The following is a 72,089-nucleotide window of genomic DNA, read 5'->3' as shown; positions in this document are numbered from 1 at the left end:
AGTGCTGCTGCTCCAACGCCAACATCATCACAACCACCATACAATACTTCCCCTGTTTCTCAACCTCCCACCGGCACCGGAACTGCACCCATAGGCTCACCACAGTACTCTCCAACAGCGCCATCACCTTCGGTTTCAACTCCATCACCGGCGTCTGCTACACCATCACCACCCTCACCCTCACCCTCCATTTCTACATCCGCTCCGACTCCTCTCGCTTCCCCATCTTCCTCTCCAGGAGCAGCAACTCCTGCAGCCACGCCGGACTCCTTGAGTCCCGGTGGGGCCGCCACGCCGGCGTCGTCTTCGAACGAAACGACACCAGCAACGCCAAACGGGAAACCTTCGTCGTCTGGATGGGCTGCAAATCCATCACCAGTTTCGGTTAATTCAGCCATCGCCATTTTCGTCGCTGCCGCACTAAGCACTATTATTGCCTAGATAATCATTAATTAACGAGAGTTAATTAATTAATTAGCGTTCGTAAATAATCTTCTGCATGCTCATTGTTACTTCTTTTTAAAAGAATTTTTGGATATATAATTTGTGATTTTTTTTTGGGTAACTATTGTTATTTTGGACATAATTAAAGAGACATGTATGTGTATGTATAATGTGCCTTGGAGTTTGATTGTTTGGAGTGTCGAATTCTTTGGTGGTTGCAATAACATGCAGATCATATATAAATTTGGATTTTTTTTTTTTTTGGTTGGACTGCTGTTTGTTATTTGTTATTTGATGTTTTGTTTCGGCTAGGGCGTAGATGTGTCGGGTGAAATTGGGTTTGATGTGATCCAGATTCGACCCGAAATATATACCAGACCTATTTATTAGACTCGAATCCGGTTCTAAACTCGATGAAACTTATACACTTTCGGACCACGATTATACCGGGTGAAAACCGAGCCATTAACATACATTACCTTGATACCTTCTTATAAGCTAGCATGTGAAAATATCCAAATTTTTAAGGCTCTAACTATTATTTGACATAGTAAAATTCACTTAGAAAAAATATAACAAGAACAAATTCTTCTATAAAACTAAAGCATAACCATAATCAATACTAATATTGTATAATAACACCAAATATTTAAAACAATACAAATAACACAACATTATGCATTAGTCTAAAATCTTATACATTTTAAACATAAAACATTAACTTATAGTTTTATAATAACTAATAACACAAAATATTAAGGTTTACAATACTTAAATTTCACATAAGAATAGCTATTATCCATCACTAATAATACAAAATATTAATTGTGTATGATGACCGGGCCACCGGGCCGACTTCGAGTGACCCGAGCAATGACCCGGACCCGATCCGAAAAATGACCGGATCTATTTTTGAGACTCTTACCCGCCCTAGACCCGATGAAATCACACCAAATTAGCCCCTAAAGTGCTCGGGGCCGGGCCGAGTCTTCGGGCCAGGCCGGGCCATGCACACCCCTAGTTTCGGCAGTTATTACTAATGAAAAAAAAATGGATTTTGCTAGGTAGAGAATAATTTTTGTAAATAATGTGAATAATGAATTTTAGAATTGACTCAATAAAGTAAAAAAAAATACTCCACCTCCAAATGACTTCCTAAACCTTAATACAAAGATAACTATCGGCACACCTAGTGAATTGAATATCCAGCCATTGTTAACTGTACATGAGTAAATTGAATCAAATTAAAAGAAATAACCATCCAATTAAAAATAATGAACATAATCATCTGCATACGTATTAAATTGAACATCTGACATATCTATTGTTCACATTGTTTAGTATTCTCATTGTCTACCTATATTTTTCTAAAAAAAAAAAGCATAATTCTAAAACCGAACCAATCAGTTTAATCAGATTAATCGAGAACTGATCACCAAGTTAATTTAGTTAGCTTTATAAATTGTCTGACAAAAAATCGATCAGAAAATCGGTCAAACCGATAATTAACCGAAATCGGCCGATTTTTTAAAAGATTTTCAGTTCGGTGTACCTTTTCAAACGATGCCATTTTATACTTTTTTAAAAAAAGAAACCCTAAATTCCCAAGACTACAATGCAGCTCAGTCCCATTTCCACTCTTCTCCTCTCTGAAACTGAAAAGTGATAGTTTGAAATTGAAAGAACAAAGAACTCTAGCCATTCAGCCCACAGCCACTACATCTCCCACAGTTCTGTTTTGTTGCCATTGTCAAACTCTTTTTCTCTGGATACAGGCGCTGCTTGCAGAAGCTCCATTGCCGTCATAGGAGTTATGTCGCCGTCTTAAGAAGCTGTGTCACTGTTGTAGGAAGCTCCCTTGCCGTCGTATAGAAGCTCTGTGTCACCGTCGTCTTCTCCTTGCTGTCATCGTCGAGCTCTCTTTTTGTCGTCGTCAAGTTTGCTCTCTGCCTCTTTGTCTTTTTTTCAGTAAACATTAAACACTGTTTCTTGAATTTGTTTTTGTTTATTTTGTATTATTGATCTGTTGTTAATAATACTGATTGAGTTGTTAGGTTAGTTCACTAATTCTCAATTGCTGAAATTTTATTAATTTCTTATTATTTTTGAATTTTATATTCTGCCATAATAATATTGTTGTTGACTGATTTTCTATTTTTATGTGTTAATTTTAATGATGTCCAACTATTTTAAATGGATTCTATGCCTTCATATACTAATACTGATTTATTATACATTAATAATACTATGCCTTTCTATCTTAATAGGGAATGAAATAATAAAATTTGTTTCATTTAATAAAATTATAGTTATTATATGAAATTATAAAATTTTAAATTTTATTAGATTAAAAATAATAATTTAAATATTTAAAATTATATATAAAATTTTTAATAATTTTATTTAATATTTAATTAAACCAATTAAATTTCAATCAAACTCTAATTAAACTATTAATTAAATCAATAAATCAGTTGTCTTATATACTAATTCATCGACCGATTCGATTCTCATTACTTTCGAAAAAAAAAAAGGGTAATAGTGAAATCATAATAATATGATATATTTTATTTATATCCAGTATCTCTGTTGAAGAAAGTTCCACAATAATCACCTAATAATTTACTGATGAGTCATCATTGATGTATAAATTTAATAAAAAACTGTTTGCATACGCATATGACATGTAATGCGGTTTAAAAATCAAATTACACGTTCCTTAAGAATTTAGAATATGGAGATTAAAATTTAGTATTTCAGATCTAGAGTGTTGGCTAAGCATAGAGAAAAAATAATAAATTTAGTACTTATGGATCATCATTTTCGTTGTTCAATCTAATCATGTTCTCCCGATTTTAGTTATTATATAAAAGGATATAACCATGGGTCCATAGCCATGCAGAACACGAGATGATCGATAAATTGGAGGCATGTGTAGATAGTGCTAGATATATCGATGTAGCTTTCACTGCATGGGAAAGGCTGGGACCTTATTTATAATTGAGAAATTTTTTGTCAATAATTTTAATATTTTTTATTATTATTTGATCAATATAAATATTAAATTATTTTTTAACAAATAAATTTTATTAATTTATATATGTGTATATATAAACTAAAAAAACATGATTTACAAATTATATTAATTTATATTAATAAAATTTTTATAAATACAAATATAAATTATATATTTTTGGTATAAAATATTTATAAATATAAATATAATTATTATTAGTTAAATATTAATAAAAAATAATAATATTTTTTATTAATAATATTGTTTTTTATAATATTATTTTTAATTAAGAAAATGTTCAAATATATATCATCAATCAAATTAATATGGGTATTATTAAACTACTCTTCTATATTAGCCCATGACAACAATAAAGAAGTCTTGTGGCCCACAAATTCATCCCAACAGAATACATAAATTCAGTTCTAATTTTAGTCTTTATTAAGAGAGAGAAAAAGAAAAGACAAAAAAGCTTCTACCTCCAAGTCATGGGAGATGGAAGGACTAAATATAAGCCGTCATAGCTCAGTGGTAGAACATGTGGCTACAAATCAAGAGATCCCTGAGATACCTCAGGGGATAAATTATCCTCCACACAACTATTGGGAGCAAATAATGTTAAAAACACCAAAATCACTAGGGATCATGCAACAGAAGCAAGGAAGAGACATAAAGGAGCTCAAAAAGCACCATTGGATCTTCAAGAAGGCGCCACCCTCACTCAGGTGGACTCATTCCTTGTTCTAAAATTTTTTTTTCCTATTTTTCGTTTTTTTTATGTTTATCTATTACATGATCATTAGTATATAGTAACTATGCCTTAAAGCTATGAATAAATTCCATTAATCCTTCACTTCTCTTAAAAGAAAAATGTTTTAATTCAAAAGAACAAGAAGTACATAAATTTCGAAAATAGCTCTTGAATTTAGTTTAATTATATTGATGTGGTGACAATACTTTTTGTTTTCTGAATGAATGCTTGAACAGTGCATATGTCTTTTGATCTTGTTGTTTATGAGTGTTAAAATTGTTGGCTCTTGAAAGAATGATGAACAAAGAGAAATGTTATTGATGATCTGAAAAATCATGTAATTGATTCTTGAAGCAAGAAAAAGCAGTGAAAAAAAAAAAAAAAAGAGAATGGGATCTAAAAAGAGTATATAGAAAAAGAAGGAGCAGTAGAAAAAGCCAATAGCCCTTAAAACCAAAAGGCAAGGGTAAAAAGGATCCAAGGCTTTGAGCATCAATGGATAGGAGGGCCCAAGGAAATAAAATCCAGGCCTAAGCGGCTAAATCAAGCTGTCCCTAACCATGTGCTTGTGTCATGAAGGTCCAAGTGAAAAGCTTGAGACTAAGTGGTTAAAGTCGTGATCCAAGGCAAAAGAGTGTGCTTAAGAGCTCTGGACACCACTAATTGGGGACTTTAGCAAAGCTAAGTCACAATCTGAAAAGGTTCACCCAGTTATGTGTCTGTGGCATTTATGTATCCGGTGGTAATACTGGAAAACAAAGTGCTTAGGGCCACAGCCAAGACTCATAAGTAGCTGTGTTCAAGAATCAACATGCTTAACTAGGAAAGTCAATAACACTATCCAAAATTCTAAGTTCCTAGAGAAGCCAATCATTCTAAACTTCAAAGGAAAAAGTGAGATGCCAAAACTGTTCAGAAGCAAAAAGCTACAAGTCCCGCTCATCTAATTATAATTAATATTCATTGATATTTCTGAATTTATAGTATATTCTCTTCTTTTTATCCTATTTTATTTTCAGTTGCTTGGGGACAAGCAACAATTTAAGTTTGGTGTTGTGATGAGCGGATAATTTATACGCTTTTTGGCATTGTTTTTAGGTAGTTTTTAGTAAGTTCAAGCTACTTTTAGGGATATTTTCCTTAGTTTTTATGATAAATTCACATTTCTGGACTTTACTATGAGTTTGTGTGTTTTTCTGTGATTTCAGGTAAATTCTGGCTGAAATTGAGGGACTTGAGCAAAACTCTGAAAAAGGCTGACAAAAGGACTACTGATGCTGTTGGAATCTGACCTCCCTGCACTCAAAATGGATTTTCTGGAGCTACAGAACTCCAATTGGCGCGCTCTCAACGGCGTTGGAAAGTAGACATCCAGGGCTTTCCAGCAATATATAATAGTCCATACTTTATTCGAAGAATGACGACGTAACATGGCGTTGAACGCCAAGTACACGCTGCTGTCTGGAGTTAAACGCCAGAAAAACGTCATGATCCGGAGTTGAACGCCCAAAACACATCATAACTCGAAATTCAACTCCAAGAGAAGCCTCAGCTCGTGGATTGATCAAGCTCAGCCCAAACATACACCAAGTGGGCCCCGGAAGTGGATTTATGCATCAATTACTTACTCATGTAAACCCTAGGAGCTAGTTTATTATAAATAGAACATTTAACTATCATAATTTAATCCTGGATCCTGGATTGTATTTTGATCTAATGATCACGTTTTGGGGGCTGGCCTCTCGGCCATGCCTGAACCTCTTATTTATGTATTCTGTTGGGATGAATTTGTGGGCCACAAGACTTCTTTATTGTTGTCATGGGCTAATATAGAAGAGTAGTTTAATAGGTATTGATTCTAATCCTATGGTCTCAAATTACTAACTTCTTAATTAAGTTATGGGTGTTGTGTATCACGTACAAGAATTTTTCCACAAATAAATGAATGGTGGGTCAGAAGGCTCCACTCGGCTTTGAAGTAATGGAGCGAGGCACAAGGTTGAGTCCATCGGAATTAAAAAAAAAGAAAAATTGATTCAGAGATATATAGATAGAGAGAGCGCACCAAAATTAATGTCTGTAACCGTGGCAAGAAAAATAGGAGGATTCAAATTGAGAAGACAAGAGACAATGATTATATGAACAAGGCCGAGAGATAGAGACCACACTATAGCTATTGATGGATTATGTTAAAGGATTTAATTTTGGTGAATTATTTGATAAAGATGTAAGTTTACATATTTTTTTTATAAGATAAAAAAAATAAAAAAATTAGATCCACATTTTAAATAATAATAAAATAATAAAAAAATAATTATAAAGGAATTTAATACTTTTTCTCTATACAATTTTAATCTATATAGTAGTATGTCCTTTTTTTTTATTTGTTGTTTTTTTATCCAAAGTATGAATAAACTATCATTTATATTTACGAATTTTGTGAATTCTTACAAAAATACCTATGAAATAAAGAAATTAACATTGTATTTATAAAAGATGTACTTTCTATGTCAAAAATATTCAAATTCTAATTTTTTGTTAATTTTTTAATAAAATTTTTAAATTATTTCTCTTTTATCTTCTTCTCCAAATCCCAAACTTTCACCACCCTCACCACTAGCGGCACCTTTCTGATTATCACTGCCTCCCCTTTCCCTCTCCATAGAATTCGCATCTCCATCTCCGACCTTTGCGCGTAGGCATTGCAATATAAACAGAGTTTGAACTTGCTGTTCTTCTCTGCAAAGATCTTGTGGCTACCGCCACCACCATAGGCAACACTTCTCACATTGCCAGCAAACTGATTCCGTCGCAAATCTCCACCAAAACCTTCATCGATTCTCCAACCTAGGGGTGCACAGACCCGGCCCGACTCGAAGGTCCGGCCCGGTCCCGAATATTTTAGAGGCTAATTTGGTGTGATTTCATCGGGTTTAGGGCCGGGTAAGGGTCTCAAAAATAGACACAGTCATTATTTCAGGTCGGGTTCGGGTCATAGTTCGGGTCACCTGAAATCGGCCCGGTCATCATACACAATTAATATTTTGTGTTATTACTTATTAGTGATGGATCATGACTATTCTTATATGTAATTTAAGTATTGTAAACATTAATATTTTGTGTTATTAGTCATTATAAGACTATAAGTTAATATTTTATGTTTAGAATGCATAAGACTTTAGACTAATGCATAATATTGTGTTATTTGTATTGATTTAAATATTTGGTATTATTAGACAATATTAGTATTGATTGTGGTTTTGTTTTAGTATTGATTGTGGTTAATTATGCTTTAATTTTAAAGAAGAGTTGGTTCTTGTTATATTTTTCTAAGTGAATTTTACCATATTAAATAATGGCTGGAGTCTTGAAAATTTTGATATTTTTACATGCTAGCTTATAAGAAGGTATCAACGTAATGTAACGTTAACGGCCCGATTTTCACCCAGTATAATTGTGTCCCGAAAGTGTATTGGTTTCATCGGGTCTAGGGTCGGATTCGGGTCTAATAAATAGACCCGGTGTATATTTCGGGTCGGGTCCGAGTCCCATCAAACCCGGCTTCACCCGACCCATGTGCACCGTTACTCCAACCCTTCCAATTGTCGTCATTCCATTTGTTTCCTCCTTCACCACTGTTCATTGAAGGTTTTCCCTTTCCAATAGCAAATCCTCCAACAAGATCCTCCCTCTGAACAGGCGGATCATGCCACAGCTCCCCTTTGGCAATTGCGGTGATGCGATCACAGTAAATGGCTTTGGTGTTGTACTTCTTAACTATATCTATTTTCTTGGGAAGAGAATAAGAGGCGAGAAAGGAGTTGAGGTTATTGTTGCCGCCAGTTTCTACTTCCTTGAGCTGGATTTCGAATGTCCATGATGACGAATCGAACGAAAGAGACATGGACACCGAGGCCGCAGTTTGACGGCACAACAGTCATCAAAAGTGCAGCAAATTACGCCGAGGCTGGTGAAGTAGATGATGACACTACTGTCAAGTCTAAGAGGCACTGTAGTCTGTGGTGCCGGTAGAAGAAAAACGCGTGTGCCAAATGCTTCTTCGTGCACCCACGTGGTGGTATCGGTGGTGGTGATGATGTGTGATGGCAGTGGAGAGGAGAAGGGAAAATAGTGGTAATCAAGGGAGATGCTAGCAATGGTAGTGGTAGGATCGTGAAATTTTGGAATTTAGAGAATAAAATAGAAGATTAATTTGAAGAATTTATTAAAAAATCAATAAAAAATTAAAATTTAGATATTTTTATCATACAAAATTTATTTTTATGAATGTAACATTAATTTTTTTATTTAATAAATATTTTTGTCAATATTTACAAAATTCATAAATACAAATAGTTATTTATTTTTTTGTTGTATTGAATATTATATAAATTTAATAAAAAAATATATTATCAAAATAAAAATTACAATATCTATTTCCTATAGAAATAGTGCAACTTTTGTGGACTTCCATGGCTACTTTTTAAAGAGAGAAGAGTCTTTGAAATGCTATTTGATAGAGAAATAAAGTCATAGTGGACCCTTCCTTATCTTGTAGCCTTACATGATTCATTGCTCTTTTTGTTTCTTTGAATTGTTCTCCCTCTAGTGCTCAAAAGTATATATTGAAATAATCCAAAGTCTACCATTTATGAAGCCATAAAGTATGAACGATATTAAATGCATGATGTTAAGGAATGCTTAATGCATCTCCTCTTATATATTGAGCATGTTAGATATTGAATAATTAACAACTTCACTCCGGGTACACTTTTTATAATAAATATTATTTTAACATCAATATTTTTTTAATAAATAAATATATTTTTTATTTTATTAATTAAATAAATTAAATACATAATTAATTAATAATAATGGTATTTTTATATAAATATAAAAAAATATTTAGTATATAAATAATAATTTTCAATAATTAATATGTATCTAATTACTAGTTTAAATATTTTCTTTAAAAAAATATGATATAACATATCAAAATTTTTATGAGATAAATGTGTACGTAGGTTCTTTTCTTATTGTCACAATTTCTCAAAATAATAAAAATAGTTATAAAGATGTGACTAATAAGCATACTTCTAAGAGTTGAATACCATCTCTTTATTCTCCAAAACATGAGAATCTTCTTTTTCTCTGATATAACATAACTAAGTTACTACAAATCCCTTCAGATCCTCCAACATGTCATTTTTGTGGTAAGTACTTGATCAATTTGTCTTAAATATGATGAAATTATAGATTATTCAGTTTTTACAGGTTGAGTAAATAATATAGCATCTTTTTTTTCTTTGTTTTTTTTAAATATTATAAACACATCTTGTTAAATATCAAATCATCTAAAAAATTAATATATATTTCTGTCATTTTCTCATATTTTTTTAAATAAATAAAATAAATATTTTAATTACGTATATATGTATTTTTGAGAGTATTTATATATTTTCATAATGTACTTTATTTTGTTTACAGTATAAGCAAAATACGGTACACACATGTTTTAACATATCACATTTATAAACATGTTATGACATGTGTCTTATCTCGTTTACAGTGTAAACAAGATATGACTATAATGAGATAAGACACATTGACGCTTATAAATAGAACTCGTTGACAACACCCTTGACCTCACTCATTTCCCACATTTCTCTCATTTTTCTCTTTCTCGGACCATTGTATTGATATTTCTGAATTTTCGGGACATTATGCCACGTAATCCTGTCATCAATCCCCTAAACGCTAGCTGACACATTACAGGAATCATCGACTTTGAGGTTGGTGTTATCTTTGATCATTTAAATTAATAATTGTTTGCCGCAAACTTAACTAGTGAACTTTTATAGTGTTAGTATTTTAACACATGAATAGACTGAATGATGTTTAGGTAATACAGAGTAGGTTATTTGGCAACTAGGGATTAAAACATTTATAAGTAATTATAAACTGTACTGATAGATACAATTGTTAAATTTTTTTAAAAAAATTTACTCATAATGAAAGCTAAATAACTAATTAGTTTGATTTGATTAGTTAATTTAAAGGTTTTATTACTTATTTTTTGTTTTGAATTCGGGAAGGATTTTTAAATATTGTTTTTTATGCTTTTTTTTAAGTACTTTTTTTAATGCATGGAAGATACGACCAGAAAATCTTGTCGAACTGACTGCAGTCTGGAACCATCAAGTATTTATCATAGTATGACACTTACTAAAGTCACATACTGTTTCTGGACAACAACTCTGTAATGCTTGAAAACTGATAGACTGGACCGTATGAGGGGCAAGATGAGTCTACATATGAGGTTACTATCCAACTGTCGATGATCCTATGACATGGCACGTGTGTGGTCCGCTAAATTTACGCACCTCCCTAACAATTTTAAGTATAATCGAATTAAAATCTAACTAAAATAACAACAACGATTTTAACAACAAAGTAAAATACAATAACACTCATCAATATCCTAGATTATGTCGGAGGACGACACGGAGACTCCAAGGACAACCATCAGTAAATTGCCAGCATCGTACGCAGTACTTTAGGCGATCCGACTCAACTACTCAATATTCGGTACTTCGTCGAATGCTATAATTCTTCACGCCTTGCAGCACTGCCTCTCTGATCCTGAATCTGTGACTGGTACAAAATTCAAGGTACCACTATCACCACCACCAACGTCATGAACCTCCGCTGAAAACTCCATTACTTGTTCAACCATAATTCTCCCGTGCACATCAAACATAAGGCACACATGCTCATCGCCATCAAACCAAAAACGACGAAACCGAAACACCCAATTCTCCATCGGAGCTAGCATCCTATACCCAACTCAACCAATTTCTTTACTCTTCGACTTCAGTAGCGCTGGACTCTCGCACTCAAATATAACTCCGCTGTCATTGTTTCTCGTATGATTGTTGAAATACACCATCACAACAAAAAAAACCACTGTCATTGAATATTTTTTCTAAGTTTTAGGAAGAAAAGGGGAGAGAAGGAAGAAATGATAGTTTTATGAAGAATACCAACGGTTTGTAAATCTTTTTATAGATGTTTGATTTTTGTTTTATTAAATCTCGTTTACTGTATAAATGTCCTAAGTTATCACTTATCTTATTTGCAGTGTAAACGAAATAGATATAATCATATCTTATTTATAAACGAAGTATGTCCACCATTTTCAACGTATAAACGTGTATATACTTTATCTCATTTACAGTATACATAAAATAGAATTATACGTATTTTATTTATACTATGAATAAAATACGATCATTATAAAAATACAAAAATATCCTAAAAAATATATACATCCGTAATTAAAATATTTATTTTATTCTTTTAAAAAAATCCTCATTTTCTCTCTGTCTCCACTGTAACTTTATGCTACCAACCATTCTCAACGTAACGTCACAACTATTTTTCTCCGTGTAGGGTATCTTGTTTACATGAGAAAATTATAAAATAAAAAAGAAAACATTTAATTATTCTTGACTTAAAATAGTAAAACCAATGCAAATTCACACGTAATACAAATTATAAATTTAAAAATTAATTTATTATTTTATTATTTTATTAACTTTTTTCATTTTAAATGACTTTTTCCTACCCCTAACATCTAATAATAAAGTTACCACACAGTGTAATATACTCTGCACTCTAATTAATGATGATGTTTTCAAACATGAATTTTCACTGTCACAAGTCACATATTACAACCCCTTTCACGGTAGCATTTATATTTTTTAGTTGAATTCTTGCTTTGTTTACTCCCTTTTCCTGTGTTAGCGGATTTGGGGGCAATGCATGTGTTTCTCTGGGCTATTTGATTGTGTAAAATCCATTGATATTGACAATATAGTATATCGGTAATGTTAGGGAAAAAAAAAGTCTAAATTTATATTATTTAATATTTATTTATTGTAAAATGTATTAAATAAAATTAATAGTAGTAAATTTTGATAATTTTTTGCTAGTATTTTTGATAGTCCATATATATATACTCCTTCATAATGAAATAGTCTAGGACAGATTACCATAATGCCCTAAGATTTACATCTAGGGTAAATAAAATATTAAGTTTGTCCATACGCATGGCAAGTTAAAGAGAGTAGTATCTTTGTAATAATATCTATCTCAAAATCAGCATAATTTATCCTCAAATTTATTGTTGGAAAGTTTATTATATGATCAACATAAATATAAATTTGATCAACAAATTAGAAGTTTATTGTGTTGTTATGACTCCGTGTATTATATATTATCAATACATGAACAATATAATTTACGATATGTACTAATTTTCTCTGAATTTAGTTAGTTTCTTTTAATTAAGTGCATGTCAAAAGTGATTAGTCTACTAAAGACTAAAGAGAATGAGAAAACGCCACACGTCTATGTTCTTTAATCATGTATTGATGATAGAGTCACGTGTTTTGTCCTAAACCACGAGATTTCTTACTTCAAAAACAGGTTTATATTTCATCTTATGTCCTTATTCTATCTGCATTGATGTGAGATCATCAACGGCTCTTTTTGATGAATTATTAACTCTCAGTGTCTGCTATCATTTTCAATGAACACAAGTTTATTGGATGAGTATGATATTAATACATTCTCAATATTTATTATATATCGTAGTGGTTGATTTGGTAATGTGCATGAAGCGTTTTTTAATAGTTTTACCCCATTTACTTGAGTTAGGAAATTCTTAAATCAAAGCGAAAAATTCACACGGTTTTTACTAAATAATTGCATTAGAATAGCTAAATTTGTCAAAATAGAATAATCAAATTTATAATAAATAATTAAATTTATTTATAATTGTATTATGTTTTTTTATAAAATACTAAATATATATTTTTATATACAATGAGATGATTGGTTTTCAATGTACATTTAATATGATTAAACTCTACAAACACATATAGGCACCCTTTCTCTGATTACGAAGTTCATTAGGTGGATTTAAAGTTTGTTTGGGTGAGTTTTTTAAAAAAAGATTTGAATTATTTTTTTTTAAATTTTATAAAAAAATAAAAATAATTTTATATTTGAGTATTTCATGTAAAAAAATATTTTTATTTTATTAATTATGTTTGGATATAATAATATAAAAGTATTTTTTATTTATTTATTACATGAAAAATATTTTTTTAAGAAAAAAAATCTTTTAAAAAAAGATGTACATTATAATTTTTTTTAAAAAATGTTTTTTTTTAATTTTTTAATATTTTTATTTTTACTCTAAAAATTTATTAAACACGTCAAAAAATAAAAAAAAATCTTTTTTTTATTAAAAAATATTTTTTTTATTAAAATAATAACGTCCAAACAAATATTTAATAAATATTTACTAAAAATTATTAATATAGAGTTGGTGTTTGATGGTGTAAGATTAGAATTCTTTTGGGTGGTGTTTTATTTTTTTTGGGATTTGTTTTTGTTAATTTTTCATGTCATTAGTGTCGGAAGTTCCTGTATGACTTTGTAACTTTTCAGTTTTAGAGTAATGATTTTTGAAATATAAAAAAAAAGAGTTGAGGTATAAAGCTGACATATAAATCTATGTTTTATATTAAAATACAGTAACGAAATCTCAATAATTCGTATCATATTATGAAAATCATAAATTTAATCTCCATTGGAATAAAATATTAAAAGATTTTTAAATATATTATTATATCGGTGTATCAATAATTTTTAACTATTGATCTTAATTATAAATATTATATATATTTTTTATAATTAAAATTAATTATTAAAAATTACTGAAACTTTATAAAATATTAAGTTGCTCAAACTTTATAAAAAGTTTGGTCTTTATCGTGGGCTAAAAGGGACTTGCTACATTTGGCAATATTTGAATGGGGATGCAAGTCAACAACAAAACGCTATTATTAGTCAACCAAACATAATAACAATAAATAAATCCAATAACTGGAAGGCTTTTTCTCACAAGTGTAAGGCCAGCAACAATAATCAACGCCACGTGGATCACCATTTTCATTTTGCTAGGTATGGTGACCATGTATTTAACACTGTATTTTCCAACCAAATAAAATACCTCTACCTTTTTTCTACTTGCAAAAATATAAATGGTATAATATATGTATATCAGTATATATTATAATGGGTAAAATATATATATATATATTTTAAAATTTGTTAAAAATTTTAAAAATATTCTTAAATTTTATTTTATTTTAATTTTGTTACGAATTTTTTTTATTTGTATCATATATATCTCCTGACGATGAATTTTTTAAAATATTTAGAACAAATTCAACAATAATTTTACAAAAATAATCTTTAACATAAATAAATAAGACATAATTATTATGCATTATTATTAAATTGATTTTTAATTTTTGAAAATTTAACTATCAAAATATTTCTAATACAAATCAAAAATTTAAAAAATAAAATTAAATTTAAAAATATTTTTATAATTTTTAACAAATTTTAAGAACAAAAAATATATTTCATCCTATTATATATCATATGATGGAATTATGATGGTTATTATTATAAATTTATGATAGTTATGGTGATTATATAACTTTGGCAATACTTACATTTTGCATTAAATAACTAATAATAAAATCTAATCAAAGCACAAAAAGAACATACTAACAATAATAGTATTTATATATTTGATATTTCCCAATAATAATTGTAGGAATCCAATTTGCAAAAGGATCTTCAATTGACATCCTCAAATTGCAATATGGCATTTTTTTTTTTTTTTGCCTCTTTAGATTTTATCTACTTTTCGTAGATTTCATCTGCTAATTGGCATAAGTACCATATGCAAAATTATAAAACCTTGAAAATACAGATAAAATATACTAATAAGGGTACTTAACCTTCTTCACTTTGGCCCAATTATTACTTTATAGATGCTATATCACTCTCATCATATTGCTAAAAAAAGCTTTATGAATTAAGGAAGATGGTCCAATATTGTAAGATACCACCCTGTGGCCATTACTTGTGGTAACTAAAAATGAAAGGCTTTGTCCATTCAAGTAAGAGTTGCTTTGCCAATTTCGCCCCCAATTTCTTCACATTGCTTGCCATCTAGTTTTTGAACTTTTGATGGCCACACCATGGACATCACCAGCACCTCCAAAATTTGTTACTAGGACTAAATTGAAGTATGAGTAGCTATTTATGGTGAACATTACAAAACAAAATCCATGAAAAGGGAAGAAAAAAATTTAGGTTAGCTTCAAGCCCCAAAAGAATATAGGTAAAAGAGTAACATGTTAAAATTTAAAATGGATTATGTAATACAAAATTACTATTGAGTATGAATGACATTTTGCACATCATATTACTAATGGATTATAATCATTTAAAAGAGAGACTGCAAATTAAAAGTGAGAGAAAATTTTAATTGACCAATTATTGGATGATTTTATTACTTTCCAAACAGAATAGTTGACTGACACATAACTCACATACTCTAATCTTAATTCTTAGATTAGAACTACCTTCTGTAAACAACAGGAACAATGCCAACTTTATACTGAGAAATTTGCTGGAAAACAGGCTGAGACATCAAAATGGTGATTTGGAGGGACACACCGCCCACCACGCGGGCAGAAGTTAGTGGAAGTTACCACAATTGAGGCAGGGGAACACCACTGTGGATCATTTGCACACTTTATTTCATAACATGCTCCACAGCTTAAACCATTGTTGAACAATGCTTTGCTCAGTAGTCAGTCCCATACCCTTGGCTGTACAAGCATAACCACACACCCCACCTTCATTTTCAGATCATATCGTACAAATTAGTGTTACTTACAAGTTAGTTATTGGGTACTTCTATTTTCTTTTATTTGTTATTTTCACTTGGTATATTTTTTAGATTATTGTATTTAAATATGAGTGATACAAATAATCCATCAAATGTTGCGAGTTATTTTTGATAAAAATACAGAGTAAAAAATCACTAACTACAAAAGTATTTAAAATGTTTAGACTATTTTAAGTTTATAACCTTGAATCTTATTAATAAATACTTACTGCACTGGTTGCTTAATTAAGTTTACTATAAAAGGAGTATAAGTGAAAAAATATATTAAATTAAACTAACTGAACAATTTATATTAACGAATATAATTTAGGATAAAAATAACCGAACACAAAGTTAATTAAAGCTAGCAAAAAAAGGGAAACCATCACAAAAATTAACGGGCATCTCAGTAAGTTTTTTTCACTTTCCCTTTCCAATGGCTTTTGCATGACTCTGTTGCTACTACCGTCCGAAAGGATAAACAGCAACAGAGTCAGGTCTGGACTTAAAAAGTTATCAACAATCAGAAGGATAAACAAAATGAACAGAATAAATATATGATTTGATCAGATCAACTTCAACAACGGTCAGACAGCTAGTCCAATATCTACAACCCAAAGAAAAAGCAATTTCCAACCATGTAGGTAATTTCAGAAATCAACTTGGAAATTAAAACAACTGACCTTATTGCTTGCCATCCATCTAATGATCATTTCCAAAAAAGTTTGTGCCTCGTCATTTTTCTTTTCTCTAGAAGCTACAGCATTAGAGAGATTGTAATTATCTTCCAATTGTAAATCAAGAGCTTCCCTATTCTGATAATCCACCTTGACAAAGCTGATTGAATATGTTCTTGACATCTGCATGATTTCCTCTAATGAAAAAAAGGCTTGAAAAATCTTCTGTCCACAATTCTATAAACCATGTATAAGTATTTTGTATGTGCACAAATTAGGACAGATATCATCGTCAACAATTTGGTTTAATAGTGTAATTGCCTTGCGAAGTTGCTGCGTGTCGCATAAAGCCTGTAACAATATATTGTAAGTTACAATATTTGGATCCAAATTCTTCAAACGCATAACTTGGAAAAGATTCTTTGCTTCATCTAATCTTTTATTCTGGCAATAACCTCTGATCAAGATATTGTAACTCCAAACATTTGGAACAAAACTTCTTTCATACATGAGTCTCTTAAATAATTTAATTGCCTCATCAAGATGCTGGTTTTTGCATAAGTAGTCTAAAAATATATTGTAAGTGTTTACATCAGGGGATGGTTGACCACAATAATGCATTTTTGTAACAATCTCCCATGCATGCGAGATTCTACCGGCTTTGCACAAGCCATCAACTAGAGAATTGTACGTTATAATGTTTGGAACTATATTCTTACTTTTCATCAAACTCAAGGCTTCATCCACTCTTTTGATCTTGACATAACCTTTAATCAAGATGTTATAACTCCAAACATCAGGCACAAAACCCCTTTCAATTACCATATCAAATAAGTTTCTTGCCTTATCAACTTCATTGTTCCTACAATATCCATCCATCAAAATTGTGTAAGTAATAATGTCTGGTTGTTGACCTCTTTCAATCATCACGTCGCACATAACTTGGGCTTGCAATAGCATCCCTTCTTTGCATAATGCATCAATTATTATGTTAAAGGTATACACATCTAGGCTAATGTTTTTAACAACAATATCATTCAGCAATAATCTAGCTTCTTTCCATTGGCCCACACGACAGAAACCATAGATTAATGAACTGTAAGTGACAATATCGGGGGAAATTCCTTGATCAGGCATTTTAGAATACAAATCCAGTGCATCATTCAACCGTCCATGCTTGCACAAACCATCAACAACAATATTGTACATTACAAGATTTAGCCTAACAAAGTGACTCTCCATTTGCCGAAGCATTTGATTAGCAAATCTTGTTTCTCCCGTCTTAAACAGACCATTGATTAAGGTTCCGTACATAACTTCATCAAACCGAAATCCTTTGGGAATAATTTTACCATGAATGTATAGTGCATCCGACATTTTACCATTAAGAGACAACCCCTTCATTAGTGTAGTCCAAGTTACAGCACTTGGCCGAAAACCCCACTTAATAAACTTGCTCATTACCGAGAAAGCAAAACCTGTTTGGCCTACATGGCAATAACAATTGATCAAGATGTTCAAAGTAACAGTAAATGGTAGGATGCCCTTTGACTCCATCTGGGTATAAAGATAAATAGCTGTGGTTTAATGTTTCATTTTTGCAATCGTTCCCAAGATTTTGGTCAATTCCACAATTGATGGCTGCGGATGCATATCAACCATGCAATTAAATAAAGCTACAACATCATGAACACTATCAAATTTGTAGGCATTTTGTGATGGTAGCGGCTGTGAATGAAGACATAGCCTTGTATGTTGGGCATATGGGCAAAAAGTAGATGATGGTAGAAGAAAGCGAATGAGTTTGGTGACTGCATACCTCGTGGCATACAACATGATACTTTATGAAATTCAATTCTACTCCATGATTATCCTTATTGCCTGAGATTGTTTTGCTACCTTAAGAATGAAGAAAGTAGTTAGTTGGGATATGTAATACAATGTTCCTATTCGTATTAAGAATATTTAGAGCAAGTAGTGGTTTATAGGAATTGAGCATCAATAAAAATTAGCAGTCACAACAAAATACCATTAAGGAAAGACACCATCAATGCCCATTCCATTAGAGAAATTCTAATGCCAAAGTTCTATAATTCCATAAAATGACACAAAATATACCATGGTTTAAAAATAAATAAATTCAAAGAGAAAAAGGATAACGAGTATTTGGATAAAATAAAACAAGAGACACAAATTTAGGTTCCAGAGAGAGAGAGAGAGAGAACAACTAATAGAACATGAAGAACGAGAACGCATACCTAGGTTTCTGAAGGAGGCCGTGTTGGTCACGATGCCGGAAGCAGAGCTTTCAGGCAGTGTGCGGAAAGAGGGAGAGAAGAGTAGATCGGCGACAAGCTCAAAGGTCGCAGCCTCGGTGGAGAGACATTACATAACAGCAGGCGCAGTGAAGAGATGGGAGTGATGATGGAGAAAGAAGAGAGCGACCACCGAGAATAGAAATACTGAATACATTCTCAGAGAATGGGGTTTGAGTTTGAAATGTGTGGTAGTGGTACGGGTTATTTTTGTTTGGGAAGTTCTATGGTATGGATCAAGGTTCTGAGAATCAGATCGGTCGTTGAACCGTTCTAGTCACTGATTCATTGATTCAATCGGTCCAATTGTGGTTTAATCAAAAAAACCATTTTAAAATAAAATAATAAATAAATTATAAATAAACATCCTAAAATATTAGTATCTGAGCTAATTAAGTCAATAAATTATCAAAACAATCACAATCTAATCTAACTATCTGAGCATAATTAAGTCACAAAATTGCACAACACAACAGCAGCATATTAGTATTACTCTCCCATCAGCTAAAAGCCTAAAGCACAAAACACAAACCACAAAACAGTTAACACAATGTGAAGCTTCTCTTGGGAACCATGTTCTGCACTTTTTTTTTGTGTCAGACACGATGCTCCCCACAACAAATACACTGATACACATGCTTGCAAGCATAGAAGACAATCCACACCAATACCAAGAGACAAAAGAAGCACCTTCTCTTCCCCATCCCTATAAAAAAGAGTTGTTGTCCATCCCCAGGACCATTTCTTCCCGCCAGCCCTCCACAAACTTGAAGCAGACAAAAAAGAGTAAAATCCTTTTCAAAAGAGTAATACCCCAAATAGGTCCCCAAGGATTTGCCCGTACGACAGATTTGTCCCCCAGAAAAATTAACTAAGTCCCCAGTCCCCAAAATTATTAAATATGTGACATATACGTCCCTGCTCCAGGTTTAGCCGGTTAACTGAACACTCTCTCTCCTACGTGGAGGTGATGAGTGTGACGTGTCAAGTTAAAGGCTTTCAGGACACTTTGGTCCCTACACACGTGGCCAAAACGACGTTGTTTAAGACCTTTTCAAAACGACGTCGTTTTGAATGGGACAGATTAGTCCCCAACCTTTATGAAATGAATGATTTAAAACGGCAGCATTGTGAATAGGTCTTCACTTTTAAAGGGGATGAACATGAAATTAGGTCTTCACTTTTTACCCCATGTGCCTCCAACTCGTGTATGTGAGAGAGAGTTTTTGGCTCTGAAGAAGATGATGGCTAGTGGAGGCAGCACGTCAGTTGCAAGATTAAGAGGCCAATAGCGCGTCCAGTAAAGAGAAGAAGACCAGATCTAGTAGAAGACGGACCAGAGAGTACTAAGGCAAAAAAGACCTTTCGAGTCACATGTGAAAAATGTGGAGAGACTGTCCACAATGCTAAGACCTGCAAGGGAGCTCCTAAGGCTGGCACTAATCCTAAAGGAAAGGTCAAAGGAAAATCCAAGGAAAAGTCAACTACAACACAAGAAGAGGTTTAGGTTTCTCAATCGGCACCCGTAACTCAGGTATACATTGTGCAGTTTCATGTGTGATACATTGTGAAGCCAATGACACTTACCTTCTCCTGCTAAATGTGATACATTGTGCAGCTTCATATGTGTGATAACATGCTTATGATTCAGGTTTTTGACATGAATTAGTTGTTGTGTTATAGAGACCAACTTGACATATAAATTTAGTAATTAGGGACCTGTTTGACTTATAGTAGCATTTTTAGATGACCTATTTGACTTATAAAATACATCGTGAAGGGTTTAATTGTCCTAATAATTTTGCTTACATATGAGGTTATCCAGCCTGAGGCACCAACAAATGATACTGTACCAGACGTACGAATGAATGTGAATGCTGCAACTGTAAGTATGCTTCATAATATGTTTCACTATTAATTCCTAAACATTACTTACAAATATCTTATTTTAGAATACTCATAATTGTTTACAATTCAATCAGGGAAGACAAACTCAGCCTCAGCAGCCTTTTAGGCGTCTAAAGCAGACAATAATTAGTCTCAAGAGACAGGAAAGTGTGAGTGTTGAGACAATTGCAGCTGCAAGTAGCGGCACAACCTCCAAAATGTTTAAATTCATTCCAATGCCTGGACTGAACCCATCTAAGAAGAAATGATGCTTTGGAAGAAATTTATTGTGAAATGGACAAGATCTTGTTTACTCTTGTCATTTTGAAAAAAATAGACCTCCACTTTTAATATTTTTTGTGCACCACTTTACATCAGTGTGTGTAGAAAGAAATAGACCTTCTTTATTTTGCTAACATTTTGATACAACTTATGTACATCCTCTATGTTGATGCTACTTTATGTTAACATTCTGATGCATGTTACTTGAATATTCTGGTTTGGATTATATAGTATTTTTGTTTTAATCCACTTTGCCAAATTACTTTGCATTTTCTGAAGGGTTTTTTTATAGACTAAATTCAAGTTAGCAATATTATCAACTTCTAATATTCATTTAACTAAAATGATCCATTCAAATACAATATTTTTCTAACAAAGATACAATGCCAATTGCTTAAATAATCACCACATAGATACAAAACAGAATCACAACTATAAGTGCACCTATTATTACACTACTAAACAACCTTAGAACACTGTCCTTCTTGAGTTTCGAATTATCTTCATTCTTCTTTATTAACATCTCCTCCAATTGTTTCACTCTCTCTTCCAAGCAATAATCCAAACTTGCACCAAATTCTTCACCCACGCATGTCTCCACAGAGGCCAATCTACGGCTCTCAACTACATCATCCACTAAATACCCAAAAATCTCATCAAACCATACAAAAAAAATCACAATATTCTTGCTTTTCCTGCAATCAGAATAACAGAACATAAATCATCATATTAGTCTTAGTCCCTAATTATCAAAACTACAACACCACAAAAATCCACCACTCTTAAGTACCTTGAAGTGAGGACAGCCAAAGAACAGCTTATTCGGACTTCTGTTGTGCGAGACCTGGATATTACGGCATATATCCTGCACTTGCACTTAGGATGTTCTCCTCTTCTAAGTCGCCCCCTGCGGACGCTAGTCGAACTGCTGTCAACACTGAAGACATCATCCATAGTTCTCCGACCGCATCTCCGACTTGCAACTGACGTGCTGCCTCCACTAGCCATCATCTTCTTCAGAGCCAAAAACTCTCTCTCACATACATGGGTTGGAGGCACAGGGGGTAAAAAGTGAAGACCTAATTTCATGTTCATCTCCCCTATTCACAACGCTGCTGTTTTAAATCGTTCATTTCATAAAGGTTGGGGACTAATCTGTCCCATTCAAAACGACGTCGTTTTGAAAAGGTCTTAAACGACGTCGTTTTGGCCACGTGTGCAGGGACCAAAGTGTCCTGAAAGCCTTTAACCTGACACGTCACACTCATCACCTCCACGTAGGAGAGAGAGTGTTCAGTTAACCGGCTAAACCTGGAGCAGGGACGTATATGTCACATATTTAATAATTTTGAGGACTGGGGACTTAGTTAATTTTTCTGGGGGACAAATCTGTCGTGCGAACAAATCCTTGGGGACCTATTTGGGGTATTACTCTTTTCAAAATTGAATTAAAGGACCTTTATGCCTCATTAACCCCACGCCCCCAGCCTTCAATTTATTTTTCTTACCTTAAAAATGTGTTCATTGCACAGTTTACTAAGTAAATTTGATAGTATGAATTATTTTTTACAGAAACAATTAACGAGTGGAGTACTAGAATGTAGAATCCATTCCAATTTCCACTATAATACAAAATTGGAAAAGAAATTTTAAAAAAGAAATACAGCTACAAAGCACTTAATTAATATTAAAGTCAGACTAATTGACAAAACACACAACCCTGAGCTGAATAATCAAATAATCACCTACAAATTTAACAAAAACACAAAGCAGCAGCAGCACAGCAGAACCACAAACAGCAGCTCTCATAAACCCAATCAAAAACACCAACAGCATAAGTGCACAACAGAGCCAGAAATCAAGAACAATCAGCAACAGAAATTAAAAAACAGCAACAAATAATCACTCTAAAAAAACAGCAGCAGCAGCATAACAACACAAAATCAATGATTTCACATTCAGAAATCAAGAACAATCAGCAACAAAAATTAAAAAAACAGCAGCAGCATAACAACATAAAATCAATGATTTCACATTCAGAGATCAAGAACAATCAGCAAAAAAAATTAAAAAAATAGCAGCAGCATAACAACATAAAATCAATGATTTCAGAAATCACTCAAATCAGACATTCAGAAGTCAGAACAGAGCATAAAAGGAAAGAGAAACTCTGTAAGCAATGCCACTAACCCTGAAAGGTTCACAGATTAACTAACAAGTAACAACAATTATTCAACAATTATAGTTTAAAAAAAAATACCTAGAACTAGATGCTAGAGCAGAGCAGAGCAGATCAGCAGCAAGAAGGGGACAGGGAACGACCGAAGGGCTGACGCGGTGGAACAGAGCTGGCGTCGGCGGGAAAGTGGTTGCGCGACGGAGGCAGGAGGCCAGGCCGGCGACGGTGGTTCGAAGCTCAAGCGTGGCTGCACGATGGAGGGAAACGAAGTTGCGACGGTGGCTACGAAGCTCCAAGTTGCGACGGCGGCGGTAGCTTGCCGGTGGCTCGACGGAAGTGAGGGAGGAGCTCAATGACGATGAGAGGAAGGGTGATGGCCTGATGGGAGTGCTGCGCGTGTTTGCCGTTTTGGAGAGTTAGGGTTGGGACGTTAGGTAATGCTTAGTAAGTTCCTCAATCCAAACGGCGGCGTTTTGAGAAATCAGAAAACCGGTCGAGTCGTGGTTCGGTTCGACCGATTGATTTCCGTCCGGTTTGACGGTTTAATGGCAATTTCTTAAATTTTCAGTTTTGGCATATGTCCAAACCTTTTTTATCGGTTTGCGGTTCGATTCAAACCGATTTTTAGAACTTTGGTATAGATAGAGTTAGACATCTAGAGGTATGGATCTGACGTGGATGGGATGCAGTTACAACGCGTGCATGGGAGCCCTGTATTCGTGAAGCAGGTGAGCTGATAGACAAGCTGACAACAGTAGTTGGGAAGCAGGCTTCGTGTTGCATTCCAAGGAGTGTTAATAACTTAACAAAATTAGCCCAGCGTGTAACGTTGGGCTGTGGCGTGTGGAACACCACTCAATCAACAAGGTCCTATGAGGTGAAATATGGCGTGTTACACACCCAAAGTGTGGCATTAAACATCCATATATATTGCCAAATACAAGCCTTCATTTAAGTGTCAAAGGCGTGTAAGCCTTCAACGCCTGTTCTTCCTGGTGTTTGGAACGCCTACTCTTCACTAGGTCGTGCGTACGCATGAGGTATGCGTATGCACGACCATGTCAAAATTCTTCAATCGCGCATACGCATGCAGTATGCGTACGCATGATCCCTCATTTTTCCAACTTTTGCGCGTATGCATGCAGCATGCAGCATGCGTACGCATGAATCCACATTTTTTCAGGTGTTGCGCATACGCCATATCGAAGGCGTTTCCATTCTACATGCCCACTCTCCCTGGCGTGTGAAACGCCATGCATGCACACATTCAGGGGGTCTTCTTTTCATGGCTGTGACCAAGGTTGCGAGAACCGGACCGGTCAATAAACCGGTGAGGTTACTGGTTCAATAGTTCATTGGTTCGACCGGAGTTCAGCCGGTTTAATTAAATATTAAATAAAATTATTAAAAAACCTAAAAATAATTTTAAATATAAATGGTACAGAACTAATTTTGGAAATTTTGTAAGAATGACTTACTAAGAAAATGTTGAGCCAACATTATTCAGATTTTGGAGGACTGAAATTACAAAACTAAAATATGATACATTGAGCTTTAGGTAATATAATTAAGGAAAGCACTCCCGAAAATGGTTGCTCCACAATTCAAACACTTCATTCACACGGTAAGCAAAGTGTGTAGATAAGATGCACATTACAATAGAAGGATAAGTTGGTAAGAGGAATTTCATTTCAAAACAAATCCAAAATATGTCTACCCCAAAGACTTCAAGAGATATCTCATTATATCATAAACGAAAGTGGGTAAAGTATTCAATAAGATTGGGTTGGGGAACCTCATTGATAAGGTTCTAAAAAAATTGCTTACAGGCCATCAGTCAAAAGTCTCTTATTTTGCAAAGTCCCGACTGCTCTTGATTTGAGGCTATCCGAAATTATTGTTCTTTAGTTTTGAACTTTTTGAAGATTTGAGTGATAGTTCCTTTAGTTATACACCACCAGGGTCCAAGGTCATTAGAATTAGTTAACCTCTAAAGAATTTATATATTAAAAAAGGAAGCAATTGACTCAATAGTCTGAATATTACTTGAGAGTAAGGAAATGAAAGTAAAAAACCTTCATGGAGGAGTGTCGATAAATAAATAGGGTGTGTGAACAATCTTATCCACCATTAATCAAGAGAAGGTCCACAATTTGCAAAATAAGAGACTTTTGACCTGGGACTTATAAGCAATTTTTTTGAGCTATTCAATTCTATGCTATAACAGTAATCGCTAAACCAATAAGCAAAACCTTAAGAAATTAGAACAGCTAACTTGAAAACATAGAAAATCACTTACTTCATCTGGTGGAAGACGAAACAGCTGCCAATACTTCTTCACTCTTCAACGCGTCCATAGTCTGTAACCAAAAGGATAAAGGCATGAGTTACAAAGATTGAACACAGAAATGTTGAACTTCAAAACTACCAAAAATTTACACGATTTCCATAGCTAACTAAGCCAGCTTAGATCCTAAGATCAAATTTCACAGAACTCGAAATTCTCAACACATCCGGAAAAACACATGAAAGAGAATACAGCATATTCATTTCTACAAAATTAAATGAATAAACGAAATTCCTATAAAGTAATGCGCTACAGACTACACTACACACAGAAACGATTGAACCGAGTCGAAGAATCATAAATGCAGCAAGCGCGCAGCACCGACGAGATTAAAAGAGCGAGGAGGTAGGTACCTGATTTTCAGCGTCAGCGAATAGGTTCGGCGATGAATTGGAAGAATCGCTACGATCAATGACCTTGGCGGAGGGGGCGGACGATAAAAGCGACACCTCGGCGGCTGGGGGCTGACGGTAGCGGCGGCTGAGTGCTCTGATAGGGTTAGTTGGGTTAAATTAGGGATTCCGGTGAATGTGAGAGTGAGATAGAAGAGAGAGGGGTAGGGACGTGGGGTGTGTGATTTTATTTTTTTTTTCATTTTTTTTAAGATACAAAACGACGCCGTTTAGGGTTAGATTTTTAAACCAAAAACCCACTTAAAAAACCGGACGGTTCTGCCGGTTCACCGGTTAACCGCTGGTTTGACCGGTTTTTTACCGGTTTTTTACCAAACAATTTCTGATCTTACTCGGACCGGTTAATCCAGTTGAACTGACCAGTCCGGTTCGGTTTTCAGAACCATGGCTGTGACACGCCCATTTCTTGCTCAAATTGCCTTGGATCTGATCCTTTGGAAAGCTGGCCCAGCGTGCAACGCCGTGTCTTGGCGTGTTGCACACCAGGTTCTTCATTGGGTGTTTTGAAACACCAATTTCTCGACGTGTCAAACGCCACAAAACAAGTCATCTTGGGAGTGGGTTTGAGGGCGTTTAAAAATGCCAAGTATGTGGCGTGCAAAACGCCACTAACCATGCACTTTTCTTCTCCTTAGAATGTTGGCCTGGCGTGCAACGCCTCATGTGGCATGTAAAACGACAGTTTCTCTGTTTATGATCCATGGGCGTGTTGCACGGCCCCTATCTAGCGTGTAAAACGCCAGTCCTCTGCCTCCTATCGGATGCTTTTTTGGTTGTTTTCTTCTGCTTGTACTTTGCTCCTCTTTTGTCATTATTTTTTCCTGCATTGAATCAAGAAATCAAAGCACTCAAAGTACTAATAGAATATCATATAATAAAGCACATAGTTATTGTTCAGGGGGTTACCTGAAACCGGATGATGATTGGGCTTATTTGTGAGGCCCAAGCATTTAAGGAAGGTGGTCTCCGGCTTGTCCTACGTCAGGGAGCCGCCGTTCGAGTTGTGTGTTCGGAAGGATGGGGAGTAGTACCTGCAAGACACTCTGATGCCTAAGTCAACAAGAGGTTAAGCAGGTTTAAGGGCCCGTTTGGAAAACTTTAGAAGTAACTTTTTTTTTACTTTTGACTTATGAAAAGTAGTAGTATTAATGTCTTGTGCAATTTTCAAAACCAAATTGCAACTTTCTAAGAAGCTATTTAGGAGCTTATAGAGAAGTTAAAAAAATGACTTCTCTCATAATACTTCTACTTTTCATCACATTTCTATAAAATAAGCATTTTTAGAGTTAAAAATCCAAATACAAAATAACTTATTTATAAGTTACTTTTAACAGAGTCATTTATTGTTTAAGTTATTTTATCAAAAGAAGCTTAATTAAGTTGGTTACCCAAACTGGACCTAAGTGTATTGGAACTTAAGTATACCTAAGGAGTGTTAGTGTATTTATAGGTGATGTGCCAATAACCACCGCTGAAATAGTTTCACTTCTGATAGTGAATAACCGTTCCTTTATCTTAGAGTTGTTGAGATCTCTCTTCTAAAAAAGGGTGAGAGATTTAAGGAAGTAGTTGCTTTGCGGATAAACGTAAGCTGCACATATTCTCGGATCCGACCTCCTTCAAGAAGTTGGGAACACGGTAAAGACCACTCTCTTCGTTGGGCCTTTTGGCTTTATTGAGCCTGGCTTACGCTCTTGGGCAGGATATGAACAGTTATCAAGCAAAAAATCATCTATTTTACCTAAGAAACACCCAAGAAAAGTACATAAGATGCTCATGCATCACAATACCAAACTTAAGCTCTTACTTGTCCTCAAGCAAGCAAAGAATCATGCCTTAATCATCAATAATTTTAAAGCTTAAAATGCAAGGTTAAATGGTAACAATTCAAGTGGTTTTGGTTAGCTGTTTCACTTATGCACAATTCAACACAAATGATTATAATCTTTCAAGACCTCTATCCAGATTAGATTATGAAGTCTTTCCTTGAATCGTCACCTTGAAACAAGCTTATTTACTTTCTTTTCACAGTTTTAAGTTCATTAGGTGTTTTGCACTTTGAACTTAGCTATGATTTTAAATGTTGTCTCAAGTTTCACTCAACACATAAACACTACAAGCACATAAATGGAGAGCTCTTTGAGTTTATTTTTTTTCTTTTCATTTTTTCCCATAATTGATGCTCAGAGCCTTTGTCTTTCTCGTTTTTTGGGAGTTTTGCTCCTTTGAGTTTAGCTGTGACTCTAAATACTTTGTTTTCAAACTTTTACTCGATATATAAACACCACAAGTACTTGACTCAGGAGGGCTCTGAGTTTAGTTTTTTCTTTCGATTTCTTTAGTCAGTGGTACTCAGAGCCTTTGGCTTCTCTTTCAACCCCTTTCTGTTAATTATTATTCATTATATTTTGCTTCTCCAAGACTTTTTCAATGATAAAGATCCCATAATAGTCCTCTCAGCTGAGGTTTCAAGCAATTTGGCTCAATAAGTGTTGAACATTTCAATTAGTTTGGCCTTCCAAACTCACATTGTTATGCTCTCTATATTCAACACCTTGTTTCTTTCTTAGCACGTGACTCCTTACTCACACTCAGGTCAAAAAATATAGAAAGAGCACAATCCAAAGCAACTAAACGGAGAAGGTCAAAAAGCAAATACAAAATTCATCAGTATAATACAATCATCGATGGTTACAGATTATAAATTTATACAATGATGAATACAAAAGAAAGCATGCTCTAGCATCACCAGCATTGGCCATTTTTCAAAAGAAGAACCACCTCTTTCGTCGTTGTCTCTGCAATGGTTAAGTGAGTTTAGAAAATCACATCACTGCAACTAAAATAAAGAGCAAGATAGATGGTAGGGAAGGCGAACACACAAATAAACATTTTTGAAAATTATTTTATTTTAGAAAATTTCAAAGTAAACTTTAGAATTTAGATAGCATTGAAGTTTCTGCATTTGAACATCTTTTGCACAAAAGCAAAATCACCCATCATTTTGTAAGACAGTGTAACATAGGAAGTTATAGCTAATTTTGCAAAAAAAAAAAAAAAAACCGCAATAAATCGGAGTGTGTATGGCGTGCATGTAACCTTCATCATCAAATGAGAACAACATTCTTGATAAAATTTTGAGAGCCTATCCTATCCAACATGCATAACATATATAGATGTGCACGTGCGTGTGTGCGTGCGTGTGTGTGTGTGAGAGAGAGAGAGAGAGAGAGAGAGAGAGAGAGAGAGAGAGAGAGAGAGAGAGAGAGAGAGAGAGAGAGAGAGAGAGAGAGAGAGAGAGACCTTATCCTGATTTTGTTGTGGTTTTAATAAAATAGGTTCAGAAAGAACTCCATTGCCTATATCCTGAATATATGGCTGCACCTTTTCCTCCAACATCTGATTCACCTGAAGATTGAGACCGCACATACCAAAATAAGATGGTATTTGATAAATCATATACATGTTTATCGTTTTGCCATGAAGAAAACAAACAGGAAATTGAAAGACAAAAATGTCGAACCTTTTCCTGACGCCATTTAGTTTCCCACTGTGCATCCAAGATCTTATTGGAGATTTCTCTTTGTGCATTAAGAAGAACAGTCATTTCATAGAACTTCTCCGGATCTTTGAGATCCTCCTCACTCCAAGATGATGAACTCAATGGAAGATCCAGCTCCTGCCAATTCTTTGCAGTTAGTTATGCCCAATGGTGCCTACACCGATGCTAAAGAAACAAAACTGAAGAAGTTCCTTTGCCACCCATTTTAGGAAACTGAGTAATGAGCTATATGCTCATTCTAGTAAATTGAAAGGAGAAAACATTCAAAAAGTGAACTTAACAAAAGAAAATTCTAATTTGAGAAGGAGATGGTAGAAAAAAGTAATAGCGATAAAAAGAATAAGAATAATTAGCAGAAGATGAATTTAGTGAGTACGGACACCCCAATTTGGTGGTCTTGGTGGAGGATCAAGCTTCATAACCTCTGACTCTAGAGCCTTCTTAGCTTTATAGAAAGGAACATTTCTCACAATGATAGGATCATCCCTTGCCCTTTCAGGATCTATAGATATCAAGGCCTGTGATAACAGAAAGATCCCAAATTAAAAAAATAAAAGAAAAGGGTGTTAAATTGATTTAAATAAAATGCCAAGTAAATTTAGATTATATAGTTTCACCACAATACTAATTTCAGAAGCTTGGTATGTGCATTAACCAAAGCTTCAATAAACAACCTGAGATGCAGTACAAGAAACCTACCTCCTGCAGGTACTCCCACCCTGGTTTCCTCTTGGCCACCACATCTCGGAGTTGATCATACTGCGTGGATTCCTAAGTTCACCACAAAAGGATCATTTAGAAAGGTATAATATAAAAATAAAGGTGATCATTTTGTGACTTATGTTTTCTCATCAAAAGCACATTTTCAAGTTCATAATGCTCCATTGAATGCCAACATATATAGGTATAATTGTTCAAACTTAGTTTAACAAAATTGATTTGAATAAACTGGGCATTGCATGTGGCAACTAAGGAGATACAAAAGTAAAAACGATAATATATTGAAAACAACAGGTGGGGAAAGGAATAGATTAAGAGTTTAACTAAAAACAAAAAGGAATATGAACAACAACCTTGTACTGCCACCATATTTTCTGCTTCACATCATCATCATAGGTAAATCCACCCATAATCTGAGGAAAGGTTAGCAGCCAAAATGCAGCAATACTTGGATCTTTCATGCTGTGCGTTATGTGCTGGGAATTGAAAACAACAAATAGTTAGGTTCGCTTGTCAAGTAATGTAAATCAAACAATAATATGAACCTTATGCTTATGCATGATAAAAACATAACAAATGAAAGTATAAAGGCAGAGTATAACAAAATTAAAAAGTTCAAGGGAGGACAAAGCTAATTACCGAAATATTAGTAAGGAAAACTATGATTATCAAATGCATTGCTTTAAGTAACCATAACATTCAGGACCAAGGGTTGCCTTTAGTTGTATATCGGAGTTAACTATGCTCATAATAATAAAGATAAACTCAGATATGAAATAATACTGACCTCAAATGGATAATCCATCTTTCTCAAGATATTATAAGCTTTCCATGGGGGCTCCATAATCTGCATAAACAAAGGGATGCTTGCTTAAAATTTGCAAGAACTAGTAAACTTTAATGGATACTAATAAATATGAAAGTATGAATCAGATAAGTCAACAATTAAAAGAAAATAAAAGTTCTAAGAACCCCAGAATAAAGAAAGCAACTCACATCATCCGCTGAGATCCTCACTTGCAACTTGTTTTTGCACTCAGGACAGCTCATTACACCCTGGAGAATTAGTATAATGTTTAACCAAATATTACAGAACAAGAGGGTTACTAAACAAAGCATGGTGTGGTGCAGCTTATTTTTGAAATACTATTTTTTTTTTCAAAAAAAAAAAGTGGGATTCAGCTTATTAATGAAAAAGAAAGACAACCAGGAGATTGAGTCATACAGTTCCATCACAACTTGGGCATTCTTTTGATGGTAATGGAATATGAAGATCCAAGGAGGATGGTAGATGCACTATTTCAGCGCGGTTGTCTGCAATAGCATCTGCTACAGATTCAGCAGTTGCTTTCTCTCCTCTGAAAGAAAATAAATTAAATAACAAGTTATGAGGTATTGATAAGTTGATGGATAGTTTTTTTTAATGAAATAAATAAAACTAAAAGATATGCCAAAAGGAAGATATGTGGAAATAATATTACATCCAATTTCCTGTAAATATGAAAGACATCATCTTTTGAGATTGACAGCATATTTTGTCTTTGCATTTCCAAATATTAATATATTAATGCAATGTAACTTTGATGCATACAACTATACAAGTCAGCGTCCAACATTTATGAATTTCAGTGAACAGAGGCCTTCTAAAAGACCATTTTGGAAAAACTCACTAATTTCAAATGAGTACATTACAATGCTATGTAAACTTGTATATGTTGGCAGCAGTTTATTACTTCAGAACATTCCTAGGGAAAAATAGATGAATAACAAAAACAGAGAGTATTCTACTACAACTAGAACCTGAAATATATTCTTCTAGAATTTATTTATTAAACATTTCAATATGAGCACCAAAAGACACCACAGTTTAAATTGTGATACTATCTGCAAAGTTCAAATGGAGAGTAAGTTACGTCTTGAAGCTGCAATTCTTCACTTGATAGTGTACCCTTCCACTCCCTCGACACATGGTACACCGCAGGGCCTGCCATCCATTACATGTCCTACAGTTCCTGTTCTCGAGACACAAATTTAGTTGAGAGTTCAACAAAATTTCATATTCAACACCAAACACTATTACGTTGCGCAGAGACATATTATGTATCCAAGCGAGGAAGGAACACCAAATAGCACCTTTGACATATGACCTTCTTCCCTAGGTCCAATGCAATGTCATATGTCCCCAAAGTAGCTACGGCCTGCAACAAATCCATGCAGTAACACTCATTGTCTAACTAACTATGTGAAACCCCAAAGGCAATGCAGTTCTCATGAATATAAAAATTCGACAATCCAACTAACCAAACTACAAGCTTATGCAAAATGTTTCTGAATATCATAGAACCAGGTTGAATTTTCTTTATAATTGATATCACCATTTTGTAATTAATCAATACTATAAACAGAAAAAACTTTCAGAAAACAAACAATTTGGTCCTGAACCCCCCCCCCCTCCTCTTCTCTTTCTCTTTTTTCTCATAAAATCATCCATATACAAGGTTATCAAACTTTAGAGTTCACCTAAACTTGTAGAGATTAGGTAAACTTGAATCATAAACCTCAACCAGTAAACTTTATGTTAAAGTCATCAACTCAAATTGGAGAGCTAAACCTATAACAAGCTAACTCCAGAGTTCGATAAGCTTATCCTTAACAATAAAACAAAATCAAGAAATAAAAAAAGAATTAGCATCAAAACACACAAGAACGGAAATGGGGTCTCAAGAAAGCACGTGAATTTCCAGAAAAGCTTACGAATTTCATAAAGGCAAGAAATTGCAATGCAAAAAGGAGTAAGAAAGTGGAGGGTAGTTACGAAGACGGAAGCGTAGGAGAGCTTGGAGATGAGTTCTGGAACACCAAATCCACGGGGAGCAGAGCCAGCAATGGCGAAAGCGAGAGTGAAAGGGGACAAGACAAGCTTGATGGGGAGATCGAAGAAGTCAATGATGTCTTGGCCATAGTGTTTGGTGAAGACCTTGTAGCGAACCCCAACGAACTTCTTCACTGCCTTCACAATACGGTCCTTCGACATGGCGATAGCTCAGAGCATTGGCGCCAGAGACAAGACCCAAGAAGATAGAGTTGCAGTGCAGAGGTTTTGGTTTCACTTTTAACCTTTTCTTTTGTATTTAGCTTTTTGGGTGTTAATCGGATAGGGTTGTTGAAAAAATGGAAAGGGAGTTCGGAAAACTCAACCAAACAGGATATGTTTTTTGGTTGAATGGCCCATTTCATATAGTTATAAGTTATTAATGTTATAATTAAATCTTAACCAAAAAAAATGTTATAATCAAATCAAGTTTGGTTAATCTAATAGTAAGTTTATTAATTCGTTTAAGTAGGTATTGGAATTTTGTTTTATACATACAACAATTCATTAGCATGACAGATTAATATTTGTTGTTTGACCTATCAAATTAAGAAATGCAATAGAAAACAAAAAAAAATAATATTATAGTTAAAATTTTTACCAAAAGAAATTATTTGTGTTTAATGAATAATGATAATAAATGTGATAATAGCCAAAATAATGACGCTAAAATTAAAAGCCATTAAATTTAAGTTTAGATATAAAAAGGTTATTTATATAATAAATTAAATTGTATATCCAATTTCTCTCATATCTCATTATATTATAAATTTTAGCATTGGATGAATTTATTTTTTTTTATATAATTTCTTCAGAAAAATACATAAATTCCTGATTTAATGGCACCCCCAAAAAAATTTATTTGTATCTTATTTTAAGAGTTATTCATTAATTGTGAGTTTGTTTATGTTAGAATTTTACATTAGATAATATCTGATTACATATTGCTAGATTAGTTTCATGTATTGATTCATGATTCAAATGCTCGTTATTATTATTATCTTAATCATCTTATAAATTTAGGTTAATAATCAAAATAATTTTTTAAAAAATTATATATGCTTCAGATATACTTTTTTTTATTGAACGACAGATCACAAACATGAAAGAGAAAAAGTAAATTATAACTATTACTCTAGAAATTAAAATATAGTTCTAATCGAATTTGCAAAGAAATTAAAAAAAAATACATAGAGATAAGAGAAAAAAAATTATGATAATTATATTATAAATCATATTTATGTAAGATCAATCTGTTTACATAAAATTTTGTTTCTCTAAATTCATAGTGGAATATTCAGTTCTCCAATCCTTTGCAACGATTCTGGATAGCCAAAACAAAAGATTTTGAAAAATGAAGATCACTTAAATTTTACAAAATACATAATCACAAATATTTTTTTAATCAACTTTCATCTCCACATGAATGAAACTCACATTTAACATCAAATCCAATCTCAAAAGAATGTTCCAAAACTCAATAAATTTTACTGTACAAGTGTCTAAATTCACATTATAGACTACTAAAATTTTTTTTATAGTTCCGGAGAATTTTTTCGCTTGTCACAGAACCATCTGAATTAAGTTTAGTGAATGGGGTTTAGAGGCAGTCAACACACATGTTTTTCTATGAAGTTATCTATGTCCCTTTTTATCTGAGATAATTCAATTTGGATCATATGATAGTCTTTGGCCAAATGGAGAGCTAGTTTATGAATCTTACCTTCATTAAAACCACTATCTCTTTAAAAATGAACTCATTCCAATTAAACCATATTAAATTTATAGTGCTAGCAAAAAGGAAGGACTACAAAACTCTTTTGATGTGGGATTGAGAAGATAAATTTACTAATAACATAGGAACCGGGATAACATTAAAAATTTACCTGAGACCAATCTTCTGTGTATGCTCTTTCATGTCCTATATGCAATTTAGGAACACAAAAATTGTAGAGCAAAGATTCAGATGAAAATGTACAAATATTGTACAAATTATTCGAAACAATATATCTTTTGAAGTGAAGCTCATTAGCCAATAACATCTTTTTAGCAACTAACTAATAAAAACTCTAAATTTTATAAGGTACTTTAAGCCTCTGAATCTTAGGATAAAGTTCGACTTTATCATCCTTCGAGAGTTTAAATTGATACTACAAATTGTTTCAATAGTAAATAAATTATTAAAGTTCAAGAGTCAAACAACTACATCTTTTTCCAAATCTAGCTCCGATACCTTTAAGACAGTAAAAATGAGTTGTTAGTCCTCTTCCAGAACATCTATAATGCACTCCAAATCTAATCTATTTTCAGTAACATAATCACAAACGCTCTTATCAAACATGTCTTCAGTGATATTGTTTTGAGAAAAATTAATAAAATTATGAACATATGAGATCCAATAGTTTTTTAAAAGTTGATGTTATTGCCAAAAGCGACTTTTCAAACTAGATTTTTTTTTTAATTTTTACCACACTTAAAAAAGTCTTTCTAAACATTTGAAGAGAAAATCAGTTTCTTTGTAATTGAGATAGGATTAATATAAGCATCAATTTGATTTTAAAAGATTGACCGCCTTAATTTTTTATTTTTTATAGTATTATCTAATTCAATAAGTAGATTGATACTTGTTTAAGTTATCGAATAAATTGGTTGTTCGACTAATTTAAATTAATTACAAAAGGTCAAATGCATTAAATTAAATCCCTTATATAATTGGGTTAAGTACGATTTTGATCCTTAAGATTTAACTCAAAAATTTTATTCATCTCCAATATTTTTAGCATTCAAATTCGTCCCTAAGGTTCAACTTAGTTTTAAATCGTCCTTTGGACAATTATATTCTCAGTATCATCATCTCCATCACACCTTTAGAAGAGAGAGAAGCAGAGACTTAGAGATAGAAGCAGAAACTCAAAGAAAGAGAGAAGGAAGCCTCACCGCCATCTTTGCTCTCACCTTCACCTCACCACGACGCGCCGTCGTCGTCGGAAAGGTGGTGGTGGTCGTCGTGTTCCTCGTGTTTCCAGCATCACTGCCGCGTCTTCCTTCTCCTTCCCTCCCTGTCCTCCGCCGTCCAGACTCTTGTAGAACATGAATGAATTAACAGAGAAATTTTAATTCTCTAATTTCCTTTCTTTCTTTCCCTTTCACCACAAACCTTTATTGGAAGAAGAATAAGATGTTTGTTGTTTTTATTAATGTTTAATTTTTTTGAAAATGTTTATTTTGAGAATAATGATAATGATTTTTTTGTTTTTTGTTAATAATGATGGTTTTGGTGATGAATTGCTCTTTTGGTTTTAATTTATTTGAGGTTGTTGTTAAAGATTGAGTTTTTTTATTGAATTGATGGATTCATGAACAAATGATGATGAGATAGTAGTGGATGGAACAATAATTGTGGTGAGAAAAGAAAAATAAGTGTTTAACGGCGATAATAATAGTAACGGTGTGAAGAATAGATAATGATGGTGGTGAGAAGAAAGAGAGAAAGATATTTTTGTTGTTTAAAAAATTAATCTATCCTACAAGGACGATTTTAAAATTATGTTAAATTTTAGAAACGATTTTTTATGCAAAAAATGTTAAAAATAAAAAAAATTTTCAATCTAAACCACAAGAACTAAAATTATATTTAACCTTTTTTAATTAGATAATGATAACTAATTTAAAACTCTTAATTTTTTAAAATTAAATTAATACACAGGTTATTTTATAAAAATTATTTTAACTATTAATATTACAAATCTAGATCATAATATATATACTAAAATTAACTATTAATATAAAATATATATTTAAATATAAAATAAACAATAAAAATAAATTAAATTATACATATATTTATATATAAATATATAATAATTAATTTACCTGTTGATTCTTGATACGAAAATAACATTTTTGAATTTCAATATATGTAATTTACCGAACGTGCCAACGTGTTTTGGGTTTTGGAATATCATGTATGTGACTGATATTCTATTTTCTAAACTCACCCACTGACACTGAGTCAGATATTCGATTTTTTTATATTATTATTATTATTTATTTTTTTTTTAATTTTTATGTTCAGCATTTTTCATCTTTAAGACTTCAACAGCAACACACACAAAGATTGCAGTGTTTGTTTCTGTTGAATGTAGATAGCCACCATACCAACCTTAATCCACTCTCCATCTCTCTCTTTAGAATCCATGGCGGCAGCACCTGCAGTAACTGCCCTGAACGGGTTGAAGGTGACGCAAGCATACCTGGAAGGGAAGGCAGTTAAGGAAACAAAAGTTCTCATGGCCGAACTCTGCCGCCAATTCTACACCCTCGGATGGGTCTCTGGGACAGGTGGCAGCATCGCCTTCAAGGTCCACGATGACTCCATCCCCAAGTCTCAACAACTCATACTCATGTCCCCTTCTGGTTCGTATTATATTCCACCACTTTACCTTTGTTGCCACTTTTAATTGATCGCTTTCTGTTTGTTAAAATGTCCAAGCTCTGTTTTTGTGATCTCTTCTTGTTTCCATTCTTATCTGCTGTTGGAGTTTGTTTTTTAATGAATTAGTAAATTACATTTACTTTCTAACCAAATCATTATTCTAATCCTTGAAATGTTAGTTCACTAACAAAATTATGCTTCATTGGGTGCTAGTTTACCCACAAAATAGTGCTAACTTTGGGTGGATTTCTCAACCAAAAACCAATCTTTGAGGGATTATTTTGTTAGGAAACTAACCGTTCGGGAGTCAAAGTGGTAGTTTACTTGAGTTTCCCATTATATAAAACATGCATCCTAGTATTTTTAGACATGTACACTGATTCCCTTTAAAGTTTAGGTGATACTACAGTTGACATTTTGATAGAACTTCATAACAAACACTCCTTTAGGCATGACAAATGAAGAAGTATCATGTATAAACTGTCGTACTATTGCTTAGTCTTAAGAGAGACCAGTGTAATTTGCTCTTTGGTTTTTGGTGCCCAATTCAAAGCATTGCTAGTGAAACCCAAAAAAACCCAAAAAAATGTAACATTTGTGTGAAGTTGTAATACATTTCTGCTAGGATCATTATAGATTGCTGTTAGATTTTCATTTATATATATATGACCAATGTGATGTCATTGTCCTGGATGTCAATTCAATTTGGTTGGTGTTTAAGAATTAAATCTTCCTTGTTTGGCTGAAAAATGTGTACAGGTGTTCAGAAGGAAAGAATGGAACCGGAGGACATGTATGTGTTGTCGCACAATGGATCAGTCTTGTCTGCCCCATCTGCCAAACCTTACCCACACAAGCCTCCCAAGTGTTCTGATTCTAGTCCAGTGTTCTTGAAGGTAGGGGCTAGTTTACACTCTATTAGCTGCTGTCCATAAAGCATGGACACACTATCATTGATATTAGATTACAAAACATGGCAACAACAAGGATTTGTAGTGCGCAGTTAATTATGGATACAACATAGGCCACACTTTTAAAATTTGAGGGGAAAAAAAGAAGGGGGGGGGGGGGGAGGGGATAACATAATTTTTGGGTTTGTTGAAAATTTATAAGCAATTTCAAAGAATGATACAAGAACATATGGTGGCGATGAACCTCATAAATATGATTATGAGTAACAATCTTTTCCTAGATTTGAATACTATATATATCATACATGTCATATGTGTCTATAATTTGTAAATTTTAGTGTGTAAAAATGTTCATTTTTGTATCCCATGTATGTGTAAATATATGTGTTACCTATGTTATTGTAGTATCCAATATGCATATTGATCTTTTGACATTTCATAATGTTACTCGCTACTGGTTGTAGTATTATATGTTATACTTAATATGCAGAATCTAAATCTTATTATACTTTCAAAACAAATTTGCATTACATGGTGTCACTTAGGTGTCTGAGTAAGTATTGACATAATATTAATTAACTGTAACATTCGGCTGATAAGTGCTTTCTATCAATTGCTAGACTCATGCCTAGAAACCTCTTTGCAATATCTGAATATTTTCATTTTTGACATAATTAGTATTTATATATTTCTTTTTTTCCTTTCCAGGCATATGAGTTGCGTGATGCTGGGGCTGTTATTCACAGTCACGGGATAGAATCTTGTCTTGTAACAATGATCAATCCTCTATCAAAGGAATTTCGAGTATGTCTATATTGACATGGGTGCTTTTTCGTTTATTACTCTTGTGGGGTCAGGATTCTTGGTACAAAATTATAATACGTGATTCTTGCTTATCATTTTATCTTTAAAGAGGCTTTGAGACTGGTAGTAGTGCATTAAGCCGAGTTGAAGAAATATCTGATTGCTTGGGGAAAAGATTAGTTATGGAGTGCATTCTATGAAGGCAAAACTTTCTTGAAAGGAAAAGAGTCTCTATATTGCACTTTGATAATTAAGTATATACCAAAGTTAATTATAAAGCTCCAAAGAGGCGTTCTATTTTCATTCTTTTGTGGTTTTTTGCATCAAGGGTCAGAAAGTTATTTGTTAGTGTTGTTATAGTTCATTATATAGTGCTCTGAGAAGACAAAGAATAAGTGGTTGAGGTTTCTCTTTTACATTGCATGTCCTCATTCTTTTTTTCCCCCTCTTCTTCTTTTTGTCTGATACTGATGCTATCCACAAATGGCAGATCACTCACATGGAAATGATAAAAGGAATCAAGGGACATGGTTATTATGATGAACTTGTGGTCCCCATAATTGAGAACACGGCCTATGAATATGAGCTCACAGATTCTCTAGCTAAAGCTGTATGTTTCCTCGCAATAGTTCTGCACGTATATATAGTATCGTATATATATAAGATGGAAAACCTAATGACTTCCCCGAAGTTCTGTCCTTTTTTTCCTCTCCAAAAAGACCACTTGTGATGTGGCATTGTTGTGCATTTCTTCCTATTGTGTAGATTGAAGCCTACCCAAAATCAACAGCAGTTCTTGTTCGCAACCATGGGGTATATGTTTGGGGAGATACATGGATCAGTGCTAAAACCCAGGTATGTGTTTTGTACTTTTATATATTCCACAGGAAGATTAATCTTAATTTATATACAAAGTCTAGCTATACTTTGTGCCGAGAAGTTCCATAACATATAAACACGCCAAAGCTTTTCATTCTTCTTCCAGACTGAGTGTTATCACTACCTCTTTGATGCTGCTATAAAACTTCACCAAATGGGATTAGACTGGTCCGCTCCAAACCATGGTCCAATACAAAGTGCAAGAAGTAGTCTAAGGATTGCCGGGGAGTCAAACTTTTCAGTTAAGGCAAAGAAAGATAATGGTGATACTGATCCATTCCCAGTGAGTGTGCATAAAGCTCCCTTTTTATTTAATGATTTTGTTCACATATTCCAAACAAGATCCAATATCCTTGGTCAACTGGAACTGCTTGTCTGCAGTTCGTAGGACGTTGGTAAAAATTATGCAGTTTTGGGTTCCTACCGTTTCTAATTAAATTGCTGAATTTGGTCTCTACGACTATTTGGATTGCAGCGTTGCATTGTTCTCGACATTGAGGGAACTACTACACCAATATCATTTGTTTCAGAAGTTCTCTTTCCATATGCCCGTGATAATGTTGGGAGGCATCTATCTCTGACATATGATACTCCCGATACTCAAAATGATATCAAGTTGCTTCGTTCGCAGGTAAAATTTTTGGACAGCTGTATGGTTAATGTGTTTATAATTTTATATTCCTCCAATTAGCATCTGTGGATCAGGCATTTAATATACATACTAATAAAATACTGTGTTATGACACTGAAATGATATGTTAAGGATAGGTTTGGGATTTTGGTTTTAACTACATTCAAGTTTTTTCCCCCTCATTGATTATACACTTTTTTAATTGTTTTTAAGCATAGAGTTAAATATTAGTGATCCATCAAAAGAGAAAAGAAATAAACAAGTTTCACGTGTAAATTGTATGTTAATAAAATAAAGTGTTGAAGCCAGGGACCATGCAACATCTTTCCCTGTGCAATTTGAGTCTCAAGCAAAAGATTGATAACAAGAATTGCTTAATTGGGATGTGGATATTTTATGCCTTTGTTGCATTCATATACTCTGGAATATTGACTTCTCTTTCTCTGGATAACAGGTTGAAAGTGACCTTGAACAAGGGGTTCCAGGTGCGGTGCCTATCCCCTCTGATGATGCTGGAAAAGAGGAAGTCATTGCAGCTCTAGTTGCTAATGTGGATGCCATGATCAAAGCTGATAGAAAGATCACTGCCCTGAAAGAGTTGCAGGTGGTTAAACCCAACATTGCTGAGTTCTACTTTTGATGAAATTCATATTTGTAATATAGCTGACATTATTAAGCATTGCAGGGTCATATATGGCGAACTGGTTATGAGAAGGACGAACTGGAGGGAATAGTTTATGATGATGTACCAGAAGCCCTAGAAAAATGGCACGCCTTGGGCATAAAGGTTGCTTTTTCATAATTCTGTATCTCTTTTTGATTCACATGTTAAGTTTCTGTATGCTATCATGGATGCTTGAGCAAGATGCCCATTTTTGTAAATGATTTATACAATAACCATAGATTGAGATGCCCTTTAATCCTTTATTAGTCGAGATGCAGAATATATGCCGGCATACGATGCCTTTCAATAAATAACCCATTTACCTATACCCACCCTCTTCTTTCCTTTTCTCTAAGTGTCTATGGTAGGCCATTGGTTAAGGCATGAGTCCCCACAGAAGCACTCTTCTTCAGTAACTCTTGCTAGCCGCCCATCACATCCTATCACCTTTATCCTAAAGATTGTGCCATCCTTTTTTCTGTTCCTGTTCCTGTCACTTGTTGACTCACACATGCATATGAAACTATAGGCATAATATCAAGTTATCAAGGAATTTTCTTGAAGAGACAGTTCCCTCTTCAAGCAATTCAACCTTTGTGGTCCCTCCACTGAGGAACTTTCAGCTTAACCTGCCTGAGGCCCATTGCTTTACTTGAGTGGACTATTCTTTTTGAATCCTAAATAGCCAGACATGTTATACCTGTCCATTTTATGTTTGGATATCCACGATGCCCAAGTATATCATATATTGAGATGCCTCTATACCAAACACCTCCTTTTTGTCTTCTTTCGATTTCTGTTATTTTCTCTTTGGCTCAAGTATGTTTTTGGTCCTGGTAAACATGTGATTTGATTATGGTACCTCTAGCCCTTTTTTTTGGGTCCATCTCTTTCCTTATCTTCCTTTCTTTTGGCTTTTATTCCTTGTTATTGTTATTATAAATTTTGATCATTATCAATATTTTGAAATTTGTAAAAATATCAAAAGCTTTGTCTTGGTCCTTGCAAATATTTTAAATTTCTTTTATGTTTTTATGATATCACAACTTAACATTCAATCAAGATGACCTGTACACAAAATTTAATAAAGAAAAAGGGAGTGACCAAAAAAATAAAAAATAAATAAATAGGGAGACCCAAATCGAAACGACACATAATTGTAGGGACTAATGAGCATATTTGAATCTTGTCTCTTTTAATTGCAAATCCATTAAACTCAATTTTTTTAGGACAAACCAATTCTTAATTATCTGATGTTTGGCTTAGGGTGAAACATACAGAGCAATTAGATTTTGTATGAAGCCTTTACTTAATTTTTGAAAGGCATGTTGTCGTGCATTTTAATTTCTGTGTCTGATATTTGCACCAGGTATACATATATTCTAGTGGTAGCAGGTTGGCGCAAAGGCTAATATTTGGAAAAACTAACCATGGGGACCTAAGAAAATACTTATCTGGGTTTTTTGACACCACAGTGGGGTAATGCTTGTATTTAGGTTTCCCCTTGATGATTTCTGTTTAAAGATACCTGTATTCATGCAAAACTATTTTCAGGAACAAAAAGGAGACACGTAGTTATGTTGAAATTTCTGAGTCACTTGGCGTTGATAAACCATCAGATATTTTATTTGTCACTGATGTCTATCAAGAAGCTACAGCTGCTAAGGGAGCAGGTATGAGCATTTTTCTCGAGTTATATTTTGTCCACAATTAGTATTAAACTTGTTACATTATTTATCATTTTCAGGTGATTAGTAAACATTTTTTATCGAAAAAATAATTGACCCGATATTTTAAAAATTTAAATTTTGATTTGCTGTCTATGTAGTATCTTAATCTTTATAAAAGTCGCGGGACAAGAAAGTAGCATAACACTTAGTATGTGGACAATGTAAAAAACTTTACACTGATGTTGGACCAATATTAAATAGCTATTTAAATTCTAAATAAAAATAAAATGCATGATTTGGGAAATTTTAATTTCTTTACAAGTTATTTGCTCACTATTCTTCCTAGGTTTGCTTAAGCTAGCTTCTTGCTGAGTTATTTAGGCAATGCATAAGTCTTAATTGTTTCATAAAATGTCATAAAACTCAATATATTACCCCTGGATGATTTTTAGTAAGCTTTATATGCAAGTAAAGTTTGAGAGTATCTAATGAAGGTGTCACAATCAATTATAGCATTGTGGTTACTGGTCAGCTTTGCAGCCTTTAGTCCGCTTACTTAAACACACCATTTAGAGCGCATCATATATTGTATAATGTGGCATATTGATTTAGTCTTTCAAGCTAGTTCCAAGAAGGAAAAGGTAATCTACTTATATTACACATGACACCCTTTTCATATGCCCTAAATTTTATAGGTTTACAAAATTGAGATGTGTAGTGTGTAATATCCTAAACACCACCAAAAATGGTTGTGGTACAAGAGTTTCTCTAAACTTCCCTAGGATCATAGAATCACGGATTACAGATTCACAGCTATATGAATAATATGACCAGATAAGAAACTGCTTTGTTATTGTAGATGGATTTATTCAGTTGATGATGTTTTCAGGTTTGGAGGCTGTCATTTCAATTCGACCCGGAAATGGACCCCTCCCTGAAAATCATGGATTCAAGACAATCAAATCATTTTCGGAGATCTAAATAGTAGCTGCACTCATATGTGATCTATTAGGTCTTATGATAATTATGGGCATTGCAACCTTAACTTCTTAGAGTTGAAATAATGTATTATAGATTCTGTTTAACTTAGCCCGAGTCTTTGTACATCAAGTTGCATTGAGGCCTGAACATCCGTAACTTCCATCATATCTAATGAGATGTGATTTGGTTTTTATGTTCACTGATAATTGTCATTTAGCTAAAATTTACATAATAATATATTTGAATATAAATAGTAAAACATTATAGATGAAAATTATGGTTATATTTTTCGCAAAGCTTTGTTAAAAAGTTGAGATAACTCTATCATGGGTAAGAAGGGTGTATCATGAAATTCGGATTTATTGGGTAAAAAAGGGTTTAAGCATAAAGTGTTGAATTTATATGCATGTAATAGTTTTTTGAAAGCGGATGTCTCAAAAATATTGCGAAGATCAATAAAGATTGCAGGGGGAGATAAGAAGGTGATCGAGTTGCAAGTCAAATATGAAAGGATAGGGAACTTTTGTTACTACTGTGGATTCTTGGGACATGAGGCCCACGGATGTAGCAAATACCTAGTGGATTCAGCGGCAGGGAAGGTTGAAGAAGAGAAATGGGGGCCTTGAGTCAGAGCTGAACAATTTGGAAGCAGGGTCATCTCCCAAAAAGAGAACCAGAATCCGAATTCTGACCAGCAACCAAAGAAGAAATACCAAAGAGATAGAAAGCCAACCCCATTAAGCCTAATGGAAAGTTTTGCGAGTCTCTCGGTTAATGAGGCTAACACACGAAAAGGAGTTGAGGATAATGAAGTGGAAAGTGGACCACAGAAGGAGGAGAGGAGGATTTTGGCCCTTGTTGATCAGCCAGTTCAGGAAAAGCAATACAACTCTGAGAAAGCAGCACATATGGAGAATAGAGAAGAAAATTCATAACCGAATTTTAACTCAGACGGCATATTTTCCTTTAGTGCTTCGTGCAGTGCACGTAAAACTAAAGGAAAACACAAGTTGCGTTTGAAGTATATGGCAATAAGAGGTAAAGTGGATAATAAGATGAGAGGGGTTAAAAGGAGAACAGAGGAAAAAGAGGATATGGCAGCATGTAAGAAGCATTGTTCGATAGAAACAAGTCAAACTGAGAAGGGTGAGGGTGACGCCCAACAATTGACACCCAAAGATCCATGAAAATGACAATGTAGAACTGTCGGGGTTTGGAGAAACCCCTTACAGTTCACAACATTAAAGGGATTGTTAAATCCCATTTCTCCGAAGTATTGTTTCTTTGTGAAACCAAAAACAATACCTCGCATGGTGAAGACGGTTGGAGAGAAAACATCCTGTTAAACAAATTGGCAACAAATTTTAAAGAGGAAACCTCCTATGTTAACATGGAGGGTTTTTTTTTGGATTTAGAATCCAACATAGACCAAGTTGTGAAGGTGTTCTGTTGTATTCTCGACTTTTTCAACAGTTTTTAGTTGATGCATTCTCAATGGTTGAAGCTTCTAGACTTAAATTTGTATACTCAAAGCAAAGACAATTCAGAGCTGAAATCTGTAAAGGTCTGAAAGATGCAATTCTGAATGGTGAAACTGAGGCGTCATCACTTGATAAGCGCATTATTTTACTTGCAACATTCATAAGGGACCATGATATATGATTCAAAACTATCAAGATCCAATGCCAATTGTAGGATAATTGGTTATCTAGATTTATTTATAACAGTAACCTGTAACCTCCAATGGGAAGAATTGAAGCATTATTGTAAGGAAAATAACTTAAAACCTGAAGATAGAATATACATGATTTGCAGATTATTCAAGACAAAGTTGGACTTACTCATCAAAGATATCCAAAAGAATAGAATTTTCGGTACATCTAAGACGGTAATACTTTAAACCTACATTTCGTAGGAAAATGTTTACTATTTCAATCCATTATAATACAATCATACTTAATGCATATCTATTATTGCATTCATATATATACTATTGAGTTTCAGAAGCATGGATTTCAGCATGCACATATACTACTATTTCTTGCGCAAGAGCATATGTTCCTTAGTCCTGAGGACATAGACAACATTATCTCAGCAGAAATTTCATATCAAAATCTGGATCCAGAATACTATCAGGCAGTTAAGCTTTAATGATGCATGGACCCTATGGAGTTGCAAATAAAAATTCATCTTGCATGGAGAATGGTGTTTGCATCTGACATTTCCCTAAGAAATTCGTAAAGTTTACCACCATCGATCAAAATGAATATCCAGTTTATAGACGTCGAGATGTTGATCATACCATTGAGGTTTCAGGTATTCATTTGGATAATTGGTATGTTGTGCCACATAATAAGTTCTTATTGACTAAATATGATGCTCATATCAATATTGAATGGTGCAATCAATCAAGATCGATAAAGTATCTTTTTAAATATGTTAACAAGGAAAGTGATCGAGTCATAGCTTCTTTTTATTCAAGTTCAATGCTTTCCAATTCTAATTCAATTATAAATGAAGTGAAAATGTATTGTGATTTTCGGTATATCTCTCCTTGTGAATCTTCTTGGAGAATATAAATGCAATTCACTGTAGAAAATTCTCAGTTGAATGGTTAAGCTTTCACTTGCCCGATGAACAACTAGTTATCTTTGAAGATCAAGACAATTTGCAAAGAACTGTTGAGAAAGCAACAATTAAAGAATCCATGTTCATAGCTTGGTTTCAAACAAACGCAAAATATGAGGCAACTAGACAATTAACTTATAACAATTTCCATATTGAATTTGTTTGGTAACACAGCCTTAGAATATGGGAGCCTAGGAAAAAAAACACTGTTATTGGTAGATTATTCTTTGTCCTCCAACAGTAGGTGAATTATACTATTTAAAAATATTGCTCAACATTGTTAAAGGGCCAAGAAGTTAGGAAGAACTTCGGTCTTTCAATGGTGTTTTTTACCTGACATTCAGAGATGCATGTTACGTGTGCGGCATACTTGATGATAATCAAGAATATATTAATGCTATTGAAGAAGCAAGTCACTAGGGTTCTGGATATTATTTGAGAAAGTTGTTCGCAACTCTTTTGTGGTCAAATTCAATGACTCGACCTGAAGTTGTTTGGCAGAAGTGTTGGACGTTACTATCAGATGGGATACTATATAATCATATAACTATGTTCAATTTACCAAGTTTGAACTTATTCATTAACATCTATATTTATTTTGCTACATGTTTCTTCATCAAACGTCCACAAGATACCATTTATTATCTTCATATTTATAACAAGGTTGTTAAAATTTTTTAACAAATATAAATGTGACAATGTACAAATAAATGTCTTAAGGTGTTTTTATTATTTTAATAAGCATTTTCAATTATAATTGCAAATTTGGTTTTATCAGATGATGAATTATCATAACTTACTCTAATAGAGACTGAACAAATACTTAACAGCAACAGCAAAACACTTCGAGAATATGCAACAATGCCATTTTCCAACATGGATAACATTCACAGTATGAGACGTGGCTCTTTGCAAAACAAATTAATATTGGATGAACTTCGTTATGATTGAGTTACGTTGGCTTAGCAACATAAGCAATATTTATCACAAATGATAACAGAACAAAAATATGTTTATGACCAAATCCTTCAAGCTATCAATTCAGATTGTGGTAAAGTTTTCTTCTTATATGAGTACGGAGGTACTGGAAATACTTTTATTTGGAATACTATCTTAGCTGCTCTTATATCAAAGGGTCAAATTGTCTTAACAGTAGCTTCAAGTGGAAGAGCATCGCTCTTAGCTTGCTGCCTGGAGGAAGTACAACTCATTCTAGGTTTGCAATCCCCCTGACTCCTAATTAATATTCCACCTGTAACATAAAACAAGGAAGCCCACTAGCTGAGTTAATTTTGGCAATAAAATTGATTATTTGGGATGAAGCACTAATGATGAATAAATTTTTCTTTGTAGCACTATATCAAACTATCAGAGACTTACTTCAGCACACAAACCATTCAAGTTCACCGTTGCCATTTGGGGAAAAAATAGTCGTCTTTGGTGGTGATTTTAGGCAAATTCTTCCAATGATAACAAAGGGATCTAGACAAGATATTGTTAATGCATTGATTAATTCCTCTTATCTATGGCATGAATGCAAGTTATAAACTTTAACTCAGAATATGAGATTAAGGTCTTCAATAGAAGATGAAAGCGTCAGAGAACGAAAAAAAATTTGCACAATGGATCCTTGATTTGGGAGATAGAAAGCTTGCTCATTCAGAAGATGGATACAATGTAGTCCATATACCACCTGAACTCTTTGATGACCTAATTCATGCAATCGTTGAAGCTATATATATATATAGTGACTACCTAAAGAATCCCACAGAGTTCAGGCATTTGCATGGCCTTTGCTATTTTGGCTCCAACAATCAATGTTGTTGAATAGGTTAATAATTATATGCTATCTTTGAATGAAAATGAAAAAAAAATTATCCCAGCTCGGATTCACTTTCCTTTAAAGAAGGAGCTGCAAACAGTTTGGCATCAATGCACACTCCAGAATTTTCAGCAACTTTAAATCTCCCAGACTTCTAAATCATGAGGTTTGCTTCATGCATGGGTGTCTTGTGATGCTTATTAGAAATAATGATTATTCAGCAAGCCTTTGTAATGGTACTAGATTAGTTATCACAAAGTTTGGTAATAAAGGTATCGAAGCAGAAGTCTTATCAAGATCTAACATTGGTAAAAAGATTTTTATACCTAGGATGACATTAACTCCTTCGGATACAAAATTGCCATTTAAGCTTCAACGAAGGCAATTCCCTTTGATACTCTCACATGCCATGACTATAAATAAAAGTTAAGAACAATCATCAGATTATGTTGGGCTACTTCTTAAACAGCAAGTATTCACACATGGCTAACTATATATTACGGTCTCAAGAGTTACTAACAAATATGGATTAAAGATTGTTATTTCTCATAACAATTCAAATAATTACATTGAAACCAACAATGTCGTTTATTATGAAGTTTTCAAAAATATTTGATTTTGGCATATTGTGTCACACACAATTTATAAGGATCATATTCCTAATTCTTCTAAATTCTTTCTTTAATTATCTCTTACTTATTTATGTCTCAATATTTTGTTTTTAAAATTTGACCAATCTTTATCCTTAACATTGTATCTATCTATTGTACACATTATTAATTTGCAAACTCACTTGGTATTTTTTAATTTATTGCAACACAACTATCAATTTCTAGTATGGAAAATGTACAGTTTTGTTTTAACAACTAATCTTCATTTTCTTTCCATGTATTGATATTAATTAAACATGTTTAATTAATACATGATTTAAAATTATTAATTACATCATTGTTATCATATTTTTAAGATCAATAAATATATATGACAAACATATCATTATCATGTTCATCTCATATGATTGTTATTAATTTTATAAACTCAATCCCCAAGAGTGCGGGCCTCTTGCTAGTTTATTGTTATAAGATAAATTTATCTTGGGAGAGGACCTCTAGCTGACACATGGGAGTTTTGAATTCTTTACTCTCTCTTCTCACAGCTCAACGTGTGTCTTTTTTTTTGTGACTTAAATAAACTAAACAAAGAAAAACAAAATAAACAAAATAAAGGAACTATTTAAATAGAGTGACGGTCCCATTTAAGACTACTCTTAAACTTCTCCCAATGTGAAGGAAGCTCCACATGAGAAAGTTGTAACTTCATCGCCATCTTTGCCATAGTGTCTGTCACCGTGTTTGCATATCTCATAATCAACGAAAATCAACACGCCAATTCCAATGCATGATATCTCTTATTTTGAGTACGAATGGATCAATAAATCCAAAACCATCTTGGTGATTAGTAACAAGATTAAACGCTTCCACATAATCCGTCTCACAAATAACATCTCGTTGACCAACATCCCAGGCTAAGAGATATCCTCTCTAAATAACAAACAATTCTCTTTGAAGAATACTATTACTCCCAATCATTCCCAAACACCCCCTTTGCCAACTCCCATTACAATCTCTAATAACACAAGCAAAACTAATACTATCACCCAAACAAAAAAAACTAGCATCACAGTTAATCTTGAAAGTACCAATGGATGGGGGATTCCAAAAACCATTTAGAATAGAGGGAAGGAATATATGTTGTAATTCAAAAATACTCCTAAACTCCTTTTCTAAAGTTAATGCCAGACAAATCACTTTTTCCGAAGGCCAAGTTTCACGAGGATAAAGATGTCATTATTCCTTGCTCGCCATATCCACTAAAGTCCCGAAAAGAACCTGAACGAATTCTCTCTGCTATGATACAAGAATCAGTTCTTCAAATCCAAAGGATGACAAGAAATATCCAACATATGCCATACAAGCTGAGCTTTTGGACAATCACAAATACAATATAAAACCGATTCCTGGCTAGAAAGACATCTTGGGCACCTATCCGATGACAACATCCCTCTTCTGAAGCGAAAACTTGCAGTAGAAAGAGCCTCCTTAAGACACAACGTAACCAAGCCAAAAATTTGTACTTTTCCGGAACAAACTAGCACCAAAGCCAAAGCCAATTCTCCCGTTCCTCCCAACCAAACAGTTGCTTACACAACTACAAGTAACCATTGCGTGAGTCATAGATTTTGGCAGCAGACCCAAACCAATACCAACCCACTTCTAGACCTGCTTGCATATCTGGATTATAAGAAATAATATTACCTTTCATATTTTGAGATAAAGGAGAACAAAGAGTATCCAAATGCCACCTACAAACCGACCAAATATCTTGTATCCGGAGATTTGAATCAGAAATGTGAACATAATCCATCTCATTAGATAATCGTCCTTCTCTCCTCCAGCTAGAAAACCAAAAATTTTGGTTCAAATCCCCAATATACCAAGCAAACCCATCCTTCAACACTTCCCAAGCCTTGCAAAGACTCCTCCAAATGGGAGAGCCCTTGTTCTTAGGACAACTAAAACTGTCATATAGAGATGATCGGTATTTGGCATCCAACAATTAGATCCATAACTTGTTTGGCTGCTGGAAAAAAGTCCAAACTAGCTTCTCAAGAAAAGCAATATTCACACAATAAGGATTTCTAATCCTCAAACCTCCATATTTTTTTGGAGTAATCAATGCCTTCCAACTAATAAGATTCAATTCTCTTCCATCAACTTGTCATTTCCAAAGAAAATTCATCATCATAGACTCCAATTTACTAATGATTCCTTTGGAAAAAATAGAGACCTGCATCTGGTACGTGGGAATAGCGGCTGCAACAAAATTAACCAAGCAGAGTCTACCAGCCCAGTTGAGTAAACTCCCTTTCCAGCTTGCTAGTCTACCCCGAATCTTATCTAGGACACTATTGAAAACTAAACGGGTCACTCTAGAATGGTTAAGGGTAACTCCAAGATACCTGCCCAAGTCCTGGACAAATCTGATAGAGGATACCCAGTGAAAACCTCTTTCCTTGTTGCAGAGACATTCTTGGAGCAAAGCGCTTTAGACTTCTCCACATTAATCTTCATCCCAGATGCTTTGAAAAAAGTCTCTAAAACCAACATCACATTTTGCACTTGTCTCTTTGTAGCTTTACAGAATAGAAACAAGTCATCCGCAAATATTAAATGGGATATTCTTGGTCCCCCCTCTAGAAACAACAACCGTTTTCCACAAACCCAAATCAACCTGATGACTAATAAAGCATGCCAATCTCTCCATACATAACACAAAAAGATAGGGTGACATAGGATCTCCTTGTCTAAGACCCCGGCTAAGAGTAAAGCCATTCAGACGATTCCCATTCCAAAGAATAGATAAGAAGGAAGCAGTGACACAATTCATAATCAAATTAATTGTAGGGCTGGAAAAACTAAAGCTCTTAAAGGTATGGGCTAAAAACTTCTAGTCAACTCTGTCATAAGCTTTCTCCAGATCAATCTTAAAGGCCAGTGTGTCTTTATTTGATTTAGTCTTCTTCATAAAGTAGAGGACTTCTTGAGCAATAATGATGTTGTCAAGAATTCCTCATCTCGAAATAAATCTTCCTTGAAGCGGGCCAACAATCTCCGCAAGATGAGGACAGAGCCTATTAACAAGGATCTTCGTAATGATTTTGTAAACTACATTGCAGAGACTAATCGGTCTGAAATCTTTCATAGATACCGGTGATTCAACATTTGGAATAAGAACCAGTAAAGTCTCCATCATTCTCGGATCAAGAGTAACACCGGAGAATGCCTGCTTAACCATCTTCCAAACATCAAGACCAATGATCTCCCAATATTCCTTGAAGACGAAAGCTTGAAACCCATTAAGACCTGGAGCTTTAAAAGAGTTCATGTGAAAAACAGTTGTTCTGGCTTCCTCCATAGTAACTGGTGTCATAAGATCATTGCAAGCTTCCTTATTCAGAGAAGGAAGAGGCACATCACCAAGGCAACCCAAATCAACATTATCCAAACGATAGAATAAGCTTTTGTAAAAAGATTCTGCTTCTCGACTCAGAATCTCTGGATCATGTTCCCACACTTCATCCTTGAGAAAAAGGCCATGAATCTTATTATACTTCCTTCATACAAGAGTTTGAATAGGAAAGAATTTTATATTCCTATTCCCAAACCTTACCCACTTCTCAATGTGTGTCTTTGATATTGCTTTTGAATCTCCAGTTATTGTTAACCCCTCTAATAGTTCTCACATTATTTTTTACTGATAATAAATATATTTTTTTTTATTTTCAGATGAATCTAAAATTTAAACCGAAGGGTTAGTTTGTAAAGTACAGAAATTTTTAAATTTGTCCCATAGTTTCAAATTTTGACCGTATTTTTTCATATTTTTTTCTTATTTTTACTAAATAATTATTATACTCATTTCATTTGTTTGTTTTTTCATTCAAATATTATTACCCAAATTTTGATCCAAATGTTCTATTGTAATAATTCTTTTATGTTAACAATGTCAATATTGGATAATTTTAGGATTTAGAGCAAGACTCAACAACAGGATAATATTTTTGTGTTTTAATTTATTTCTTTGCATTTTGCATTGTATTTTTAACTAGACATGCTATATAAATCTAAAAACTATATTGTGTTATTTGAATATGTCAAATGCATGTTTGTAAAATGTTTATGTATAAATCACATTTAAATTTATATGGTCTATTACTACTATTATTTACCGTATTTATTATAATCTTCTCACATCTTTCGGACATTACACGGCCCAATAATAATAATAATAATAATAATAATAATAATAATAATATATTATTATTATTATTATTATTATTATTATTATTATTATTATTATTATTAGTTTATTTATGAAAGATATATATCATGAGTATAAATTAAAAAAATATTAAAAGTATAAAAATATAAATTTTAAATATATTTATTAAACAAATTTTAAAGTCTTTTATTAATAATAATTTTATTATGTATTTTAAAGATAAATGGTAATTAATAAATTTTAATAATAATAAAGCACGTACACAAATAATTTTGAAGAAGAAGAAAACCTAATGTTTTAAAGAGGTAGGTAGTTATTTTATATAAAAAAGTCAGATCATATTCTAGCCCATAAAGTTAGGAGTATAAGAAAATTCATGGCCCAAAGAGAAAAGCAGGAAAAATCTCTACAAACATTTATAATGAAGTTGTTATCTTCTTAATTAAAAAAAACCCTAAATTGTGGTGTGCTTTAAGTAAGGTAAGATGCCGGCCGGTCATGGTTTGAGGTCACGCACCAGAGATTCGTTCTCTCGTCCATTTAGGAAGAAGGGTACTATTGCCCTCACTACCTACCTCAGGACCTACCACATGGGTGACTACATCGACATCAAAGTCAATGGCGCTGTCCACAAGGGTATGCCTCACAAGTTCTACCATGGCCGCACCGGTCGTGTCTGGAACGTCACGAAACGCGCCATTGGTGTTGAGGTCAACAAGCAGGTAACATTCTTGATCTGATTCTTGTATTTGTGATATTCTTACTATGATTTTTGTTGTTTATTTCATTGTAATTTGCATGTCTGTTTTGGACATTAAGATTTTAATATCTGGAAATCATAATTTAATTGCTTGTTCTTAACGGTCGATTCCGTGCCGACACAAATTAGGTTATACAAGTTTAGTATTCTTTAATTTAATTAACTATTTGCAAGTCTTTTTAATTTTGATGCTTATCATGTAAGTTGGAGTTCGTTTGGATGAGATTTTACATTTTTTTAGATGACTTTTTAAGAGATTTTTTAAAAAAATAAAAATAATTTGATGTTTGTATATTTGACACAAAAATATTTTTTACTTAATAATTATGTTTAAAAGTAATAATATAAAAATATTTTTTATTTAGTTATTATGTTAAAAATATGTTTTTTAAGTAGGAGTTTAAATTATAATTTCTAAAAAAAATTTTATTTCTATTATTAAAATTTTGTCAAATATATTAAAAAATAAAAGATTTTTTTTATTAAAGAAATTTTCTTCTAACAACTTAGTACACCTAAAAAAGAAGTTGTGCTTACTTCTTATAAGAATAAAAGAATTTGTTTGTAAATATGAATTAATTATCTAAATGTTTGTGTGTGAGTCAGGTGGGGAACAGAATAATCAGGAAGAGAATTCATGTGCGTGTGGAGCATGTTATGCCTTCCAGGTGCACTGAAGAGTTCCGCCTCAGGAAGATCAACAATGACAAACTTAAGACTGAGGCAAAGGCTAATGGACAACAAATCAGTACCAAGAGGCAGCCTGAGGGACCTAAACCTGGATTCATGGTTGAAGCTGCCACTTTAGAGACTGTCACTCCCATTCCATATGATGTTGTCAATGATCTTAAAGGAGGCTATTAGGTTGTTGTTCTTTAACCTTTAAAATGTTTTGAATAAACAAATTTATTTTAAAATTAAATGATTTTAGTATCAACTGATAGTAGATGTATATTATATATTATATCTGAAATTAATCTGTGGATTCAATATTTATTTATAAGTTATAACTGAAATTTGTACCTATTTGAACCGTGATCATCATAATTTGACTGGAATGTTCAAAGCATTATTTTTACGGTCATGCTATGTGTCCAGATCATTTTATTTGTGCTTAAACAACACAAATGCGTGACATATATAACACAGACAAATAAAGATGAGTAATTGGGTTGAATGTTACTTGAAATTAGGCATGTTATATGAAAATTCATATTACGTGCGGAAAATAGCTGGCAATGAAATAAAAAAACAGGTGTTTTGTTTTTCTTCTTTGAGATTCATTTGGTGCTTTAGAGATTCCCAATCCTTTTCGTATTGTTTAGCAAAAGTTATATTTTCTGACAAGAATGTAATTTTATTTTCTTAATTATTCTTAAGAATCGCTCCTAAAATAAGAGACTACATTTATTAAAAGAATAAGTATAAGAATTAATTTTTAATTAGTTAATATTAATTAATTTTTTATTATAAAATCATTATTTTAATCTTATTTTTTAAAGGGTTTAAAGTTTAGAGTTAGAATTTAGATTTAAAATTTGATAATAAAAAAGATTAACTGATATTGATTAAAAATGATTAGTTCTTGAATTCTAAAATAGTTATGCTACACATATAAGTTTTTTTGTTAACCAAGTTTAATCAAGTTGGTCTAAGTTTAACAAAAATCAACCTTAGATTAGAGAGCGTGTAAATACGCGCTCCCGCAACTGTTTAATACCGCGAGCATTAATATGAAAAGCGCTTTTTTTCCCTCGATCAAAAACTGCAACGATCAAAATTCAAATAACATTCAAAATCTCTCAAAAACATAGCGAAAACTCAAGGAAATCTTAAAGCTACGTTCGAGATCTTCACCAAGAAACACAAAAATAGAAGACGAAATATTATTGAAGATGCTGTTCACTAATCGTCCAATTTTTTCATTTTTCTCTTTCTTATTTTCGATCGTGAAACACTAGATAGTCATATTTCTGTTTATTTAGTAGACTCATTTTGTGTTCTTGCGTTAAAGTACATATTACTGTTCTCATTATACTGTTCACTTGGTGATAATTGTATTAGGTCGGTGTAAAAATATTACGTAGTATTTTTCGTATAGTTTAACCTATATTTGCATGAGTTTGAGGGATTTGAATGTGTTTTTGTGCATGTTTGAGTATTTGCATGTTTTGAACTGAATTCGTGTGTAGTAATCACTAACAACTTTTGGTGTATTTCATGTGAATTGAGGTGTACTTAGTGTTGTTGTCCTCTTTTTCTTGTAATTAAGTAACAAAATGTTGTTATAGTGCTTCTGATGTTTTTTTTTATATATATTTGAGTGATTTGCATGTGTTTTTGTCTATTTTTGAAGAATTTTGTTCATGCATTTGTTGTAACTAGCCCATGAAAATTTGTTGTAGTGCTTTTGGTATCATTTTGTTGCATGTTTGATTGAGTTGCATGTGTTTTTGAACTGACATTGGGTGATGTAATCAAGAAATAATTGCGGTGTATTCAGGTTATATTTAAGTGTATTTCATGTGAATTGAAGTGTACTTAGTACTATTGTTCTCTTTTTGTTGTAATTAAGCAACAGAAAGTTGTTGTAATGTTTCTGATTTTTTCATGTTTGAGTGATTTATATGTGTCTTTGTTCATTTTTGAGGGATTTTGTTCATGCATTTGTTGTAACTAACCCATAGAAAATTCTTGTAGTGTTTCTGGTGTCATTTTATGCATGTTTGATTGAGTTGCATGTGTTTTGGAACTAATATTGTGTGATGCAATCAAGAGATAATATCGGTATATTTATTTTGTATTTTATGTAAATTAAGGTGTACTTAGTGCTGTTAACACCTATTAATCTAATTTTTTATTCTTTACAGAAAAAATAACAATCAAGAAAGTTGCTGAGAGGAGCACTACAAAAAAGGAAGGACCAAAATATAATGTAAGCATATATATATATATATATATATATATATATATATATATATATATTATAGAACAACTCAAATTTTTTTGGTATAAATATATTTATGTAACATAATTCTCATTTATTTACAGAAAACTCATTATTTGAGATGCTCCACAAGATGCATTTATGATATATTCCACAACATGAGAAATGAGAAGAAAGTTATTGTCGAAGAACTGGGATTTGGTGCTATGACACATATCCTTGTCTTGAATGTGCTGCATAAGCTCCTGAAAAAATTAACATATTCATTAGATTTGTACTATAACACACTGCACACGCGTTACGGTGTAATTGAGATTATCCATAAAAAAATAGGAGATGTTCTTGACTTGAATGCATCTGGTAAAAATTCATTTTGTAATCTATTCTATAAATTAAATTTTGGTGTTTTTTAAATTATTTCTGTGTTATTGAAATATTTTTACTGCTATTTTAGGGGAGTGCTATCCAAGCAAAATTAAAAATAAAGAAATCAGTGGTGAGCAGAAGGAAGTTATTGAAAACTTCAAAGGATGGACTTTGTCACAATTGACAAACTCTATGATGGACATGAGTGTTGATGGGCAGAAAAATCAACTGAAATTCAAAAGGATATTCATCTTCTTCATTCAAAAGTGCTTCTTGTTGCCGATAACAAGTTCACATGCCCCTCATTCTTCATGTGGACACAATATGAGAATGGAATTGGAGTGTTCATGTGCTCAACTTCCTCATCAAGAGAATTAGAGGGCACAAATTGGAAAAGAAATTTGCAGTTGATGGCTACCTATTTACTCTAATAATTGTATATTTTCATGAATTCATAAACAAGAATAAGTCGGTGGATACAATTTCTGGACCACCGTGGTTCAACATTAGACTAGGTAGAAGCTGGTTGAAAGAATAGAAGCTGGAATAAAAGATGAAATGGTAACTCAACCGAAATCTTTTCTTTAATTTTGGTGTATTATTTTAAATATATTATGCTAACTAATATTTTTTTCTATTTTAGGGCATCGTGAGAAGAGCATAGCTGAGAGACCAATCAAAAAACAAAAAAAAAGGAAAAAAGAAAGAACAAAAGAGCCACAAAAGAAGAAGACTGTTATATCACACTCATCTTTGGAAAGTGAAAGTGTTTCTAAGTATGAGTCTGATTCTGAACATGACTCACAGGAGACACCGAAGAGAAGAAAACAACCTCGGAGAATAGCAAATAAGTAAGTATTAATTTCGATGTCTTTTGTAAATATTTATTCCTTATTTACCTCGTGTGTTTGTACTTTTTCAGGATGAAATCCCAAAAAGGAAGCATGTTGTTGAAGATTTATCTTCCCAAACAGAGGTTAAATCTGATGATAAGTAAGATTTAGAAAATATCATTGTAAACTTATGTTTTGTTTTATCATTAAAATTTTTTTTATAAACAAATTTTTTTGCATGTATTATCAGAAGTAAAGAAATGGAGAAAATAACAAAAAGAAGATTGAAGAAAAATAATAAGAAGTCTGCAAAAAAGTATGTGTCAATTTTTGGTGTATTTTGTTAATTTTATTGTGTTTATTTGCCTGATAATTGTTTGCTTTTTTAGGAGGAATTCAAAAAAAAGGAAGCATGTTATTGTGGATTCATCTTTCCAAAAAGAAACTGAATCTCATAATGAGTAAGATTTAGAAACTATCAATGTAATGCTATGTTTTGTTTTTTCATTAAAATTTTATTTATTAACAAATTTTTTCGCATGTATTGTCATAAGTGAAGAAATGCAAGAAATAATAAAAGCAAGATTGAAGAAAATAAATGATAAGCCTGCACAAAAGTATGTTAATTTTCGATGTTTTTTGCCAATTTTGTTGTGTTTTTTGCCTGATGACTGTTTGTATTTCCAAGATGCAGGAAAAAATCACAAATATTCCGAAAAATGGGATCCACTCGACAGAAGCTCACTGTGATTCTTTGCGAACATAAGATTCAATATCTAAAATTATTTCTTTGCTAAAATTTTCTAAAACCTTATATAATTACTCTAGTTTTACTGAATAATATTTATCTTGTCTGTAGAATGCCACATGTAAATTTGTCGAGTGAAAATGATCATGTGTTTCAAACACAGACAAGCTATCAAAGCTCTGTAAATCAACCAAGTAATAACATGTAATTTCTGTTTCTCTTACCATTTCTTTATTTCTTATGCTACTATAATCTGCTTCTAATTTCGTATATTTTTTTATAAGAAAAAGTCCTTTAGGATTTTATTCAAGAAAAAAAGAAAAAACTGCAACTATGTAAGTTCTCATACAATAAAAGTTGTGTTTTTATTGAATGCTTGAGGTGTAGTGGTGAGATGATTTCGGTGCATTACAGGTTCAAAGAACAAGATGAAACATTGCATGAACCAAACCCTGTTTAGGAACCAATAATAGAAAAAGAAATCCAATTGAAGGAAAGGATGAGTAGCACAACTGTTGATAATGATCCTAAAGAACAAATGATTATTCTTCGAAAACAAACTCATTCTCAATCTGAATCACTAGATATGTGAGTTTTCCAATTCACTTTCAATATTCTAATCATTGAGTTAATCATTTTCACCTGAATGCTTATTGCATATTAACTTCTTCATTGTTTGTCTTTATTAGAGTTCCACTTCAAGTATTTGTTCCTTTTCAGAAATGCCTATCTCAAGCCCTTTGCAAACTTAACATCCTGCTGCAAAGTCTCCCATAGAGGAATATATGGAAGAAGAACCTATTAATGCAAGTATTAATTAAATTCTTTTTCTAATAGTTTCGGTGTATTTGTTTTGTCTTTCGGTGTATTGCATGTGATTTGAGGTGTACTTGGTGTTGTTGTCCGCTTTTTATTGTAAGTAGGCAACAAAGTATTGTTATAGTGCTTCTGGTGTCATTTTGTGCATATTTGATTTAGTTGCATGTCTTTTTGAACTGACATTGTGTGATGCAATTAAAAAATAATAGCGGTGTATTTAGTTTATTTTTCGGTGTATTTCATGTGAATTGAGGTGCACTTGGTGTTGTTGTATTAATTAAATTCTTTTTCTAATAGTTTCACTGCATAATTCTTTTTGTGTAATCCTACAGTCTTTCACAACCTCAACAACCTACTGTGAAGTCTCCTATGGAGAAATATACGCAAGAACAACCTCAACAAGAAGATCATGAGGAAGCTCTTCAAAAGCAAACTCAGCATGTAGCTCCTCTTAATGTATAAGTTCTACTTAAGTAAATTCTTTTTAAATATTTTATATGCATTCTTAAACTATTTTATGTGTCACCATGCAGTCTTCCACCCGCTCAAGCCTTAATGATGGTTGCTAATGTTGCATTGAAGGATGACTTTAGTGAACCATCATTTAGCCTTGAATTTAGTCAATCAAGCGATGAAGCTACAGTTATCCAAGAAGGTGAACCACCAGCTAAAATGAAAAAATCTCAAGAGAGACTAGAGTTTGTGGAAGAGTTGGAACAATTGATTGAGGTGATGAATATTGGAATTGCAGTAGCATTAAAACATGCTAAGGAGCAAAGTCCCCTACCAGAAAAGGTGCAACCTACTCTAAGCTTCCTTGACAAGTTCAAAACTCCCGTGAAGCAAAAGGAAATATCAGACAATCTTAAGGAGAAATGCTATCACTGGGTCACAAATATCAAGACTTATCAAGATGACAATACTAATGGGTGGGAGACGATATTCAGGCTAAACCATGAATCCCAACTGGAGGCAACTAGAATGCCCTTTGCATCTTTAAAAGCCAAATCATATATTGAAAATTTGGTAATCCTAGATTAACATTAATAATTTTCTTATGAGTTGTTATGCCATATATGTAATAAGTTTGGATTTTTGTTTTCGTAAGTGGTCTCCACAATTTGTCTCATTTTAAATAGTAAGAAAATTAAAAGATTTGAAAAACTCATATACTGTGTCTCTCCTAATATTGTGGTAAGCTTTAGTACCTTGAATTTTCTGTGTATTTGTAAAATATATTGTTTGCTAAAACTGTTTCTTTCAGTGTTATTCAAATTTTGCATAATGCAGTGTTGGCAAAATATAAGGGCAACTTCTTTGATCCAAAAACTAACAAGCCCTTCCAGATTGAATACTATAAAGACTGCCTGCCATTTTTAGACAAAAAAAGCTTGCATCCCATCCATTTGTAAGTTTTTATTTCTAAAATTTTTTAAATAATTCTTTCATTAGGTGCCAATTAGACTAAAATATTGTTCTCTCCAGCCAAATTTCAGATATTTGCCCTAGTTTACTATGCAAACCATCGGTGGCTATAGATTGCAAATGTTCAAAACAAAAAATTTTATGTTCTTGACCCATATCACAGAACCTCTCCTTTGGATGCTAGAACAAAAATTAATAAATTTACTGTAAGTTGCTTATGTGATACATATTTCTGTTTTCTCTATAAGTTCTCTTGTTTTTGTCTTTTTTTATCATTATATAAATTCGGTGCACTTCGATTTGAAATAAGGTGCACTGGTACTTGTTTGTGTGGCATCATTATTTATTCATTTTGGTGTAATTAGGTGTTAAATATAGAGTTTATATTTTTTTGTTTTTAGGGCTTCATGATTTCACAAATGAGGGTGTTTGGTGGAGAAAAACCTTCTTGATTTCATCTTTTGCACTATTAAGTCCTTACTATAAATTTATATCAGGAGATATTGATAGTAGATAGTTTGAATGTTGTAAATTGTTAAGAATTTCTATACTTGTTGTCTACTAAATTGTATGCGCAATGTATAGTTAAAACAAACACATACTTTATATCTTTGTAAATATTCAATCCAAGTTTTTCATAAAAATTTTTTGCAAAATTAAACTTCTATTAACCTGTCTGTACTATATTGAAATCCTATTAATATGAAGGAATCCAAATTCACAAAAATACGAAAAAAGAAGAATAATTTCTGAAATACATAGAATTGTTACACTGAAAACTCTTCAAATAAACACCAAGAACACTTACAAATTTTTTTGTATATCTGGTGATATAGAAATTGTGTAGGTTGAATTTCTACATTGTTTAATTATTAAATTGTTTGTGTACTATATATTTAAAACAAACAAATTCTTTGAAAAAATTGAAGAACCTAATTTCAAAACAAACAACAACATAGTAAAATAGAACAAAACAAGAAAATATAAAAAGTAAACCTCATTTCTATAAAAAAAAATATTACATAGATTACACCAAAACTGTATCACAAAACACCAAAATTCCTTAAAAAAAACACCAAAAAATTTATCTTATTCTCTTGAATCTCTGAACTGATAATTCATAATATGTCTATGACAATGGCTAAAATTTGAGTGCAACACTGATCCACCATTAAAAGGTTCAAATGCAAAAATAAATCATATATTAGCACAACTATTAACATGGACAAACTCAATTTTTCCTATTTAAAGCACATCACTTTTACCACACTTAGAGCTTTCTTTTTTTCTTTTCTTTGAAGCATTTGCAATCTATTTTTTCGTATTTGATCCCAATCTATTTTTGGGACGTCCTCTTGTTCTCACGCGTAGAGGGCTTTAAAACTCGTTAATATCTTCCAACGAAGCATCTTTGTGAGATAACGACCATTTTTCTTTGCTTTTGGCTTTGTATTTTTGCATCTCAGCCATCGCATTATCATAAGTGAGGTGCAGAATCACAATCAATTCCTCAGATTCTTAAGCGTTATTCACAAATATTTTGTGACCCAAACACCAAATCATCAAATCTCTTGCTTCTTGGCTTTAATAAAGGATCGTTGTAGCTGCTCTTGATATGTGTGTGTCTCCTCTTTATGTTCTTACTCTATCGTTCCAATATATATCTTGGTGCCACTTTATCTACTTGCTCAAAGGTTAACGCGCTTAGAGAATGACGGCACAATATCCCTCTTGACTCGAATATTAAGCATTGGCATTTTACTTTCCGTGATACCATGTCATATGTAACCACAAACTTGTTGAACGTTGAGTTAGAAACCTATTCTACAACTTCATATATTGTAAAACCTAGAGCCGACTATGTTGATCTTGTGATGCAATTTACTTTTTCTCTAAATTGTACTTAGACTTCCTTGAACTTCTCGTGAGTATACACATGCTGAAATGGAGCTTCTATTAATGATTTTGTTGCACACAGTATGACATTACGAAAATCTGTAGCATCCGATTCTCTCTCTCTACTTTCTACTTCCTAAGCAATTATCATACTGTTTGACAAATTGGATAAGTGAGCTGTTGCGCGTAATAAATTTGTTAAAAAAGCATGCATACTCTCGCTCCTTTGTGTGCTTCTTATCTTGGCCCATAAGTAGTGATTGAGATAAACTGGGATCTATAAATGACGATCTTCGAAAAACTCTAAAAAATGAGAAAATACCTAAATCAGAAACCAAATACACCGAAATTTATACAGGTTGACAACTCTAACACAAGCAAAACACATAAATATCCAGACACTAAAAGTAACAACACCAGTTAATCCTAATAAAGACACCATTACCTGAAAATCACTTATTGTTGCCAACACTATACTTCATTAGAAAATCATTCCAATCAAATGCTTCTTTTGTAAAAGAGTTCCAAATGACATAGCTCATCTCGTGTTTGATTTCTTGGTGTCGCTTGTAGCCATTTAATTTCTGTGAAATCTTCTTCATGATATGTCAAATACACCACCTGTGAACTATTGTGAGTATACAAGCCTCAATAGCTATTTGCATCAATGCACATTGATCAGTAAAAATGCCTTTTGGAACATTTTCTCTCATGCAACGAAGCCAACATTTAAATAACAATTTGAATAATTATTTGAATAAAATTTAATTCAAATAAAACTTAATTTACGATGATCGCCTCCTGCTGCAACAAATGATTGGTATGTTTTGTTTGGTCTGATTCCAGCTTCGTCGTTATTCTCAATTGTACTGCGTGCAGACATGCTTAATTGCATGTGTTGTTTAAGCATCTCTACTTGATTTGGAGAGTACGGATGTGAATGATGCAACACAATCTTCGAAATGATCAAAACACCAACGTCCTTCAATATACGTATATAAATTCTTGCAGGATAATTTAATCCAGCTGGGGAATTTATCTTCTAAGTTGGAGATATGTTCGATTTTTATTTTCCCTCTTTACTACATGTAATCAATTGGTTCTTACTTTCATTTTCCTTCTTATTTATATTTCGAATTTTTGTAGAAAAATCTGTAAGTTTAAAATAATCTTTGTAGAATTTTTCAACTTTTTCAAACATGTTAAAAGTCATCCCCACCTTTGGTACAATCTGCTCATCAACATCACATAGAAATTGAAAATACATCGAAAGCATTTCCAAAATAAATCAATTTATAACTCCAAATACATCGAAATTAGCAACGAAACAGATTCATCAAAGTAATAATTTAGATTCAAAACTCTTACATTACATTCAAATTCAAACCATCAACCATGAACAACAATTTTCACAAACTTCAGATTCAAAACTCCTACATTATATTCAATTTCAAACTATCAACTATGAATAACAATTTTCAGTTTTCACAAACAAAAATAAAATTACTCAATTACAGAATCATAAACTATTAATGAACTACATTAACTAAATTCGAACCACACCTCAACCACTTGATTCGATTAAAAATAATAATACAATTCACCCTAGTTCAATTGACAGTCTAAACCTAAAAATATGCCGAAAGCATTTCCAAAATAAACCAATTTATATCTCCAAATATACAGAAATTGGGAACGAAACAGATTCATCAAAATAATAATTCAGATTCAGAACTCCTACATCACATTCAAATTCAAACCATCAACTATGAATAGTAATTTTCACAAACAAAAACAAAATTATTCAACTATAGAATCATAAACTACTAATTAAGGAACTACATTTACTAGATTCGAACCACTTCTCAACCACTTGATTCGATTAAAAACAATAATCCAATTCATCCTGGTTCAATTGACAGTTTGAACTTGAATCATTCATTGTCTTTGAAAACGAAATACCTGGTCAAAACTGATTTCACTACTTGATTTCAAAAAATTTGATCTAAATCTTTAAATCAGATAAAAGAACATTGATCTTGAACGAAGAGAACGCAGAGATGAAAAAGAACGTAGAGAATGCAAAGAAAACTCAAAAAAGAAAACGAAAACCGCATGAAAAAGGCAGTGATATATTCGCGCATTAAGTCAAAAGTTGGTTAGAGGTAGTGACGCATGGAGGTGAATTAGGTTAAAGCTACTTAGTTAGTTAAATGATTTGGATGTAAAAATTAATTATTACTAAAAATACCAGATGTTGAGACGATAGACAATAAATTTTTCGAATCTAAAATGTGATGCTCATGAAATAAAATTAAGGAACCATCTTGCTTGAATAATGATAAGGTTTTTGAAGTTAATTGCAGGCATTCTTTGTGCTTTATACTATAGTGGTCTTAGCAATTTGGTACTTTTTCAAACCACCTAACTTAGTTGCTATCTTTGTCAACAAAAATAGTGGTTTCAGATACGATGTTTGAAATTTGCATAAAAACTGGGAGGATTTTATTTTATTAAAGGAGGAAAAAAGAAAATGTTGGCGGTTTTATTGTTCAATGCACCAGCAATTAGGTCCAAGCTAGATGCACCTAAATGACAAAACAAAGTCTAAAAGGGAGAGTAAAAGAGATTAAAAGAGTGGTCTTCACATTTTCTATGCTTTTATTACTCTCACTCACATATGCCTTACTTTCTCTTAGCATGATCATATTCTAACAAAAGTTCCACTTTCACTATCTTATCTCCTCTCTTTGTCATTTTGTCAACCCTTCAATGCTTTCCCCTAAGTACCTCTTACTATCCATCATATTTTAAATCAAACATTGTTGAATCTTGAGACTTGCGAGAAAAAAAGAAAAAGACGATTTTAGAGTGGGAGAATCAAAATGAAAAAAAAAACTCGTTATTAGTTTAAAATAGGTAAAAAAAAGAGGGGGGGGGGGGGGAGTTTAGAAGGTTTAATATAAAAAAATCAAAAAATTAATCACTAAATTAGTTATTATAAACTTATGTATAAATATATATTGTTTAACTTATTTTTAATATATATTTTATATTTTAATATATATTCTATATAGATGACTGATTTGATTGTCAATTTTCAGTGTACATGTAATATAATTATAATTATATATTTTATAATTTTATGCTTTATTAAACTATTAGGCATAAAAAGATAGTAGTAATATAATAATTTATTAAAGATAAAAAGAGGTGAATTAAATTTAAATTTTATAAAATTTTCTTCTAAGAAAACCAAATTTGTGAACATATCTCAAAACAAGAAAAGGAGAAGGAATAGAAAAAGAAAAAGGTAGCATTATTGGGTGCAATTATAACATAACACTATCCTCCGGTACAATTATTACAGTTTCTTTTAGTAGTTTTTCAACCCATGGTAACTCAGAGAATATATTGCAAATTACTAATATTCTATTAAAATCATATTTTTTACACACTGAACTTTTCATACAATATACTATTTACTATTTTAAATTTTTTATATACTTATTCTAATACTTCAATTTTTTACCTTTTTAGTTTTTACCCTTAAATTGAAGTGCACAAATCAGTTAGTTTCTTAAACAAGACCATTAGCCACACCATAGATATTGTGAATCTCTTCTCTTTTTCTACTAACATTTATTAGTTTCTTGCCACTGTTAAAACATTGATTGTATCACAACTACAACTCAGAACTTTGAATCTTTAATGTCAGATGTGAATAACAATCATTCGGACCAGTAACTAACCTACTTAATCTTCTGCTTTTTAACCCTACACTCTTTAATTATCTTTGTCCTTGTTTCCTCTCTCATGTTTCACACCATTGGAATTTTCTTTCTTGAGTGCTTTGAAATTATGTCTATTCTTAGAATTTTGGTCCATAAAGCATCACTAAGCAAAAAGAGATTTTTAACTGATCAAATAGTGGCATGGTTTAAGGACAATTTGTCTACCAAAAAAAAAAAACTTTTATGATCAACAATTCAACACATATATAGGTCCTACCCTATGATCATTGCAAATACATGGGTCCAATGCAAAATTCAATTTTTCCCATCATCACATACACAATAATAATAGGTCCTATTCAAAACACAGTTTTTATGATCATCACATGAATAGGTCCTAAGTCTAAGATTATTGTGAAAGCAGTACAACTTGAGTACTGAGATTCTGCTTAAATTTTCAGCATTTAGAAAACAAAGAGAAAGGTCCTTGCCTTAATTCTTAATCTAGAAGGGAACTATAAAATTGATAGTTGATACAATCATACAAAATGTTTCTCTTCCAATAGTAGTCAGAAAATATAAAAATAAATCAGAAAAAGGAAAATTTAGACAAAGACCAAAATAAGACACATTATCATATCTGGGGTGTGAGAGTCGCCAGAGAAATTGATCAGAATATATGAAATTGGCAAAACCAAGAAGAGGGACCCTCTAAATCTCAAGACTCAACCCTCTTGGTAAAATTGACATACTCACTTTCCTCTTGGTGCAGCTTTTCTGTGATGACAACATAGGATTCTGCTGTGTCCTTAGTAAAATGTGTCCCTCCTTAGCTGCATCATCCTTATTTCCTTGTCCTCTATTTGCCTTCTTTGGATTCTGTTCAACCTCTGAACCCAATTCCACTGTGGTGGTTGATGACTTGATGATTTAAAACTGGAATCACACATGTGAAACCATAATTGATTGAATTTAAAGCATAATCCTTTGGAGTGGGGTGGGGGAGGTTAAACAAAATTCCATGAAAACCTCTCCATGGAATAATATCAAGAGAAAAAATGATAAAAATAAAAATTTTCAGCGGACAATACAATTATTTTTGTTTTTCACTTATGGAAAAAGGTAGAAAAGAAAAAGAAAAAGATTGCAATAAAGAAAGAAGGGCCTTGCCATTTCATGGTAAGGAAGAACAATTTTACAATTAGACCAAGCTCTCTACCTTGTTGAAAAAAATCATTCAAATTTCCAAATCACCATGTGATCAATTCTCTTGATCCTCTCTCTCTCTCTCTATCTAAATCGTCATCATCACCATCATCATCATAATCAACAACAACAACAGCAGCACAAGTTATAGCGTTGTACAAACACAATCTCTTCTTTTTTTTCTTCATCTTCATCATATTTTCCTCTTCAGGAAGGTGAAGACTCTGAAACTCTAGGTGATGTCAAAGGGAAAAGAGGCAAAAGCTGTGGCTCTGAACCTCTAGGAGTATTCATGGGAGAAGGATGCAAATAGAAACCCTTTTCAGCTATGGCTTTTTCTTCCTCTGATGAATTTCCAAGTGAAGGTGAGGACTTGTCAAAAGGGTCATCATCATTCAATGGTGTGACAGGGCTAAGAGCAAGGGAAGGGAAATCAAGCAAGCTTGGTGAGAGGATCTCAGGCTTGTTCCTGGGTGAGAATCCTGGAGAATTGTTATGGTGTGCAAGTGCAAAATTTGGCATGAGGGTATTGATCATGAGGCTGTTCTTGAGGCTGCTGTTCCTCCTCTCATAGAGCTTGAACCCTTGTTGCTGCTTCTTGTTTGGTCCTGTCTTGATTGGAGGGATGTTGAAGTTCCTTGATGAAGATGGTGGCAACAATGGATCTTGAAGCTGTTGCTTTGCTGCTGATGATGATGGTGATGGTGGTGGTGGTGCTGTTGTTGTTCTTGTTGTTGTTTCTGATGAACCTGTTAGCATCTGAACCACTTGCTTGAAGTTTGTGGTGTCAGCTTGAACAAAAGTAGTTGGATAAGGGTTTGTGTCAGATCTGGGGATAATTGTTTTTGGTGTTAATGGTGGTGTTGGGATTTGGATGCCATTGTTGTTGTTGTTGCTGTTGCTGCTGCTTATGCAGTTGCTGACATTGCTTCTTGGTGAGTTCATAGGAGATGGGTGATTATGATTATGACTATGATTATGATTATTCTCCCTATGATCTTGATGATGATGAAGCCTTGAAGTGATTTCCATTGATGGGGGTGTGTTTTTTCTGTCTTTTTGGTTTGGAACTTTAATCAAACATCTAACCTGCAAAAGTAAGAGAGGAAAAGGTTGGGGATTTGGTTTGGAATGGAGGGAGATTGGAAAAATTAGGACTCTAAGGTCTAAAACTATGGGATGGAAAATTGGAAAAGGGTGAAAAACAAGGCTTTGGTTTGAGGGGAAGAAAAAGAGGGTTGCTTTTTATTGTGCTTGTGTGGTTGTTTTGTTGTGATGTGCCTTCTCTTCTTTCTTTATACTATTGTCTTTTTTTTTTTGCTTTCTCTTTTTTCTTATAGTATTTGAGTACCCTTTTCTATATATATAAAAAAAAAAACTCTTCTCTCCTTGAAAACTGAATAAATACAAATGTTACTATGTTGTTTTAGTGGGGCTTTGTGAGGTTTGGTTGGGTTGATGAAGAGAAAAGAAATGCCCCTCAAAGGGTTTTGAGGCTTTATAAAGAACACAAAAACAAAGGAAATTTGTTGAAATTAGAATTCAGAATTTTTTTTTTGGCAATGAGCATCTGTACCACACCACTGACAGAGTTATCAATATTTTTTGAGCAATTAATTTTCATATATTTTATCAATTCTGTGTCATTTTTTATTCTAATATTTAACCTCTTATTTTATTTTTTTATATTCACTTTTAGTTATGCAAAATACAAATAACACATGTCTATCACTATAATGGGTCAAATTAAAAAGTTACATATCACTTATTTAAACTTATTTGTTATATACCTTTAATAAAAATGTAAAATGAAGTATTTTTTATTATTAAAAAAATAGTACTTATAAATTTGATAAGAAATTAGTAGTATTTTAAGAACACCTTTTAAAAATAATTAATATAATAAATTTAAACAAAATATAAATTAAATATTAAATTTTACATTAAATTCATTGAAAGAATAAAAATGTTCACTTTTATTTACTTAACAAAAAATAGAGATTATTAGTGTTTTGAAAATATTATGAAAGAAAGCAAAAAGTCAAAATCCAAAATTTGGTGATGGAAGCGAATTCAATTTTTTTTTTTTTTAGAATTGACTTTATTAGAGGCAAATGGCTTTTTTTTTGTTTATTTTTTATATTTAAATGTCGAAGTTGTTAGGATGAATTCACTTTTTAAAAAAATAGAAAATACTAAAGGTATTATTGAAAAGAAATTTGCTCCCAAAATATTCTCATATACACCATATACAAGAAAATCACAAAATTATACCATTTTGTCTATTACGCCCTCCAAATAAATTAAAAGTGAAAGAATGAGAATGGCTCTTTTAAAAATAGAAGATTTTTGTGTAATCTAGTGTAACGGTTAATTGATGTATTTTTTTAATATAAATTTTATTTTTTTAATTTTAATTAATAAATCGAATCTCCAGATTTTAGATATTATTAAAATTTATAAAAAAAATTCAACGATCAAATTTTATGTTATACAGATTAAAAAATTCGATTTGTGTTAAAGTAAATTTTTTATTTTATCATAAAATAAATCAAAAGGCCCAACTAACATATTAAAAAAATTTATAAATACTAAAATGACAAATATAAAGGTTAAATTTATATATTTAAAAAAATTAAAATCAAACGTAACAAATTTAAGAATCAAATTGAGGAACTTTACTTCACCGTGAAACACACTAAATTGCAATAATGCTTGGAAAACATGATAGGAAGAGCAATATCAAAATTAAAAAATTGAGAATAACAGAAATTATTTTTAATATAAAGATAAAGATAATATTTTAATTAAATATTAATATTTAAAGTATATTCTAGTACTGTAAAAATATAAAAAAAATATCTAACATATATTTTACATCTTACATCGTATATATTGTTAGAATAATGACACGCATTTAACACATATCTTACATGTTACAACACACACTTTATATATTAACTCTTCACCTATAAAATATATTTACATATAATTATACTAAATAATTTTATTTTTAAAAAAAATATCAATATTTTTTCTATATAAAAAAAATTAGCCTGAGAATGAGGCATAATATTATTAATTTTGTTAAAATAAAGTGGTGGCATTGACTTCAGAGCCCTCTCCAAAGGCAGTGTATGTGATGGGATTGGGGATGACAACGATTGTCCTCTTTTTTTCCTCTCTAGTACTCTGTTTTTCTTCACTTTTCACTAAGCGCGTGTCTTTCACGTGCCAATCACCTTTCACCTAATACTCCGTTATCAATCCATGTTTAGAAGTGAAGTATTCAACCTGCTCACCTCACCAAAGATAAATAAATAAAATGACTTAGCAAAACCATAAAATAATTGTAAGATTAAAGATGATGTTATTTGTGCAAAAGTTCAAAGTTTGTCTTCTATTCTTCTTCTTTTTCTTCTATTAAATTGTGGGTAATAATCAAGTTTTGTTATTTATAAACTATATATATCATTGGTGACTAGGTCTTATAAGTATATTTGACTACATGGATCCAAATTAAATGATGTATGTTGTTCTATTTTTTTAATTATTTTTATTATAAATTATTGTCTATAGTATGCATGTATATATAGTTAAAAATGGTTTTTTTTTTTATTATTCCCTCACCTCTATAATTCTTTTCACCATTAATAGATTTAGATGACTAATATCTATCAATAACAATACATAGGCAATGCAAAATTCTCCAAGCAAGAAAAAAAAAGTCAAGATTTTCTTTTACTTTAATTTGATTTTGTGTATCGTTGTTCTCTAAAAGAGGAATATAATTTTGACA

The 72,089-nt window shown here is 32.6% G+C and overlaps 7 protein-coding genes across 15 annotated transcripts in view; 3 read left to right on the top strand and 4 right to left on the bottom strand.

Moving 5' to 3' along the window:
* LOC130945133 (early nodulin-like protein 1) overlaps nucleotides 1–706 on the top strand; it is a 2,174-nt gene extending 1,468 nt beyond the window's left edge. The window contains exon 2 of the mRNA XM_057873826.1: nucleotides 1–706. This exon is cut by the window's left edge and continues 1,061 nt beyond it. Coding sequence (XP_057729809.1) covers nucleotides 1–441 — 441 coding nt within the window. The 3' untranslated portion in view covers nucleotides 442–706.
* Nucleotides 707–14,854: 14,148 nt separating this feature from the next.
* LOC130944600 (pentatricopeptide repeat-containing protein At3g22470, mitochondrial-like) lies at nucleotides 14,855–26,264 on the bottom strand. 9 transcript variants are annotated; one of them, XR_009072078.1, is made up of 6 exons: nucleotides 26,076–26,264; nucleotides 25,675–25,735; nucleotides 18,532–18,611; nucleotides 16,719–16,895; nucleotides 15,728–16,003; nucleotides 14,855–15,398 (listed from the first exon to the last, which is right to left on the bottom strand). XR_009072078.1 is itself a non-coding variant. In XM_057872988.1 (4 exons), exons 3-4 carry the CDS (start codon nucleotides 18,539–18,541, stop codon nucleotides 16,950–16,952), a joined length of 1,260 nt encoding a protein of 419 aa, XP_057728971.1. In that variant the 5' UTR covers nucleotides 18,542–18,611; nucleotides 25,675–25,735; nucleotides 26,076–26,264; the 3' UTR covers nucleotides 16,909–16,949. The 9 variants fall into 9 exon arrangements, 1 of the variants encoding a protein (XP_057728971.1); XR_009072079.1 differs by having other exon boundaries at nucleotides 15,728–15,976; XR_009072080.1 differs by lacking the exon at nucleotides 18,532–18,611.
* LOC130944601 (uncharacterized) lies at nucleotides 21,504–25,573 on the bottom strand. Its single transcript, XM_057872989.1, has 2 exons — nucleotides 21,987–25,573; nucleotides 21,504–21,891 (listed from the first exon to the last, which is right to left on the bottom strand). Exons 1-2 carry the CDS (start codon nucleotides 22,289–22,291, stop codon nucleotides 21,591–21,593), a joined length of 606 nt encoding a protein of 201 aa, XP_057728972.1. The 5' UTR covers nucleotides 22,292–25,573; the 3' UTR covers nucleotides 21,504–21,590.
* A 2,347-nt stretch (nucleotides 26,265–28,611) lies between the features above and the next one.
* On the bottom strand, nucleotides 28,612–33,560 carry LOC130943706 (uncharacterized). The gene is made up of 12 exons (XM_057871707.1): nucleotides 33,233–33,560; nucleotides 32,551–32,615; nucleotides 32,331–32,429; nucleotides 31,643–31,775; nucleotides 31,414–31,473; nucleotides 31,205–31,264; nucleotides 30,771–30,893; nucleotides 30,397–30,468; nucleotides 30,078–30,215; nucleotides 29,659–29,814; nucleotides 29,439–29,543; nucleotides 28,612–28,933 (listed from the first exon to the last, which is right to left on the bottom strand). The coding sequence occupies exons 1-12, from the start codon at nucleotides 33,449–33,451 to the stop codon at nucleotides 28,901–28,903; spliced, it is 1,263 nt and encodes a 420-aa protein (XP_057727690.1). The 5' UTR covers nucleotides 33,452–33,560; the 3' UTR covers nucleotides 28,612–28,900.
* Nucleotides 33,561–37,369: 3,809 nt separating this feature from the next.
* On the top strand, nucleotides 37,370–44,463 carry LOC130944928 (probable bifunctional methylthioribulose-1-phosphate dehydratase/enolase-phosphatase E1). The gene is made up of 12 exons (XM_057873528.1): nucleotides 37,370–37,705; nucleotides 38,484–38,620; nucleotides 39,344–39,439; nucleotides 39,930–40,049; nucleotides 40,205–40,294; nucleotides 40,425–40,601; nucleotides 40,794–40,949; nucleotides 41,404–41,553; nucleotides 41,635–41,736; nucleotides 42,983–43,092; nucleotides 43,168–43,286; nucleotides 44,173–44,463. The coding sequence occupies exons 1-12, from the start codon at nucleotides 37,486–37,488 to the stop codon at nucleotides 44,262–44,264; spliced, it is 1,569 nt and encodes a 522-aa protein (XP_057729511.1). The 5' UTR covers nucleotides 37,370–37,485; the 3' UTR covers nucleotides 44,265–44,463.
* Nucleotides 44,464–53,926: 9,463 nt separating this feature from the next.
* LOC130946403 (60S ribosomal protein L21-1-like) lies at nucleotides 53,927–55,342 on the top strand. Its single transcript, XM_057875140.1, has 2 exons — nucleotides 53,927–54,278; nucleotides 54,923–55,342. The coding sequence occupies exons 1-2, from the start codon at nucleotides 54,042–54,044 to the stop codon at nucleotides 55,178–55,180; spliced, it is 495 nt and encodes a 164-aa protein (XP_057731123.1). The 5' UTR covers nucleotides 53,927–54,041; the 3' UTR covers nucleotides 55,181–55,342.
* A 12,234-nt stretch (nucleotides 55,343–67,576) lies between these two features.
* On the bottom strand, nucleotides 67,577–69,624 carry LOC130944745 (VQ motif-containing protein 19). The gene is made up of 2 exons (XM_057873241.1): nucleotides 68,304–69,624; nucleotides 67,577–68,020 (listed from the first exon to the last, which is right to left on the bottom strand). Exon 1 carries the CDS (start codon nucleotides 69,320–69,322, stop codon nucleotides 68,498–68,500), a length of 825 nt encoding a protein of 274 aa, XP_057729224.1. The 5' UTR covers nucleotides 69,323–69,624; the 3' UTR covers nucleotides 67,577–68,020; nucleotides 68,304–68,497.
* Between the last annotated feature and the right edge of the window lie 2,465 nt (nucleotides 69,625–72,089).

The sequence above is a fragment of the Arachis stenosperma genome, chromosome 8 (assembly GCF_014773155.1).
Source record: "Arachis stenosperma cultivar V10309 chromosome 8, arast.V10309.gnm1.PFL2, whole genome shotgun sequence".
Classification (NCBI taxonomy): Eukaryota; Viridiplantae; Streptophyta; class Magnoliopsida; order Fabales; family Fabaceae; genus Arachis; species Arachis stenosperma.
The sequence above is the reverse complement of the archived record's forward strand: the minus strand, read 5'-3'. Positions and strand labels throughout refer to the sequence as shown.

Excerpts from the sequence above, each read along its gene's own strand:
- LOC130944601 (XM_057872989.1), bottom strand. The coding sequence starts at position 22,291 with ATGAACATGAAATTAGGTCTTCACTTTTTACCCCCTGTGCCTCCAACC. Across the intron at positions 21,892-21,986 it reads TTGGCTGTCCTCACTTCAAG|GAAAAGCAAGAATATTGTGA; the intron begins GTACTTAAGAGT and ends TTCTGATTGCAG.
- LOC130943706 (XM_057871707.1), bottom strand. The coding sequence starts at position 33,451 with ATGTCGAAGGACCGTATTGTGAAGGCAGTGAAGAAGTTCGTTGGGGTT. Across the intron at positions 31,776-32,330 it reads AAGAATTGCAGCTTCAAGAC|AGGAGAGAAAGCAACTGCTG; the intron begins GTAACTTACTCT and ends ATTTTCTTTCAG. Across the intron at positions 31,474-31,642 it reads GCCCAAGTTGTGATGGAACT|GGTGTAATGAGCTGTCCTGA; the intron begins GTATGACTCAAT and ends CTAATTCTCCAG.
- LOC130944928 (XM_057873528.1), top strand. The coding sequence starts at position 37,486 with ATGGCGGCAGCACCTGCAGTAACTGCCCTGAACGGGTTGAAGGTGACG. Across the intron at positions 40,050-40,204 it reads CAGATTCTCTAGCTAAAGCT|ATTGAAGCCTACCCAAAATC; the intron begins GTATGTTTCCTC and ends CCTATTGTGTAG. Across the intron at positions 40,602-40,793 it reads GTGATACTGATCCATTCCCA|CGTTGCATTGTTCTCGACAT; the intron begins GTGAGTGTGCAT and ends TTTGGATTGCAG.
- LOC130946403 (XM_057875140.1), top strand. The coding sequence starts at position 54,042 with ATGCCGGCCGGTCATGGTTTGAGGTCACGCACCAGAGATTCGTTCTCT. Across the intron at positions 54,279-54,922 it reads GTGTTGAGGTCAACAAGCAG|GTGGGGAACAGAATAATCAG; the intron begins GTAACATTCTTG and ends TGTGTGAGTCAG.
- LOC130944745 (XM_057873241.1), bottom strand. The coding sequence starts at position 69,322 with ATGGAAATCACTTCAAGGCTTCATCATCATCAAGATCATAGGGAGAAT.